Below are 58,668 nucleotides of genomic sequence, written 5' to 3' on the forward strand. Positions count from 1 at the left end.
AATGTATACCTTGTGATGTCCGTATATATTTCGTGTGTGATGTCACTATTGTGGTGAGTAATTATAATCAGTACAATAACTACATCCTCTTGAACACATAATTAAATTTGTTAAATTGTATGTAAAACATAAAATAAAGATTGAATACAAAAAATGTCTAACCAAATAATTGAACACAATCTTGGTGTGTGTATATATATATATATATATAATTTGAAGCCATTGCCGACAAACGATTTATCTTTATATAATCCATTTATTTATTTTTTATTATTATTATTTTTTGGATCAATACAAGACAAGAAAATATTTGAATAGTTAAAACTCTATTATAATATGTAACTTGCAAAATGTGCTAGATGGCTCAAGGCTCGATAAGAAAATGCCAAGCCCAATATTGAATAGCCCAATATTGAAATTAATAATAATAGAGGCTTTGACCATCTTATTACACGAAGGCAACAGAGAGAGTCAAAAAGATTCTTTTGACTAGATGGGTCCCACGACACGTTAGAAAAGTCTTGGGTCCAAAATCATCCCCAGTTTTTTAACACATATTTAACAATTCGTAAAATAAATCTCAAGTCAAATGAATCTACGGCTACTTGTCTGTTTCCTCCATATGCCCCACACGAATTTTATTTTTAAAAAGAAAAAAAGAAGAAAATTTCCAACTATATTTAAATGTGCGTGTTTTGACTTTGAAAGTCACACCAAATACACATATAAATAAGGAAACCTCACATATAAATCACTGCCCAATTATTCAAACCATTCCCAAAATCATCATCATCTTCTTCCTCCTTCCAAAAAAACCTCAAAGCGAAACCCTAAATCGAATCAAGCTCCATCCATGGCAGAAATTGAGGTCCCCCCATACTTCCTCTGCCCGATTTCCCTGGAGATCATGAAAGACCCCGTCACGATCTCCACAGGCATTACCTACGACAGGGACAGCATCGAAAAATGGATTTTCTCCGAGAAGAACAGCACCTGCCCCGTCACGAAACAGCCCCTTTCCGACACGGAAATCGTCACCCCCAACATCACTCTCCGGCGGCTTATCCAGTCCTGGTGCACTCTCCACGCCTCCCATGGCATCCAGCGCCTCCCCACGCCGAAAGCCCCCGTCACTAAGCCCCAGATCTTGAAGCTTCTAGAAGACGCCAATTCCCCACACCTGCAAATCAAATGCTTGCAGAGACTCAGATCCATCGCCTCCCAGAGCCAGACGAACAAGAGATCCATGGAGAGCGCCGGCGCCGGCGAGTTCTTGGCCTCTTTAATCGTCGGAAAAACCCGCCAGGCATCGTCGCCGGACGCCGCCGGAGATTTGTCAGACCTTAAAAAGGCCTGTCAGGAAGCCCTCGCCGTCCTCTACACCCTCCAGTTATCAGAATCGTCCCTGCAAACCCTAACTATTAATTCCAAATTCATCGATTCTTTAACCCTAATTATGCAATTTGGGGATTTAGAGTCACGCGCACAGGCCATCGTCGTCTTAAAATCCGCCCTGGAAGTGGCGGATCCATCCCAAATCATCAATTCCAGCCTGGAATTTTTCGTGGAGCTTATCAAAATCATGAAAGATCGAATCTGCCCGACGATCACGAAAGCTGCCCTGAAAGTACTGATCAATGTGGGCCCTTTGGGGAGGAACAGAATCAAATTAGTGGAGGCTGGAGCAGTGCCTGTACTGATCAATCTTCTGCTCGATTCTCCCGACAGAAGAACATGCGAAATGCTTCTGACAGCATTGGATTTCCTCTGCCAGTGTCCCGACGGGAGAGCCGAGTTCCTCAATCACGCCGCCGGATTGGCCGTCGTCTCCAAGAAGATCCTTAGGGTTTCGCCATTGGCGAGCGAGAAAGCTCTCAGGATTCTTCAGGCCATTTCCCGGCACTCAGCCACGCCGGCGGTGTTGCTGGAGATGCTGCAGATCGGCGTCGTCGCAAAACTGTGTTTAGTTCTTCAGTTAGACTGTGGATCGAAGACGAAGGAGAGAGCCAGGGAGATTCTCCGATCGAACGCCAGGGCCTGGAAGAATTCTCATTGCGTACCCAACACTAGGATTTTTTCAGATCCCAATTCGAATTAATTAACGAAAACATTAATCAGAGATACATGTAATTAAAAGTATATGTGTTTTGTAAGAATTAGCTGATCACCAGGTGTATTTAATTTCTGGACTTCCATAAATTGTTGGAAGATTAATTTTTTTTAGGAAATTGATTTAAAATTAATTGTTCCTCTTATTTTCATTTTTCAATACAGTGGCATTCTTTTATGACTTATTATTACATGCATTGTGACAAGTCACTTTTGCAACATTATATTGGTCCTTACCCAGCTGGGCCTAATTAAAGTCCATTGCTGATAGCAGCTGTATATGAATGTACACATATATGTGTATACATCTATCCACCAATCCAGACTGTCGTAGATAAGACAAACTAGCTGGAACTCACAGTTAATGGAGACTGCAATAATAACCACATACATGAATATGCCTATATTTCTTATATATAGCCGTTTTTGTTGAACAATCTATATGTTGCATTTAATTTATTTTTACTAGAAGGTTGTGGTATCTTCTCACCAAGGACATCGATCGAATCATTATATTTTATTTTATTTTTGTATAGAAATAATGAGTTGAATTTAGAGGCAAACATATTATTAGTCTGTTAACTAATTCGTATAATTAGTTCTACGGCATTGCATTAATTATTGCAGACTCGTAATTTATGATATTTTGAAATCATTTTTTTTGCTAACTAACTAACAATATACGTATATTTTAAAATCTTTTTTCATATATGTATATGATAAATCAACAAGGCAGCTAGCAGCCAATTTATAAATTATAAGTAATTAATTATAACCTAAAATTGTCAAATATTGCTTGCCCTGTCCAAATTATATATGCATGCTCGTGCTATGACTGAGCTAGGCAGCTTAGATCAATTCAATTTAATGCATATATGTTGATTTAAGCACTAAATACCTGATTCTTCTAACTTAAATATATTGAAAAAAAAATTTAGACTAGTGTACGTTTCTAGAAGCTTCTATCAATGCTTTCTTTATTCACAGTCAATTTTGTCCAGTCAACTAACTGTACTGGCTAATTGTTTCTAGGCATTGATATAATTACCAGTATTGTTGAATAGTTGTGAGCACAGATAATACCAAAGTATAGAAAGTTCCAAATTTGGTTAGAATTAAGGATATCATTTTGGACTGTAAGCAAGAATATTTCCATGCATGCAGCAGAAAAGTCCCCAGTGTATGTCTGATTTTCCTCGGAAATTTCAAATTGAAGGACTGAAATTTGAGAGTATATATTAATATATATATATAGACTGGGCGAATTAATTCATCTTAATTAATTTAATATATATATATATATATGTGGTTGTAGTAGTTGATACAGCACGTAGGTGGAGGTTAATAATTTATTTAAATAAATATATATAATTTCTGGGATCATGAGCACGATCATCTGGGATCATGTGATGCACGCAAAACCATGCACATTGAATTTAATACTTACTTCCATACATTATGTATATGTTATTAATTGTAGTTGTATGTGTATTTATTGCAAATTTCAAATGCTTGTAGAATCCCTCTTAGAGCTGAGTACACAGGTATATAAATTTGTATATGCTTAAGTGTGTATGTAAAATACAGCATATAGTATATCGTTTCATCTATAAAAATCCAAACTAAATATGAGACACTATTCTATCTCGATATATATAAAGACTATAAAATAAAAATTGTAGTAAATAATTACAGAATACTACTTAACTGATCAAGATTCATAAATCATGACCTGAAAATGGCTTCAAGATTTAATGGACTAAACGGATTGATCAGTATTTCTGAATTCAGCCCTTCCGGTTCGGACGAACCGACCGCCACTGCCATTCCCTGAAAACCATTATTACCCGGCGGCGGCAAGATTTGGTCCGACGGTGGCCACAGCAGCCGGTGGCCATCAGTAACGCTCTCGTCAGCTCCTCCCGGCAATGGAGGCAACGCCGCCGGCGCTGCATTTTCTATAGGATTATTCATCGTATCAAAATTATTATTACTATCACTCGCTGTCGCATCTCCTGTAATCGGCGCCGGCCGTCGCTGCTGCTGCTGCTGATGATTAAATTCGTCGTACCCATTACAATTATAAATCGCGTTTTCTGATAAATTTCCAGGCAACTGTTCACATTCAAGAAAACCAGAACAAGTACTGCCCAAATTCCCATGGCTGATATCCAAACCCTGGAAATCTGCAAACCCAACGGTTGAAGACGACGGAATCACAATTTCAGAATTCGATTCGATGCGATTCGGGGCTTGATTGAGGAAATTTGCGTAAACTGCGGCGAGATCGATGGTAGCACCACCGTCGGGGCGGTGTTGATTCGATCGACTCGATTCAGGTCCATCCCGGTGGTAATTCGCCCTGGCGGCGGCGCCACCAGCAACGTTAACGCGCATCGATGGCTTCCCACGGCGGCTCTTCCGGCATCCACCGCCGACGGGGACGTTCCGGAGGGAGCCTCCTTTGGTCCAATACCTTCTGCAAGCTTTACAGAAGTACCTGGGCTGGGTGAGGCTGTAATTATTGTAGTAGCAGAATTTGGTGTTGGCGGAGCCGCAGCGCGGGCAGGCCGGGGACATCTCCGCGCCGGCTCCGGCGACATTAGGTTTCCATTCCCTTTCCATCTATTCATTTCATGGGATGAAAATCCTGTTAGTAATTAACATCGCGGACGACGAGGTTATATAAAAAACGTGCATGGGGGCACGTGCCGTGTGCACGTGTGGGTTGGGTTCCGGGGCCGTGAAGTACGATGGAGCTGCGGCAACTGGTCGGCCCCGGAGGATGATGATGGGTGGCGTCGTTGACGAGGGACACGTGGCGAATCGGGATTGGTGGGGAGGGCAACTACCTTGGAAAGTCAAATTTGTTCTTGCTTTCCCGGACAGAAAGCTTTGGAGGATTGCCGTTTAACTGTATCTCTACTGGACCCGGGTCCATGGACCTGGACACCATATCGTGTGGATGTGGTTTGGATATGTCGGTGTAAATGGCGTGGGTTCATTTGGTCCCGGGTGTGGGAGTGACGAGCTGTACTAGGGTTTATTGCATGTCCTAAATTTAATTTATTTTAGTAACAGCGAATGTCTTGGATCGTGGGCTTCTTGGATCCTGTAAGTTCTGTATTCAATACTGCCTACAATTTAATTTATGGAATGCCTAATTGATATGTACTCAGATTATAATAATTGGGCTTTTGTTTTGCCCATTTATAATTTGCCTTATTTGGGCCCAAAGATTCAATTAAATTGGCAGAGCATGACGTCATAATTGGGCCATGTTCGGCCCAAATGAATACTGGTAGAGATCTCGCCTGCGTCTTCCCGTTCTCGTTTCGCAAGATCTGAGTTTGCGCCTTCTGTTCTTCTCCATACAAAACGAGTCAACCCAGACGAGTGAGGCTCTGCAAGTGTTTTCCGGTGGTTTTATCTGAAGGAGATTTTTCGTCCGGCGATCCGGGTCGAATCCGAGGAGGATGGCGGATCCGGCGAGCACAAAGCTTGGCAGGATGCTATTAGACCAGATCACTCCGGCGGTCATGGTACTCCGTACGCCGCTTGTCGAGGAGGCCTGCCAGAAAAACGGATTATCTCTCGTTGAAATGCTCGAGCCCTTCAGCGAATTCAAAAATATTGATGGTAATACTTTAACGCCATCTCAACAATCTTGGCAATAGGGTTGCTTATGTTCGACTTTCCTAATTCATTCCTCTGTTGATTTTTAGTGCCAGTGAGGACTGCTAGTGACCAGCCTTACAGACTGAGGAGATTTAAGTTGAGATTTTTTTATAATTCGGCAATTCGGCAGCCAAACATTGAGGCACGTAACTTTCTAAGTTATTTGTTTCTGCATTTGGTTGAGATATCTTGATGGTGATTGCAGTCATGAAAGAACATTTTGTTAAGCATATGAGTGTCATGCGTGCTTGAACATTTCATATCGTATAAGCCACAGATATCATTTATTGTAAAAGCACCAATTAAAAATTGTGCCAATGGGGTTCAGTGACAAGCCTCGTTTTGAAGAACTATACGAAATTGAAACCCTAAGATTGTTCGTTGCCATATAGAATTGTAGTAAGCATGTATAATATCTCAGAGCCAACTCCATGATGTATATAAGTGGAACAATTAGGTTGCCGTTGGAATCCTGAAATTCTGTGGCTTTTACTGCACTCAAGTAAAGCTTGGTTATTTTGCATTTCAATAGTTTCTTTAGTTGTTCAAACAGTTGATATATCAACTAATTTGGAATTGGGAGAAGAACTGGCCGTAATAGATGTGGCATATTGCTTGTGAGGTATGATTCTTTAGAAACCAAAATGTTTGAGAACATTTGATATCCAAAGATTTAACGGTCCAGTATCCACCATATATTGCTGCTCTTTATTTTATTTTATATTTTTTTTGCCTGTGTGGGGGCTTGTGCAATAAATGAATGCTTCTTTAAAATATGTTCTCCATTTGGATTAACGCGGAAACTACTGTTAAAAAAATAATAGGAAATACTAATGTCATGCAACTGAGATTGTCAGATAAATTTTGCTGCGATCATTTGAAGACATATTCCATGATTTATCAACTGTTCATGCTAATTAGATAATCAAATATTCTTTCTTGCTACGGTCAATTTCAGGACAGGAGTTAAAGAATATTTTGACATTGCCTTCCTTTTCTCTTAATCTTATTACTGATCATCCAGGCAACCAAGGAGAGGTTAAAACAAGTTATCACCCTTGCAGGAGATGGAGATGTTTCTGAGCTGGGTTCAGGTCCGCTAGACATTGAGTCTTTAATAGCATGTAAGCTTCAAACTTCCATCTTATAACCTCAGGCCCAGGTGCTGGAATCAGATAAAAATAAATTAGAAGTAATCCTTCAGGATGTTCTGGATATGTCTTGAATATTTTAGTGGAAATTATGAACACTTAATGCACACCTTGCTTAACATCTTCATTAACTATATTTGATGCCTTATGTGATGTTATTAATTGCTTATACTTTAAACAAGACCTTACTCTCAACATTGAGAACAATTATTATGAAATTTGAGTGAGTGATTAGTGTGTTTGTTCAGCCACTGAGCAAGGGTTTGTGCCATCGTGGTTTCAAAAGTTTAACAAAGAGCTGGTAGATGCTGTCTCCTTTTCAGAACATGAAGCTTTTGATCATCCAGTTGCCTGTAAGCCTTTATACTTTTTACACATAACGTGTGTAGATGGTTTATCTTTTCTTCTTTGTCCTGCATATCTTTTCATCTTCTCCTTTCTGTTTCAAAATCATCATTTGAAAGTTGAGATGCAGGTCTTTCAGATTGATTGTCTTACTTTTGTTCATGCACATGCAAGATAGGTCTTGTTGCTGTTTCTTCAAACGATAAAGATCCTATTGACAAATTTATTGATCTCTTCAATCCGAGCCAGTTGCCTTCTCTCCTCAATGATGGTGCAATGGATCCAAAGATTCCGAAGTATTTCTTGTTGGTTCATGATAATCAAGATGGCATGTTAGAAAAGTAAATGCTCTCTCCTTCCTGTGGGCTTGAATTTTTATCTTGCAGCGGGCTTAAATATCTAATGAGATATTGAGATATCATATGCTATCTTCATTTCACTGAGTAAATTGGACTTTCTAAATATAATCTTGGTTCCATGCATGCTTATCATCATTCATTAGTGAGAACTGAAGCTTATATTGCTGTATGCCCTTGATGCTTCACTGTTTTTTCTTGATATTGACAGTAAATGGTGTATTGCTTGAGAACATTTGTAAAGGAATTGCCATTGTATGCATTAATGCTTCTTTCATTTTATAAGTATTATTGTTACATATGCATTTCTTGGTCTTCATCTTTTATGTGCAGAGCTACTGGAATTTTTACAGAAATGAGGAATAAGTATGGTGCAAATGATTGCCATTTGTTGTGTATAAACTCTTCTGATGGTGGCATGAACGAACATCATGAAAATCCATGGGCATCTTATGTAAGGAAAAAGTGAGTTAATTTCTGTTCCATTTTTTTATGGTCTCTCATTTCTATTTGTATTTCTTTCAGAAAAATATCAACTCAAAGGACAAGCAAGTAGGCTGTTTCCTCAATATGGATGATATAGAAGAGGTATGTTATCCCATGCTATAATTAATTGCTTTTGGGAAATTGTAATGCTTTGCCTCATCTGGATAATCCTTTATTTCTAAACTGCACAGTTGAGAAATACAATACATGATCTTTCATCTAAACGCATCATTCCCCATATGGAGCTCAAAATTCGTGTGCTTAATCAGCAGGTCAGTATTCTATTTATCAGATACTTTGTTCTCAAAATTGTTTGATCAAACACAAAATTTGTTATCTTATTTTGCTTCAACTTGGATTATCTTCCAAACAAGGTTTCTGCAACTAGGAAGGGTTTCAGAAACCAGATAAAAAATTTATGGTGGAGAAAAGGAAAAGATGATGTGCCTGAGAATCCAAATGGATCTACGTAAGTGTGCGATCTTATTGATAAAGATATATATGTATATATATTCATATATATATATATATATATAGTTGTGCAACATGGCAAGCTCTGTCTAACTTGGTTTGCTTACTGAAGGTACACTTTTAGCTCCATAGAATCTCAGATAAGAGTTTTGGGTGACTATGCTTTCATGTTACAAGACTATGAACTTGCATTATCAAACTATCGGCTTATATCTACCGATTACAAGCTTGATAAAGCGTGGAAACGTTATGCTGGTGTTCAGGTAACTTTCCTGTTTGCCTTCTGTCTGCTTGTATGCTGTTATGTTACAATGATATTTGACTGCTAGATTTAGCAATGATTTCCTTTTTCTGACATTGGTAATTTATGCCATTTCTTGTCTTCCAATACTTTACTTGACGTGGGGTATTGACTGCTTCTGCAGGAAATTATGGGACTGACTTATTTTATGTTGGATCAATCAAGAAAAGATGCTGAGTACTGCATGGAGAATGCATTTAGCACATATTTGGTATTCACTAACAGAATAATAGTTGATTCTGTTTGTTATGGCCTTGTGCTTTTCAGCAAAAATATGGCAAATATTTTTTCCTGGGAGACAGCTCTCCAATGCATGGCTGTAAAAGCTGCTATTTAGTATTTTCTCGAATTAATTGTCTGCCATTTTGTTATGTTTATCTTTTAGAGGGTATGTATTGTAAAATCTCATTAGCAGAAGAATGAGATTTGGAAAAGTTAGAGAAGTAAATTTTTGATCTGGTTTTTGACGCCTAAAAGGGCTATAAAAGAATGAGATCAAGTTACATGCAGGTGCCCTTTGTTTGAGAAGAAACCTAGCTGGGACCTGGAAGTAAACTAATCAGCCTTTTCTACTTGATCAGTAATGAACATCTTTACTAACTTGCATTATAGTTTTGGACCTTGTAAAATACTTTCTTAACAGTAGCCCTGCATTTTTAATATAATATCTGAATTGCTTGTAGATTTCTTTAAGATGTTCTGTATTTGCACTGTGGTAGGTTTTTGTTTCCACAAGTTGATTTAGAAGATTATCTTTTTATAGGTGTTTTTCATCTTTCAATTTTTAAATTGATGGCCATGGATGTCGTTTAACTTCAGAAAATCGGGCAATTTGGATGGCGGAATGCTACACGATGTGGTATTTGGTGGGCTGAAATGTTGAAGGCTAGGAATCAATTTAATGATGCTGCAGGTGTCTATTTTCGTATCTCTGGTGAGGTAATGCCCATAATTATGAAAATTAACTGATGGGATGCTATCCTTCTATTTACTAAAACTTCTTGTGTTAGGATCCTCTTCACTCTGCTGTTATGCTTGAACAAGCTTCATACTGTTACTTGTTATCCAAACCAACCATGCTACGGAAGTATGGCTTTCATCTTGTTCTTTCTGGAGACCTATACAAGAAATCTGATCAGGTAATGTTTCTTATCAGTCTGGTGTCTTCATAGTCTACACTTATTTTACAAGACTAATCTGAGAATCTGTCCCTTTCCTTTTGTAAGTTAAAACATGCAATCAGAACTTACAGGGGAGCTCTTTTAGTTTTCAAAGGCACAGCTTGGAGCCATATCAGGGACCATGTTCATTTCCACATTGGAAAGTAAATTCTGAAAAAGTTCCAAGACTTAATTTTTCCGGGATTTTTGGCGCTGAGTGTAGTACTTATGAAACCACATTCAAATGTTTCAGGTGGTATGGATTTTTGGGGATGTTTGATGAGGCTATCAAAAACATGCTAGAAGTCCTGGTGTGCGTCCATCAGTCCAGGACCACTCAGGAGTTGTTTTTGAGAGACTTTTTTCAGATCATTCAGGTTGCTTGATACAAAGTTGGTTTCAGTTATCTATAACTGTCATTATATTTTGGCTTCTGTAGTATCTGTTCATCCAATAACAATTGAAATCTCCATTTCAATTTTTTGTCACAAAGGTGCAAATAGCATTGATTTACCTTATTGCGTATAGAACTGCTAGTGCCAATCTTCAAAATGCTGTTTAGTTTTGTGGCCTTGATGACATCCCTGGCAGACACGCCATGCCAATTATGAAACCAGTTATAAATGCTGTGCCATGGCACATTGATTGTAACAAGAACACAATTCCTGAGCCATTTTTTGTGTATAAGGAGCTGTTGGATTGTACCGAGCCATATATTCCTTTGCTTTGTTCTTTAATTTATTAATTACAAGCATATTCAAAAGGAAAAAGAGCTCAAATTTTGTTGAGATCATGCCAACTTATAACTTATTTATCAATTGGACTATTTCTTAATATATATTTTTTTCCAGAAAATAAAAGAATCCAGACTACATGAAATCTGGTTTGAAATTTTAACAGGGAATACTTAATGCATTGTTAAGATAGATATTTGGAAATTGAGGTTTCATATTAAGTTAAGAGGTTTGTTGACATGGAAGGACAATTTGTACTGATAAAACAACTTACCGGTAGTTTTACACATTATTTCTTTAAGGATTGCATTGGAATTTTGAAGAGTAACATCTATTTGTTCTTTGTGCATGATGTGTCATGTCTTAGTTTTTGCATGATCACATACGTCTCTTAGATTTAGGCTTAATTTCTGTGTTAAATGTTGCATCTTATTTTGTATGGTGTCAATAATATTGCTTTTTTCCTTGATTATGTAGGACACAGGAAAAACATTTGAGTTGCTGAGGCTTCAATTACCTGCAATTAACTTTCCTCTGAATAAAGTTGTTTTCGAAGATCATCGGACATATGCATCTCCTGCAGCTGTAAGTTGGTATTTCTTTTTCCAATAAAGTTCCTTGTTATGGCAGATTGCTTATAATTTGTTGATTATCTGACATGTATGTAATGATGCTTATAAATATGCAGAGTTCTTCTCTGACAACTCTATTAGTTGATTCATTATTTTCTATTTATCAACATTACTTGCAATAATGGTTGTTGATTTTCAAATTAAGTCTCTCTCCAGTCTTATTCTTGGAATTGATGATCTGAATCTGGTGTCATAATTAATCTATTTTAATAATATAATAGTTCCCTGCTATTTGTGATGTGGAGATAACTACTCACATGTAGAGCTGCTGAACGAGTGAGCTCGACTCGAAATTGACTCGGCTTGTTTAAGAGTCAAGGTAAAATAGTGGCTTGAGCTTGATTCATTAGGTTCAATCAAGCTCGAGCTTGGCTCACAATACTTGAACTCAAGCTCAAGTTCGACTTAATCTATGTATTATATAATTTTTAATATATAAATTATATAAATATAATTTTATTCACAATTTATTATAATAAAATATTCAAATTTCGTTTAATAAATGTAAATTTTGACATAATATGTTATATATGTATGTTTCAAATTTATTCCCAATCTCTTCTTTGCATGTTTCAGGCCAGTGTTAAAGAAACTATGTGGCAATCGTTGGAGGAGGATTTGATTCCATCATTGTCAGTTATGAAGACTAACTGGCTGGACTCTCAATCAAAGACTTTACCAAAGAAGTACAAAGAATCAAATGTTTGTGTTGCTGGAGGTATGGAAGTTGTTTTGGGTTCTAGTTGAAAATTTATCCAGGACTTTTTGCTGCCATTTTTCGAATCACGGTCCAACGTTAGAGTCATTCATACTTCGGAGTATTTTCCTAAAAAAAAAATAAAAAAAATTACTATGTCATATGCTTACAAATAAAATAGTTGTGGAAGATTCCAAATTTATATGCTCCATGTCTCTTAAGTTCTTTCAGAAGAAAAATTAAATATACTGCATTATTGCAGCTTAGATGCTCAAAATGTGCAATTTGTTTCCCAACCACTATGGATGCCACACTTGGTTTGTTCAGATTTTAGCTGAATTGAGATGCTTGATCTTATGGATACATGCACCTGAATTTCAGAAGCCTTAAAGAAAGATGTATACATATTATACTGTCAAATTGGAACTCTGGATATTTATTGCCCAGTTTGATTCGTAATCTTATCTACTGCGACCGATCTATTATCTCTTACAGTTGTATACAAATTGATACGTAATTGTATTGTTCATTGTCAAATATTTGCATTCCAAGTTTTTTTCCTTGCTAATGTATGCTTTTCATGATTTTTCAGAGGCCATCAAGGTTGACATTAGCTTTAAAAACCCTCTTCAGTTTCCTATTTCTGTCTCAAATGTTTCTCTAATATGCAAACATTCGGCTGCATATGATGAAACTGAATCAGGTAGATTTTGTGCTCCCAGTCTATCATCAATAATTTTCATGACCATGGCCTTTCTCAAACATTCGAGTTGTACATGTTCTCGATCGTTTTGATTTATTTCAAAGAAGATTGATCTTGGTTTTATGTTCTCTGAAAGTTAAAGTTGAAACCAACTTCCAGCATTATTTCTTGTTATAATTGTTTTCAACAACCCAGGTGCAAATGGCTCTTTAAATGATTTTCAGAATGAGGAGTTGAGAACTGTATCAACTAGTGGGTATGTCTCTGAGAAAAGTTAATAAAACTATGTTTTGCCAAGTACTTGATGCTTTGACCATTTTGGCCCATCAATTGTTTACTCACTGGTTGCAGGGACTCCCACTCGGAAGGATCTTTATTTACTTTATCAGAAGTTGACATTGCAATGAAAGGAGGTGAAACTACTTTGGTGAGCTCTCTACATCCTTATTGTGAGTCCATTGCCTCTGTTCTGGTACTCTTATGAGTTCATTGCTATAGATGCACTGGAATCATATTTGGGTATATTGGATAGAAGTGTTAAGAGACTGGCGAATGGGACCCTTTTAAATAGGTGGATTGACATAAGTCATCAAAGATAGCTTATTTGAGTTTTTTTTTTTTTTTTGAAGGAACTTCCATCTTCTAAGAATGAACTTTTTATTTAATGAATTATTTCTGTAGAATCATTTAATTTGTGGGGGAAAGATCTTTGTCACTCCATGTGAAAGTCTAGGTCAACCAACAAAGCAAGCTTTCATTTTCATAACATAGTCCATAAGAAACTAGAAGTGCAGGCATATATATTTAAATATCATTTGGTTCTGCAAAGCTTTTGGACTTGAGTATGAAGTTTATATAAGGAGATGCGATGTAATAAGCTATTCCACTTTGGAGTACGAATATATTTTAGTTCAATTATTATTATTATGATTATGATTAAAATTATTATTTTCCTCAGTTTTTTCATGATTTTCTATTAGTTTATATTACCATATAGGATGCAAATGATAAATCTCATATGTCCTTAGAGTTTTTTCATAGAAGTCTAGCAATATCTGGGTTTTAATGCCCCTAGTGTTTATACTGAAGCAATTGTTAACATCATTTGTATATCAGGTTATAATTGAAAATCTGAAAAAGGATGAGCTGGTAATTCAGTCAAAGATGCATTTTCATTGTGACCTGCTGCACTTGGTATTAATTTGAAGTTTAAAATTAATGTCTTCTATCTTGTTCTTCAGGTTCAGCTAACAGTCACTCCCAAGGCAGAAGGCACTCTAGAAGTGGTTGGTGTTAGGTGGAAACTCTCTAACTCAGTGATTGGAATTCATAACTTCAGCCCAGATGCTATGAAGAAGAAATTTCCTAAAGGGAAAAAGAAAGCAAAACAGTCGGGTAAAGATAAGCTGCAGTTCCTGGTGATTAAGGTGCCTTTCTGAGCTTTTCTTGGTGTTGTTCTGTTTCTATTTTCTTTATCTGGAGTGACTGTACATTAATATAAAGGCTATGCTACTACCACTTGCTCAATATCCAGAGTCTACCCAGGCTTGAGGGTGCTATTCACACCTTCCCTAAATCTGTATATGCTGGAGATCTCCGTCAGCTTACTTTAGAGTTGAAGAATCCATCCAAGCTATCTGTGAAGGTATTATTTATTCTAGCCATGCCCTAATATCTCTTTTACTGACAGATATATCATTGCTAGTTTTGTTTCATTGTACTGAAGGTCAGCATGTATCCATATTAAGCCATATTTTGCCATCATATTATATTTTCTGTTAAATTCATTAAATATTCCCATAATATCGATAAAATCAGGAGGATAAATTTTTATTTGTTGCTATATGTTGTCCATATGACTATGCCTAGCAACACTAAATGGAGGAAAAATCAGCTCATCGTTGCCTTAACCATTTTCTGTCTTGACAGAATTTGAAGATGAGGATCAGTCATCCTAGATTTCTTAACGTTGCTGATGAGGATGTCATGAACTCAGAATTTCCATCTTGCCTTAGGAAGCAGGAAAATTTGTCAGAAACTTGCACACAAGTGGATGTTGCTAAAGCAGCCAATAGCATATTTGTGTTCCCTGAGGTAAGTTGCTTCGTATGTGTTTTAATCTATTTGGGTTGTTTCCTGTAAGATGATTTGATTTTTGTGGTTTCTGTTTTGAATAGACAAGGGCAATTTCATGGGAAACACCACTCAAGTGGCCCCTTTGGTTTAGGGCCGCAGCAGCTGGAAGCATTTCACTTTACATAATTATTTACTATGAAATAGAAGATGGATCATCTGTTTTACCGTATCGGACTTTATGCATGCACTACAACTTCGAGGTATGTTTCAGAAATGGATGATGATGGTATTAATTGTTGAATGATAAGTTATTCTATTGATTCACTGGTAATATTCATTGAATGTGTATGTGCCGCATTAGATTCCTCCTTTCTTATGCTTCCATAAGTGTATAATGCTTCCGCATTATATATGTATTTTTTGTATCACAATGTAATAGAAAATATGCATCAAAAACACATCTGCACTAATGTTCACATTTTTTAATTCATTTGAACTAGGTGCTTCCATCACTTGAGGTGTCATTCCAAACCAGCCCTTGTCCATCCAAATTGCAAGAATTCCTTGTACAGATGGATGTTATAAACAGAACCACTTCAGAAAGTTTCCAGCTTCGTCAACTGTCATCTGTTGGAGATCAGTGGGAACTTTCAATGCTCCAACCCATGGATTCTGCCTCTTCTTTGGAACCTTTAGTGGCTGGTCAGGCTTTATCATACTTCTTCAAGCTAAAGGTTTGTCTCTCAATTTAGAACTTCTCTTAATTGATCTGTTGGATCTTTTCCAGACCAGAACAAAAATATTTGGTACTAATTTTTTAGTGCTCACATATTTTATCTCTAGTATTGCATGAATGGATACTCTTTCGCTGATTAGTCTGCCTTGAAATTACAGCTGCCCAATGGATAAAGACTATTTATGGCCTGAAATTTATTTGTGCTAGCACTCTAAACATATAATGCTATTGTTTCTGATATACACTAATATATCTCTTTATCAAGTAATTTCCTTTGCTTTGTTATTGAATTTTACTGTGGTCTTCAGAATCGCAAAACACAAGGACATATTGAAGATGAGAGATCACTTTCTAAATCAGGGATGCCAGATGTGAGACTTGATGGTGATTCAAGAGGGTTCTTTGATGCCTCTTCTTCTCCCCTTGTTCTTTTTCACCATCATGAAAGATTGCATCAAGAAAGAGAGGAGGTCTTAATCTTACATAATCTTTATCATAGATCATATTCAATTCGAACTGATCTATTGTACACCTATACTGATGTCATTATCCTCAATAATTTGTAATAGCTTCTGGAATTTCATCAGGATCATGAAGGCACAGTTGATTTCATCTTCATATACGAATCACAGAGTGACAGCGATTCAGGGCCTCCAAAGACTGCAGAATTGTTCTCTCACCATACCTGCCATTGCTGGTACGTTCCTTTCGACAACTCTTACTAGAAAAGAACTAGGTTCTGCAAAAGTGCATCTGTTATCCTGTTCTTCTTGGATTGTTATATATCTGATCTATGCCATTTTTTCACAATTGTTGATTCTCTACACTTAATATGGCTGGCCATATTCCTTTTTTGGTTTATTATGTTTGTTTCCGTTTTGACGAAAAGCTGATTATGTTTCCATTCTCCTTTTTTGATATTTATATAGCATCGCAAGCAAAACCCCAATATGGTGGAAAATGGATGGCCCCAAGTCAATTCGACATGACTTCTCTTTGGCTTTATGCGAAATAAACCTGAATATGACCGTCTCCAACTCCTCGGAAGACCTCATATCAGTTCGTATCATCACCCTCGATGGCCCGAATGCTGTAAGCTCATTGACCAGTGGTACTTCAAACTCTGGAAGTGAAGTGGGATGGCATGACACATCCCATCCCAGTGAGATTCGAGTGGCAGCTGATGCATTGGGAGCTCGAGCCGGCAGGCCTCATTCAATCGAAAGTGTTCCACCATTCATTTGGTCTGGAACAAGTTCAACCCGGTTCAACCTCGAGCTGAGATCTTCTGTCCAAGTTCCTCTTCAGATTTGTGTGTTCGCCCCAGGTACATATGACTTATCAAACTACTTGTTGCACTGGAATTTTGTGTCGTCAAACGATGGAGAAGATGAGCTTGGATCCAAAGCGTTGTCGTCGGGGACATGCCAGGGCCATTCTTATCATATCACCGTGCTGCAGAAAGAATGAATTTAGCCCCAAAATTACATGTCTTCCTGAACCTGAATATTGTTTGAATTAATTCTTGAGTACGTGCTTGCATTTTGTAAAGTTTTTTGTCGATTTCTTGTACTAATTATTGTAGCAACAGACAATATTCATTGAGGCCGGCTTTGGACGGCAGCTTAGCTTATACACAAAATTATCCATCCCCACTAATAATCAGTAGAGAGAGTAGAGTAGCTGCTGACTGCACATCACAAACGCCGTTAGTGTGTCATCACAAATATTATTTGTTAAAATAAAATCAATCTAATTATGAATAGACAAAATATTTTCTCATCACTACTGTACGTACAAGTTTAAAAAACTGCAAAAAAAAAAAAAAAAAAAAAAAAAAAGAATAATAGAGTAATAATAATAAATAACGATAATAATGAGGCAAAGAAAGTAGTAGTAAATACAATCACAAAATCGAGAAATCTCAAAAAAAAAAAAAAAAAACAATAGTGGGGTAATTTATTAGACAATGAAGGCAACAACAAATTAATTATTTCTGCCAAGGCCTAATAGAGAGGACGATGATCAAGATGACGATGAGCAGGAGGATGATCCCGAAGCAGGCCCACTTCCTGGTGTTCTTCTGGTGCTTCCGGGCGACCTCGAGCTGCTGCGCCCCTCCCCTGACGAAGGAATTGGCCCTGTTCACCTGGCTCTCGATGTCGTCCAGCTGCTCCCCCTGGCTCTGCACCAGCACCGCCATGTCCAGGAACACCTGGTGCAGCTCCCTCAGATTCCTCTCCATCTCCTTCACCGCGTCGTGCCTCTCCTGGATCTCCATTATCGTCTCCATCACCTGCCCCCTCCCCTGCTGCTGTATCGCCTTCTGCAAAAACGTCTCGCTCTCCCCCGTCTCGATCAGCCGGTCCAGGACCTTCTCCTCCGGGTTCTCCCCCGTCACCGTGTAGTACCGCCGCTGCACCGTCTCCCTGTACTCGGAGCTCATTTTCTGCCTCAGCTCGTTGAACCGGTTCATCATCTCCTGCAGCTTCTTCCTCAGACCGTTCACCACCGACGTCCGGGTCCGGTCCGACGAGCTCCCCGGCCCGCACCCCGGCATGCTCCGGTTCGCCGCGTTCGACCGGTCCAGCGCCTCCAGCCGGACCTTTATCATTTTCGCCTTCTTCAGAGCGGCGGCGATGTCGCCGTCCATCCGCGATCGGAGCTCCTTCACCGCCTTCGCGTTGTGTAACGTCTTGCTCTGCTCGTGCCAATTCTGGAGCTGACTGAACAGCGACTCCAACTCTCTCAATTCGTCTTTCACCGCCTCCACGTCGTCGAAGAACCGGTCGAGATTCACGCCGCCGGCGTTTCCACCGCCGGTCATCTCGATGTTGTGGGAGTCCCGCGGCGGCGATTGCCCCTGGTCCCGGAAACGGGAGAACGACCCGGAGAATAGATCATTCATCTTTTTTCAAAGGATCTGATTGGTTGCCTGATCGGAAAAAACGTCAATCTAGAGAGTTTTGGTGAAGAAACAAGAACAGAAATGAAATGGGGATAGATAACAGAAAAGGAAAATGGATTATATGTTGTAATGTTATAGGATGAATTGGTGGACTTGGAGAAGGATTTGGTTGAACGGGTAAGCACAGACTGGTCAAATAGGTTCCTCTGCCCTGTCCTGTTCTGGTTCAACAACAGGCAATAAAATGTGTACGACTAATAATATACCTGCCAGAAAAGTCAACTGACGAAGATGTCTGGAAATGGGTTTTTCGTTTGGACGGGTTTTTAAGGATTGCTTAAGTTGGAATTTTTTAACGAATGTTCTACCCGACGCGTTTTTGGGGAAACTGCAGATTTCAGACGGCCGACGAATCGCTGTTCATAGAAATGCGATTTCAGTTTATTTATTTATTGTTTCAGCGCTTTTGGGTTCGGTACAAGATGTTCAAAAGACCAACACCCTATACAATATACATACATACATGCATGATAAATACATCTGATCTCAACTATGTTATCAAAAATTACACCAACCATTGATCCGCAGCTAATCTATAGATATTCGGTGTATGAACACCCATGGATATATGCTTACCGTGATCAGAAACTAGGCTTGACCACAATTGGATTCCTCCGATCAGGTAGCGATGCTCGACAGTGGCTCGCCGGAGGTTCCTGACTGCGATGGAGAAGGAATACCTCTCTGCTCCGCCAGATTCAGCCTTAGCGGCCGGCCTTCTACCTCCTAAACGAGCGAAAATGGTTTAACATTAATCGATAATGGCGAATTGATTGTGGAGTAGGAACAGCTCAAAATCACCATATTCTTACCACTCCATTCATGGCATTCAGCGCAGACTCCACATCTTCAGCCGATGAAAATGTAATGAATCCGAAGCCTCGTGATCTTCCAGAGTCCCTGTCGTAGATGACTTTGGCACTGAGGAATCCCGGCTGTTGGGAAAAGACTTCCCTCAGGCCCTGAGATGTTAGCCCCCAGCTGAGATTGCCGGCGTATATTTTATGAGGACTATCCACGAACCCCTGATAGCTGCTCCTTATTTTTGGGGCCATTACTTCCCTTTCGCCGCCTCTTGGCACCTCAGGGAAGTTCACCTTCGCAGTCCGACCCCCAATTTGCTGGACACAAAAAGGGATGATGAAAAAGAACATAAATGACATGATACTATGACAGGGTTTTGTAAATGTGAAATAGCATATGCTGATTCAACTAATTCGATGCAAGAACTAAGAACATGGCAATGGAGCATTTGTTAAACAAGGAGAAACTTACGGCTCCATCGAACAATCGGATTGCCTCTCTAGCTTCGTCAACACTTCCCATAGTAACAAAAGAGAATCCTCGACTTCTATCGGTAACTCTATCATAGACAATCTTCAAATGCATATAAAGGAGCATCAGCACAAACACATCAAGAAACATAAACCAAAATTGCTAATCATAATCCTTCCTAATTCATATCTTGAAGCAGACATGAAAACTGCATATCTCATAGTGTCACAAGACTCAAATCAGAAACCATAATTATGCCAATTGTAAAAAGCTTCAACACCATAGTTTGAATCCAGTTTCTTGCAGAATTATCAAAACTCGGTAGTGTGCAAATCGCATAATCAAGGAAGGTCAAATTGGAAAGTGCCCAATTTCCAAGTCCAGAAAAGCTTTACCTCAACAGAAATAACGCGACCAGCTTCAGCGAAGATCTCAGACAATTGAGCAGAAGTCATTGAAAATGGCAAATTCCCTACGTATAGCCTACCAGCATCCGCAGATTGCGCCACGTCATTTTCTCCTTCCTCAATTTCAGAGACCACTGCATCTTCAACACCACTTTGTTGAGGCTCAGGTCGTTCTTCTTCCTTCTGTTCAAATTCTGCTTCTTCAATTTCTGCTTCTTCTTCTTCTTCTTCTTCTTCATTACTCAGCTCAACGCTGTCGAATGCAGTCGAAGCGCAGCAAGTTACTGGGCACCAGGGAAGGGAATAAGGAGGAGAGTTTATTACACAAAACTTGATAATTCTCGGCGGAGTCGTCCCGACGGGGATGAAAAAACGATGCGAAAGATGATCGCTTGAAATTGAACGCAAAGAGAAAGAAGAAGTTCTGACAGCAGCGGCTGCCACTGCGACAGAAGACGCCGACATTATTCTCTCCTCCCTCCGCAGTAGAGAATCAAATCAATAATCAAGAAAACGAAGGATAATTGGGTCCTTCCGGGTTGAGGAAGACGAGATGGGGATAAGGTCGGATAAATCTTGGGCTGAAATTGTTGCAGATAAAAGTTACTGATCTGGGGTTGGCCTCACATTTAATTTTATTTAGGGTTTATATATGTGATTGATTGGGTATCTTACAAAAGCTACAATTCATTTATATTTTTTCACCACTAAATATAATACACAGATGGTTTTCGCTTCGCACGTCAAATCAAGAAAATGCTGATTATAATACAGACTCGATTCTTGATTTAACCAAAATACGATCACACAAAACAAAACAAAACCAAACCAAACCAAACAAAACCACACTACACATACTTATCTGGTCTGGACGGAGGACCACAAGCAAAGTCTCACATAATTTAGACAAGTTGCAGACGACGCCATTAACAAACAACAAGCTTCATCCATTATTTATGCTACACAGACACAGACACAGACAAGACACATAGTTCAAATTCTCCAAATGAATGGAGTAGCCAAGAATGAGTTGCCCAAGCGACAAATCATCATCACCAAACGGGAATGGCTCCCTCAACAGGACACCAATTCCCGCTCTCATCAATCAGTAATCACCGGAAGCTGCCATGGCGATGCCGAGATCGGTATCCGCCACATCCGGAAACGGCTGAAACGAAGGGTGGAGCCGATTAATCTGAAACTGATGGTGATGCTGAGCACCACTGCCCCCGCCACCGCCACCACCACCACCTCCGCTGCCGCCCCTCAAGAAAAACATGTGGTGGTGACTCGTCACTTCCGAATTCGGACTCATCGACCTGCTGCTGTAGCTATTCGTTCCCTTCGAATTAATCCCTCCTCCATCGTTTTGCAGCACTTCTGATACCTGTGATCCACTCTGTTTCCTGCACTCACCTGTAGTAGTAGCAGAAGTAATTGTAGCAGTGGTAGTGTTGCTCTTCAGGGCTGGCTTTTCGCTGCCGCCACTAGTGTTCTTCGTGTTGAGGAACCGCCCGCCGTTGCCTCTAGGGCGCCGCATTGCGTGGAGATGCCGGGACAGGTGCAGATAAGGCTAAGCCGATATATATTCATCAATATGTTGCAAGAAATTTTTTTAATCGAAGCAGCAGCTTAAAAGAATATAGGGTCATAATCCAACCTTGCGATATCTCAGAACTTTATTCTCCAGCTCGGCCTCGGCGCGCTTCCTTCGTCGCCTCATGATGCCGTTGTGCTGCTTGGCATTGACGAAGATCGGCCCTCCATCAGCGCTCATGCTCATCGGCAACATGATGCGCCCCTGCAATGAGATGTACATTCAAACAACAGAATATTTGAGTGAGGGAGATGAACTTTTCATGTTTTGTTCATTAATTTGTTCTATGAATCGACATGGATGGATATGAGCTAACGTACCGCAACTTGAGCCCCGTAGATGGAGTTGACGCCATAAAAGGGCTCTGCATAAGGATATTTCCCATAAATCTGCACCAGCGGTTTTGAGCAAAAGATCATGTGTTTATCCATGAAAAATTAAAAGGTAAATCCCGTACATTGCTGAGAAATTAATTAGATCTACCAAAGGCTGCCCGAATCCAATGTCAAAATGCCCTCCATCCATGGTGATTGTCTGGATTTGAGCTTTCTGATCAGCAGCTTTGTAGTCACCTAAATATCATCATCATTAAACTGAGTACTGTGTCTCATAATTCAAACCTCAAGAAGATCGATTAGGTTCTCATGAGTTGTCAATCTTGTAAATAAGGCATTCATGCATACATATATATATGTATGTATATATCTTTACTATTTATGTACATCAATAACCACTGATTAGTTTAAAATATTTAGGAGGGTTTTTTCATATCTTCCAAAGCATAGAACATATATTACCTCATGATCTTAATAACTTCATGGTGATGTTAGTTTAATGCTGTGGTAATTAGTAAATATAATAAGACTTCCAACTCATGACTGCTATATAAACATAGACTATATCAAAACCATTAGCAGATAGAAGGAAGTGCAGAAAACTGTAAAGATATAGAGATGGTAAATAAAAGCTGTGTACGGAAATATGTTAGTGTACCGGAGAAGAGGGTAAAGGGTGTGGTATTCCCTTTTGCGGCGAGCCCAAATTGATGTTCTTCCGGCTGCTTAGCACCGGCGAAAAGCTCCAACGACGCCATCTTTGACTGGCCAAAAGTCTCAGTGTAAGCCACGGCCGGCTGCGGCTGAGATCTGAGTTCAGACCATGGCGTCACCGACGAGAGACATCCATCGGCGCCGGAGTCCTGAGCAACATTTTCTTGATGCTCCTTGAAGAAAACAGTGTGCATAGTCATTTTTCAGGCACGATTTCTCCAACCTAGAAACCCTAGGGAATTAACAAAGGCGTTTGTCATAAATTGAATCGAGGAATTAATTAGCAAGATACAGAAGCTGCAATCTTTTCATGAAAATAAAGATAAAAATTAATCAGAAAAAGTCTTTGGAGAATATTAATATTCAAATAGAATATGATTAAAAAGAGATATTGGGAGGCAATAATTGAACATAGAATAAAGCAAAAAAACAGTGTCCGAATTAAGACAGACTAATGAATTAAATAGTATATAAAACTGGAATGGAACCTTATCTGATTACTTAGAGACAAAAAGATGATGATGATTCAACGCTACCATTAAACAGCCGGCGCAAAAACTTTTGTTTTAAAAATCTTGATGATGCATACAGACAAGTTATCTTCATAGAAAACATCACAGAAGAAGCCATCACCAAAGCGAATCAAAAACCAGGCCAGCAATCAATCTTTCTTAATTATTAAGGATTCAGCAAAAGAAAAACCCAAGTCATAGAATCTATTCTCAGCCATGAATAAGGAAATTAGATGAATTCAAGGTAGAGACAGTTTAACTAACTAAATCCAACGTTAAGGCAGTTGCTTCTTGAAAAGTCCCGGGATCCCCAACTCCCAGGTGAGACTGTACAGTAACAGACAACGTACATACATACATACATACATACCAGTTATAACCTCAAAGTAGCAGAAGTCCCTTGAAGAACAAAGAAGACAAGTGATGTCGGCAGCAAGTAGCAACAGCAACCACAAGTGGAAAACACAGAGAGAGGGAGAATGAGAGAGAGGAGAGCGAAAGAGGGAGAGAGACAGGGAGAGGGGGTTCCTTTATATACAAAATGGGAACACCAAAGCATGACCAATGAGATGTGTCTTTCATGCATACCTAGTTTAATTTATTTTTATTTTTTGTGACTATTATATTTAAAAATCAACTGTCGCTCTGATCTGTCCACATGTGGATTTGTTTAAGGGCAAGTTTGGAGCATTTGCTGCTTTTTCTTCCAATCTATTCTCAATATAAAAAGGCATGCGAGGGGGAGAGGGGAAAGGAATTCTCCTGAAACCAGACCATTAAAAAACAAACCAAAAAAAAAAAAAAGACAATGGACAGGTGTTGCAATATAATGGAATCCAATGGGATTAACTATTATTAACATTCCCCCATGTAGTGATACATCAAAAATTTATTCTTTTTAGTAATTTGATCTTAATCCATGCTTCAATATTATCTGTGACAATGGTTATCTATGCATAGTAGGTGGTAAAAGAGACTGACTCCCCAGTTTCTGGGAGAGGCTGTCTGTACTAAACAGTACCTACCTACCCAACCTCTTTGTCTGTAAAATCTGCCCAACACTATATATATATATACACATACGGTGGCATATGAAGTATTGATACACAACATATAAAATATAAATAGACACTATTAACATAATACAAATATAATATATAAATTGACAATACGGAAGATACAAAAAATACTATAATTAAACTCATCAAATAAATTATGTTTGTATATAACACACCCTGTAAACTGTAAACTCAATACATGATTTCAACTAACACAACATATGTTATCTTATCTAAAACCATATACTTTCTCTGTATTTTTTTTTTATGTATTGATTGGGAGTAATTAGATTGATTGTCACTAACCAGTACCGTGTATATATATGTATTAATGTATGTATATGCAAAGAGTTAATTATTTCTTTACAAAATTTCGACATCCAATATTGGGACTGAAATATAATATTTAATAATAGTTGATGATATTTTTTTATTTTTAATTTTTTGTCCATGATATTATTGTCATAACAAATTTGCTGCAGTGGCGGTAGGATTAAAGGTAATGTGTAAAAGTGACTCTACCTAATAAATGAACATTCTAGGCAGCTATGCATATATACATATGCTGTGTGTTGTAATAATATCATCCACCTCACTAAAAGGCAGACCAACACATGCTTCAATTTCACTATAGAAAGAGTCATTTAAAATTATATGTTCATTGAATTTTGTTTAGGTAGATTTCTTATTTTTATTGCAATTAATCTTTTAAACTCATGAATTTCCTCTATTTTCTTTCACTATCTTTATTAATATATATGATTTAGGCGGCAAAATGTTGACAGCACCATACATAAATTATAATAACATACAAAATATGATATAATTTATATTAATATAATATAAATGCAGCCATGACATAATTTATATAAATATGAACTGCACGTATTTTCAAATAACACATAAATTAAATAGGCGTTATCTTAGTAACTATATTTATCCTTTAATATGTGTAACGGTGAGATTAAATAGTATAATTATGGATAGTTATAACAAGTGACTACCAAGAAGACAGATATCTGGATAAATACTATACACACCATTATCCACTAACCACTCTCTCACTCTCTCTCACAGACACACACTTCAACTAAATTAATGGCATAATTTTCTGAGTAGTGATTAATGTGAGTTCCATTCAGATATATATGAATTATCCACTTGTGTGGCCACTTTAATTAAGGAGATATTAAAGCCACTCCACGTCAAAAACACTTTTAAAAATGAATAATCACAGGTAACCAAAGCTATTATTAATTTTTCCCCATTCCTGCACTAACTAAGCCATGCATGCATTAGCTTTCCTTAGAAAGAAAAGCCCTTTATAGGCCTTTTGAATAATATAAAGTGGTGCCGAGCCAAAAGTCGTCGGGGGGTGGGGGGTTGTAAAAAATCGTTGCATAATCACTCCTCACCCACCATTATTCACACCAGAATGGGATTATTTTGTAGTGAATCGGGGGTCCCAAAAGCCCTCTTCTAATAGGCAATTTTTGGTGGTCCAACACCTCCATCACTCACTCTCAAAACTTTGAGATACATGTGTGAGTGCAATCCAGATTTTATTAAGCTTTTTCTGGACCCAGATTTATGCCCGTTTGCATGTTGAATATGCACAAGTAAAGCTATGGGTAGATACGTCAATGGAGGAGGCTACGTGTCAGCGGCCCAGTGCTCCACAAAGTGATATAATAATTAATATACAAACTCCACTCCATATATCAAACGGCAACTTGGCTTTTAAAATTGCAACTAAAAACAATATAAAGCAATGCCATACCTTATACATGTATTATATGTTGTGTGGCTTCTTGATTGTTCGAATTCCACCTCAGATCTGGGCATCCAAGACCAGGTAGGGTTCTCTGAAAGAATCCCGAATATTAACAACAACAATAATAATAATAATAGTAACAAGAATATGATTAGCACTAGCAATAATAATATCTGTGGATGGAAATATGTCTATGTATCATGTATGTGCTATTGAACTGAAACGAGTCAGACAGGCATATACCTGTTAACGTTGATGGGCCACTAAATGGTACGAGTAGATTTGCATTGTCCTCTAGCTTCTTTTTTTGTATTTATTTGTCGGGTAGTGGCAATAAGAAAATCAAATAAATTGTATTGGAATCTTGGGTAATATCAGATTCCTTTTCATTGATGGAGGAGAGACCATCAGCAATAGTGAGTGGCTGCTTCTTGATCACGTTAATAAATAAATTCATCAAAACTGGTGTCATTACTCATTACCAGTGTGGCGGGTCAGATAAACATCAGTTTAATTCATTAGAAATATCGATAACCTATAAGTTGGGTGCATATTATTAATTAATATATATATATATATAGATACATACATACAGCATAATTATCTCAAGAAAAAGTAACAGCAGCAGAATTATTCGAAGCTACATATAGTAGTCCTAGTTAATCAACAAAGTTGTTCACTGATCACCACAAATTGAATGGATATGAGTGCATTTATTTCGACCTTTGGTTTTCATCTATGGTTGCATATATTAGACCAGATTCTACAGACTCAGTAGCTTCTCTGTTAAGGAAAATAAGAAACAAACTAAGGTCTTTTGATCTGGAAGATTAGTTGTTGAGCAAGTTCATTCTGATGGACTCCTTTTTATCATGCTGCCATATCCAACTTTAATTAGGTCTAAAGCTCATATTATAAAGTATAAACACTAACATACCAGAATTACTAGTTAAGGTTTTCATCATAAATCAAACTACCGAAGAATACAGGCAGGCCATTCCATCAAATGACAGAAAGATAACAGGAGCAAGATCATACATGCAAGTTTCTTATTCTACTACAATGTGAAGTGTGAACAGGTTAAAATATAATGCATTGCATCACTAGGCTAGTGTGTATACCTGCAGCAATCACAAAAGCTATTTTATAGAAATGAAACGTTTGCCACATGAGACAGCTGATTGCATGCTATCATACAAAAGCATACTATGAAGTTGATTACATTGAGGAACAGCCTGCAGAGATTGGTATAGAGTTGAATCAACCAAATATAAAAAATAAAAACCAACTAAACCAATCATACTAAAAAATTCTGCTATGGTGTGTGATAGCCATCAGGTATAACATCTTCTTGGCAAAGCAATTCATATTCACTTCACGCTAGGCAAATAAATTAGAGATTATGGAATAATTTTTATTTTTTTACTTTTTCAAGGTTTCTTCAGAGGGAAATAAAGCCAAGAGGTCATGGAAGAGAAATGATCTTTTACAATTTTTACAAATAAAAAGAAAAAAGGATATGAAAGATCACCTCAAACTTTTTGTAATAGCTTTAAGGCATTATCAGCAGAAATTTTAGCTGAAAGGTATAGTGATGGAAGTCCAATTTGTTAAAAATTTCATATCACTTTCTCCCCCATGTGCAACTAACTTCAAGTTCTTTTGCTTAGTTATTTCCCATAACACACGCAACTTTGCATAACTAGGTATGCAAACTAAGATATTTTGAAAGCATTGCTTGCCTTTTCAAAATTGACTGAAAATAAAGTAGAAATAAAAGATAAGTTATGGATATAGATTGGTGTTTGCCTGTAGAATTTACATGCATGACAGCTGCTGCAAACAGTTTAGAATCATTTAACCAATGCTCTTGGCTTCACTCATGCTATACTGTACAGAAAACTGAAAATTTAACAATATAGCTAGCCATTAACAAATGTGATTCGAAAGCATATTGAAACTTCATAGCAGAATATCCTTAAAAATCACCTGATTTGATGGCTTTGGTTGAAAACATTTTGAAGGAGTGATAATTGCTGAAATTGTTAATGGTCAGGAATTTGACCAGCATACTCCAGGTTATATGAACAGGATGGAGAAACAGAACATAAAACATCTGTTCACACCAATGCACCATGATAACCTTACTTGGTTTATATCATATCCAGTGGCCTGGTATTGTAGAGTGAACATTATACAATCAGCAAAAAAGTTTGAAATCTCATTATAGTATGTGACATGCATGTTGGTATATAGCATGCAGGTTAAATCTTCCTCTTATTCAATGATGGAATCAATCAAATACAGAAAAAAAGTATGCACTGGTTTTGGCTTAACAAGCTAGTCAGGTTATTTCAAATCATTAGAGGTAGGACAAAGTCAAGGGAGTATATTTAAAGAAACCAAATATTGGAAAAACATGCAAATCATCCTTAGTTCTTGATATCAATCTATATTATTACAGTTACTTAGAAAGATGTTGGAGTGTCAAAGAGGATGACAAACATTGTGTAGTAATACAATTTGTATGCTGATTGGTAGGATTAGGAAGGTACAACTTTAATGAATTGATTTGGCGCGATAGCCTTATAATCAATAGGTCATGAAGTGCCAGCATCTGAATCATATATTTACTTTTCATTAGTTGCTTCTACTTAATATGAACCAAACACCATAAGTACAGACAAAACTTGTAAATGAAAACCACACCGATTGTATCTATCTATTCCTTCTTTAAGTTCCCAATTCAATCTTTCGACCGATTCAAACAGTCTACATCTACGAATCTGCACACCCTCACTGCCATCCTGCATTGAAAAGGCGCATGCTAATCTTTTAAAGGGAACAAAACACATCCTGCCATCATATTATTTTTGCCTTGAAGCCCATCTAAATGCCCATGAACTTTTACACATGCCATTTCTAAGGCTGGAACACATGAAAAGCAAGTTAGAACAAGTTGGAATATCAAACACAACGGTATAGCTTCTTTTACACTGAAACGCACAACACACAAAGAAACAACGGCGAAAACAAAGTGTTCCTCATATTCAAGCTACTTTGGTTGAACAACGCAATTTTGGGAGGGAAATGGCGAATGCAAAATCTTCTCATCTCTCGGGCCGCTTTGAAATCTATAGAATGCAAATACGTCATAAACCCCATACTAGAATTTCAGTTAAGGGTTTTCACAAAACCAAGAAATCAAGCAATTGTCCGAAGTTCAAGGTGATGGAGAGAATAAACTTTTAATAAGTCAAACGCACACAAACCTTGGCCGACAAAATGCTGGATCGGCAGTTTGGGTAGCTTGAGAAGGCATGAAACCGCCGCCGAAGAAGGCCGCGTTCCCAAAGCCTTGGCTCTGTTTCCATATCAAAAGCCTTCCAGAGGTCGAAAGTAGCGTGACTGTAGATTCACACAAATGAGTGTGATTCCAGACTGGCCGGTACGGGAAGTGCAGATGCAGATGTTGACAAGGGTTCGTCAAGTTCCCGCCATTTGTATATTTTCTTTGATCTTTCGTCATAAGGATAAATATCAACAAGTCCCTGTTTAGGTTGACCATATTATTTCTCTTTTCTTTTTAATAATTAATAATATAGACAATTTTAAAATAAAATTTATACTCTCTTTTCATCAAATTATCCATTTTATCGTTTTGATCAGTCTCATATTTTAAAATATTGTTTTTTTATTTTACAAAAAATATACATTAATAATAAAATATTATTGACAAAAAATATCAAAAAAAAAAAAAATTATATTTTTCATTTATTAATAAAATATCAATATTTTTTAATCTTTACAAAATTTTAAAAACTATTAGATATTTATATTAATTAATAAAATATTATTATTTTTTAATTTATGTAAAATTCTAAAAAATTTCCGTGAAATATGGACCGAAGGGACTATATATTTTCATTTCAATTTAATTGAATTTATACAAAACTATTTCATTAATTTATTACTAAAATGAAAGAAAAATAATGTTTTTATAAAATAGTATTTAATATAAATTTCAGATCATTTTTTTTAAAAAAAAATTTAGAGGATAAGAGATAAACACACACAAGTCACAACGACTTGGAGCCGAAGAAAGCAGGTGGTATAGAAGCTGTTTGGTGCCGCTTCTCACGCATTTAAACGCGACCAATTCTTCGTCGCTATTGAAGATCGGAAGCAAAAGTCGCGTTACCACCAGTCTCAGTCCTATATAAAGCGCGCGACCCATCCTTGCAAAACCATTCTTCACTCCGGCGCTTTCAGAAATTCAATCTCAGTAGCCCTCCAAACTACATACTCTCATCGTTTTCCGTATTTGTCGTCCTCAAGGTACGTAAATATCTCCCGTCTGATTTAACGAGTCGCGTTGATTATATTCTGTGGATTATCGTGCTTGTTTGGATCTTGTTGGTTTGGTGTGGATTGTACGGGTTGTGTGGATATGTTTCTCATTTTTTGTGTTTACTTTTAATTTTGGGAAATTTTGTCGTATAGACATAGGATTTGAGAACTTGTTGTATCCTTTCTAAAGGAGGCAATTCCAGGAATGTGTTGTATTTAATTTACGGTCCATCGAAGAGTCTTAGGGTTTGTGTTTATAGTTTTTTAATTGAACCCCCCTCCCCTCCCCTCCCCTGCTCTGCCTGCCTGCATCTAAGTCTGTGTTGGGGAGGGGACCGATCATTTCGCTTAGTAAGGCTGGAACAAGTGTTGGTTACTTTATGGTTAATTTTTCTTAATCTGAAGCTTGTTTGGGCTGTGCATTGCTTTAAATCTGTAGTTATTGATTAGTATTGTTTTCTGTTATGAGAGCAGATGCAAATCTTTGTTAAGACCCTCACTGGCAAGACCATCACTCTCGAGGTTGAGAGCTCTGATACCATTGACAATGTTAAGGCCAAGATTCAAGATAAGGAAGGAATTCCTCCAGATCAGCAGAGGCTGATTTTTGCTGGAAAGCAACTGGAAGATGGGCGAACCCTTGCAGACTACAATATCCAGAAAGAGTCTACACTACATCTTGTCCTCCGCCTCCGCGGTGGCATGCAGATCTTTGTAAAAACACTTACTGGAAAAACAATCACTCTTGAGGTCGAGAGCTCAGATACCATTGACAATGTGAAGGCAAAGATCCAGGACAAGGAAGGAATTCCTCCTGACCAGCAGAGGTTGATCTTTGCGGGGAAACAGCTCGAAGATGGCCGCACCCTTGCTGATTACAATATTCAGAAGGAGTCCACCCTCCATCTTGTCCTCAGACTGCGCGGAGGAATGCAAATCTTTGTTAAGACGCTTACCGGAAAGACGATTACCTTGGAAGTTGAAAGTTCAGATACAATTGATAATGTCAAGGCAAAAATTCAGGACAAGGAAGGCATCCCTCCAGACCAGCAGAGATTGATCTTTGCTGGTAAACAGCTCGAAGACGGTAGAACCCTGGCAGATTATAATATCCAGAAAGAATCAACCCTCCACCTCGTTCTACGACTGAGGGGTGGAATGCAGATTTTTGTCAAGACATTGACAGGGAAGACTATCACCTTGGAGGTTGAGAGTTCTGACACAATCGACAATGTCAAGGCCAAGATTCAGGATAAGGAGGGCATTCCTCCGGATCAACAGCGTTTGATATTTGCTGGGAAACAGCTCGAGGATGGTAGGACTTTGGCAGATTACAACATCCAAAAAGAGTCGACTCTTCACTTGGTTCTGCGGTTGAGGGGAGGAATGCAAATATTCGTCAAAACTTTGACTGGAAAAACTATCACTTTGGAGGTCGAAAGCTCTGATACAATTGATAATGTGAAGGCGAAGATCCAAGACAAAGAAGGGATCCCACCTGATCAGCAGCGTCTCATCTTTGCAGGGAAGCAGCTTGAAGATGGTCGTACTCTTGCCGATTATAACATCCAGAAAGAGTCGACCCTTCACCTTGTTCTTCGCCTCCGCGGCGGCAACGGAAACTTCTAGAAATGGAAGCTCAAACAGCAGCAGCTTCAGCTTATTTTGCGTTGTTTGAATAAACATATTATGTTTTTATTCCTAGTCTGTTTTTTTTTTCTAGTTCCATCACTCACTAGCTGTATAATAAGACACATTTTTAATAAATAAAATAGTGGATTCATTACTACATACGAATTATCCAGAGGATGTCTATCTTTTAAATTTCTATGGAAACTGAAAAGTAGAAAAAAAAAAAAAAAAAAAATGAATAAATTTCGAATTGTGGCACAAGGCCAATTTACAAACTGGTCTGGGGTTGATCTTGTGTAAGGTTTGAAGTTTCTCTCAAACTGAAAACCCTAGTCATTATCTATGAAGCGTCTAAGTCTAAGCCTAGCTGCCTGTACATCGTGATCCAAACCCGTCTTCCTGCCCGACCCAGCATCAGGATCCGAATCTGGAATAAGTACATCTTCAGGGCGAATGTACTGCGTTTGGTTCTGCAGCTGGACTTGAATGGACTCCGACTTGGGCGTTTCGTTGCGGTACAAATTCAAGGGCGGCGCCGACGGCGTAACTGGCGGAGGCGGCCGCCGTTTGTCAGGTTTGTTTCTCCTGAAGAAGAATCCAGACGATTTTGCCGGCGGCGGAGCTCCGTCGGGGAGTTGAATCTGCCAATCGACCCAAGCAATCAAAACTCAATTCATAAAAGCGTGTTTGAGCTCAAACTAAAATCGTGCTGCCATTGACGATTGCCAATTTCCATACCTCGCGGGATTTGGTGCTGGTGGAACGATTTGTGATCTTAGCAGATTGAGAAGCAGCAAATTGGAAGAACTGTAGGATTTTAGTAGAGCCAAGCTCTGTGCAGTTTTGCCAGTAGTAAATGGCTAATTTCCAAGCCCTCTCTCTGAATTCAATTAAGCTTCTGTCAATGTCTGTCTCGTGCCTCGACACATATGGCTGCAGCAGTGCCTCGTATATGTATCCTGTTCCCTGAAATTGCAATTCCAACCCCATTAAAATGGATCATGTTCTTGAGGAACATACAGAGGATCAAATTGGGTTTTATATTTATTTATTTCTTACCATTGTTTTTGGGTGCCACAAGTAGATGAACAATGCCAGTTTTAGCTCTCCATACATTGGCAACCTGTGGGAGAATCGAAGTTATATATAAGCTATTGTACACATCAAAGTGTAAAGATTGGATAAAGTTTGGGTCTGGAAATGGAAATCCATACCATGAGATGAATACATCTCCAACCTTCTCAAGAATTGTAATCACTGCAACAATTATCCTACAAAAATACAAGAAACAATCAGAAAACCAATTCTATGAACCAGGTCATTTTCAAGATTGTCTTGCACGCACCTTTCATGTTCATCATGTTAATAATCATTAGTTGACCAGACCCAATACATATAACCAAAGCTTTGATTGGTTCAAATCAGATTAACAATGACCAAAAGCATAAATAATAATACTATTAAATGTTGATCTGCTTCTGTAATGTAATTCATTAGATGCTTACCAATATTGACACCAAAATCTGAGTTCTTGAATGTCTACTCTGTTCTTCTCTACAGTTTTGAAGCACTGAAAGGCAGGATATCCATATCCAAAAACCAATCTGTTCATGTTCAACCCACCAATACAATCAAAATCACATTTCTTTAAAGCCAAAAAAGGAGGTAACACAAGGAATCTTTTCAACGAATTAAAGTGGGTTAAAGAAATAAAGATTTAAATCAAGCGGTGGCTTACAGCAAACTTCTTGTGATGAATTCCCCAATCATCCTTCAATATTCCTGCAACAACTAAAGAAAGGAGAAGAAGGTTGATTCTAGAAATATGATCTATTAATCATCAATTCAATTCTGGAAGCAACTGCCGCTAAATTTTGAAGTATTGGGGGAAAAAGAAAGTTCCCAAAAAAGATGGTTGAAATTATACCCGTCGTAATTGAGATAACAAGGAACAGAATCAAAAAGAAGAATAGATACAAAAAATTATATATTTTTATTGCTTACCTATGCGTAAAGGAAGGATCTTCGAATTCTGGGGTTGTAAAACAACTAGTTTGAATTCAGAGACGGCAAATACTGAAATGGGAGTTGGTTACAAGTGATATGATGAACGTGGGCGAGAGTACGTAAATATATATTTATATATATGTAAGGATCTGAGCGGTGTGTTTGTATGCACAAATGGTATTTATGAACATACAGACACACACATATATATTTATACGTATAGGAAGGTTGAGGCTGAGGCTTGTAAGAGAGAGGAAATGAGGAGATTTCTTGGCATGGACGTCTCCCGAATATATATATATAACAAACAACTCTTTACTCACGATGATTTCTTGAGGTTTTAGACTCTTCCATTTGACGACTGGAAGTTCATGTCCTTTCCTAGGGACAATTTGGTCATTTTATTCTAGTGGGCCAGGGGCATTCTTGTCATACTCATTTGAGTTGTGTGTAAGAACAAGAATGGGTCAAGACAGGGGCACAAGTACAAGTAACACAACACTGCCAACTGTTCCAGAAGAAAGAGGCCAAAACTGGGAGAATTAGAGAATGGTCAAATTCTGGAATTGGTCAGGAAATTTGGATCAGGAACAGATAACATTTTATTTCCTTGGTTCGGTTTAAGGATGTTTTAATTGTTTGCATTAGTGTTTGGACATTCTGCACTAATTATTGAGTTTAGATTTGGATATCAAATTTGGCCAGAACTTAGGTCACATTTTTTCTCATCCCACTTTTAAATTTTATTGAGTGCACGTTTTGCAAAATTTAAAAGGCATAACAACGAGGCTTGCTTAATACTATTAATTAAAGCAAAGGAAATTAAATCACCAATTTAACTAAGATAATTTTCCTAAAAAAAAAAAAATGCAAGTTGACAAAATCCAAAGTCTATTATGCCTCAAAACAGTTCCCGCGTTAGAGGTCAACTTTGAACCAAATTACAGCACCAATCAGTTGGGAATCAAATGTTTAAGTCAATACACAACCAAATTATTATTATAATGACATTAGGTAAATTTAGGGATTAGAAATGCATAAAATATTTCTACCTTTTTTATTAATTTACTATTATACTTCACTATATGACACTTCTTACTATGTGTCATCCGTGGCATCATCCCTGAATACCATTCTTGTTCAAAAAACTTACACAGTCAAAATATTACATAATTTTTTTTAAAAAAAAATTGAATTGTACCAGTGAAATTTAAGAGAAAACTGGGCCGGCCCAACTATTAATTAAATATATTTATACGGCCCAAACAGTACCTGGATCAAATATTGGGCCGAAAAATTCCAATCAGAAAGAAGCATTATTTTAGTGTAGCGATATTCCTGACAGACAGACAGACAGATAGAAGCTTCTTGTGATCCTGCAAATTCGATAAATATAATTAATTAGTCTAAAACCCTAAACATGATTGTGGGTAATAAAAAATCGATGGTGTCAGCTTCGTCAATTTTCTATTCTAATCAACGTTTCTGAGTTTCTCCGCAGGGCTAGGGTAACCTGCCCGTCATCCCCACCCCGTCACCAACCAATCAAAATGCCCCCAAAATCCAAAATTGTATATATGTATGAGTATCACAGTGATCCACATCAAGAAAGTGTCAAATCAAATAGAACCTGAGTGGGGTCCCTGGAAAGCCTCACATGCTTAATTTATATCAGACACCTCGCCTATAACTTTCCCAATTCCAATGCTCACCGCTCTTGCTGCCCTGAAATTGAGAAAAAAATCGATAGAGGAGGGAGGAGGAGAAAATTAAAAAAAGATTTAATCTTTCCCTAATTTCGACAATGTCGAGCGGCAAGAAGAAGTACATTCTGAGCAGCCTGACTGTGAGCTTGGGGTGCAGCAGCAGCTGCCGGCGGCCGAAGCTTTCCGCCGTGTTCAACCCGCGGCCGCGCCAGAGGTCGTCGCACTTGCAGGGGCGGCGGCAATGCTCGTCGGCAAGCTCGTGGGACACGACGACGACGACGTTCTCGTCGGCGGTGGAGACCCCGACGGCGTGCTACTCCTCCGACACGGAATCGGACGTCCGGAGCCTGAGAGCCGTTCAGGGTTTCGGGCGCGTGGGCGGCGCGAGCGTGGCGGTGGAGAAGGACTCCGACGATCCGTACCTGGATTTCCGGCAGTCGATGCTGCAGATGATTCTGGAGAGGGAGATTTACTCCAAGGACGACCTCAAAGAGCTCCTCAACTGCTTCCTCCAGCTCAACTCGCCCTACTACCATGGCACCATCGTCCGCGCCTTTACCGAGATCTGGAACGGCGTCTACTCCGCCAGGTCACCCAACCTGCATGCCATGTGCCGCTCACGTGACTTCTAGCCCACCTCGCCGGCCGCCACGTGCATCCCATCTTATCTCCGTTGACAACAGTGTTAATTAGAGACTCTGATAGAGAAACCCAAATGTACAAAATGGGTTTCTTTTTATTTAACTCCATCCTTAATTAATTTTTCATGTTGCTTTGAATTTCCTAGTTGTAGATTAGATTTTCACAGCATTTTTGGAGATCGAGTGCTCCTCAAAAATTCTGTGAAAATTGTAATCTTGTAACCTTCTCTACTATTAATCGTCAATGTTAGTGATTAATGCACTAGTCCCAATTAAAGATTAATTCTTGGCTTGGTTTTTGTTTCATCCCAGCAGCAGCTTTTGGTAGAGATCGAAATCTTGGCCATATCACAATAATATAACCAGGTACATCTGTCAGACGACCGAGCAGTGGGTGGGTAAGAACAGTACAAGAAATGGTTAAAAAGTTAGAGACGATATGGTAAGATTTGATCATACGACTGAGTGAGTGAGTCAGTAGTCAGAAGGGCTTGAAGAATTATCAAAAGCTTATTCAAAGCATAGTGTTAAATCCAATCAAATCCAGGCCAGCCTGTAAAAATTGTTAATTTGGGGCAATTAATAATTGTTCTTGGCAATGGCTTGGGGTTTTGTCTTAAGGACATGTTTGGTTGAAACCAAATAATGCACCATAATAATTTCTTTATTTTCTGGTGAATTCGTGGTGTGGGTGTGAAAAGATAGACGTTGGGATTCGAAAATTTAATTTGAAAAATACAAAACAAAACTGTAAGTAGTCTTCTGCACTGGGCAGTGACTGAATTGAATGAAAGGCAATTAATTAAATAGTTGCAGAGGCCACCAAAGCTTAATAAATTTGGTATCTTTCGACACGTGTCGGCAAGTGATTGGTTTGCCTATATGTGATTGTTCCCTGTGTGATTAAAATTGAAATTAAATCCATAATAATTTTAATAACAATGGACTTTTAAGTGGACACACACACAGAGAAAGTGTGACACTGGGCTTGAAATTTATTGAAAGGATAGTTCCCATATCTTATCATGTCATTTCACTTTATATCTAAAACTAGATTAGATTATTAAAATGGCATATATATCTGATGGGGTTGTCTTGTTGTCCATTCATTCGACATGAACAATGAAACCAGATAATATACTAAAAGGAGAAACCAAAAAAGAAGAAATAAAATAAAATACAAGGAGTGGTGAAAAGGTTATGCTGAGGAGATAGAAACAAAAGCAGCTTTCTTGTTTCTCACAGATGATATATGTAATATGATCTCCAGTGTTTTGTTTCTTTTTCTTACATCAGAATCATGATACAAATAGGGACATCTGAAACCCATTTTCTTCAATCTTGTTCCTCCACAAACTACACTTCCAATCCCTAAAAGGTTAGTACACACACAGTCTTGCCCATGTTTCCTTTCTTGTTTTATTTTTATGTTTATTTTTTATTTTTAAGAAAAGTCATTTTCTGTACACTATAATTGCATGGAAATTTGGGCAAGCTTGTTGGGTCATTTTCAACAGTAAACTCCCATTCAGTAAATTGAATTAGTTAATGCGTGGAAGATGAAAACTTTTCACTGACAACTGAATCATATATAATGATATGCTGTCGTGATCGACCTGAAACCCTGTCTGCCCTTCACAATTACGCCCCTATTTGTTTATTTAATCTTAATTTTCTTACACCAAAATATTACTACTACTTTTCTGCAATCGGGAATTCATTAGCAATGCAATGCCATAAATTTAATTGAAATCAATGAGGAGTTAATACAGTTAAATAAAGTACACTATATTGAAGTACCATAGACTATTAAACATTTTCTGGCAATAGTATGCATATATATATATATGTATCAATATGAAATGAATATTTCTTTTTTTTTTTTTAATTTTTTTCATAAGGGAATAGTGAAATGGGCCTCGGCCCATCATTTATTAATTGCAGGAAGGTGACTGTGTACCAGTGGATGTCATAATAATAATACAAAAATATGGAAGAAATAAAAGCAGTGTTCAGTAGTAGTTGTGATATTCATTTCTCCTACAATAATAATGATAATAATATTAAATACTAGTAATATTTAAAAATCTTCTTGGAAATGAATGAAAATTCTTTACTGAAAATGTCTAAGCCAAAAGTCTATTAGTGGAAAGCAGATAATTAATTCATTAGTGGACTATATATTTTAATGGTGATCCAACTGGCAATTTATTGACTGCTACGTAAGTAGTGATGGAAGAGGTTGAATTGGGATAGATATGTTTATATGATATGCTTTGGGATTTATAAAAATTTAATTTGTATGACTGCTAATGTTGTATATAAATATATGATTAATTTTGTCATGTGTTATTAGTGGAATCTTTGACTTTGAGGATTCTGGTGCAGACAGGATAGGGTTTAGAAGTTTCGGGGACAGATAAGAATCTAAGCTCTGAGATTTATGCATGCATGTAATCCATCAATGGTATATATACAAGCAAATTATGATTTTTAAAATGTTATAAAAAAAAATAAATAATGATAATATCTGGTTTTTTTTTAATTAGCTTTGGATCCACAACTGAAACTACGCAAAATTTGGAGCATTTTGTGGTAGGCTGTCTCCATGAATTCTTTCAATTTCGTATTCTATATTTAGATATGTTCAAATGTATCTTCATTTGAAAGCCTATTCAGATATATATATATATATATATCCAGTATTTTATTTATTTATTTTGAATGTGGATATTTCTGAATCACAATAATATGAATTTGAATAAAGGAAGGACCACTGCATTCACTTGTTAGATAATCAATCTTTCCTCCAGCAACATTCTGCTCATCAGCAGGCCATGCCCATGAGAGAATATTTAAGCTTTTTGTTTCATTCTGCAACTCTTGGTCCAAAAGGACAAGAAATTAAGAACAAGATAAGATGCCTTAGCAAGACCAAGTGAGGGAATTTGTTCTGTGTCTTTTATCTGGACAAGAAATGCTTGAGAATCTATAGAAAGAAAAACCCTTTTTTTTAAAAAAAAAATAATAATAATAATCAGGATAAAAGCACTTATGTTTTTCATTCCCTCAAATTCATAATACTTAATATATTCATAGATAAAAGTTTCGAACTTTCTTCAGCTTATGTTCCAGTAAACATACAGACTTGTTTTTTCTCATATATTTCTGGATCGCCATCTTCATATCACTGCAAACCTTCAGAAAGTGGTACTAACACAGTTGACACACTGGGATTGGACCACTCCCTCTCTCTCTCTCTCTCTCTCTCTCTCTCTCTCTAAATAAATATGAATATATATATTAATATACATATTATTCAAGTGGTATTGTTGCTTTCAACTTTGAAGTGATTGTCACTGTCTCCTGTATGCATAATGGAAGTCCATCTTTAAAGATGAATTCACAGACGAGCAATGTTTTGGCTGAAATTCACAGCCGGACATGGAATGGATCGGAATTCTGCAGAATTGAATTCAATTATATACTTTCACTATAAAATTTTCTAGCAGTAATTACGTGGATTCATTTAATGAAATAAAAACTTGAATCAATCAAAGCAATGGAGTACATCAGGCAAATTGTATTCAAATATTTCAAAACCAGACATATTATATCTGTATATATATATACATACATATTTATATATAGAGATTGCACAGTACTTAAATTCGTTGGTGCAATTACTCTAAATCTTCTTCGTCGTCGTCGTCTTCAATTTCGAGGGCAGACAAACAGTATGGTGTGGTGGAGGAGTATGTCGAAGAAGAACATGTGAAGGAACAGTGAACAGTGCTGGAGGAAGAAGACTCGCAGGGGCAGTGCTCATCATCAATGGCGGATGCACCGCCATTCTTGGCCACTGCCACGTCAAGATGCAGCAGCAACAATTCCACGAATGCTCCCACAATATAGTGGTGATTGTGTCTGCCATTGACTTTGAGGTAGCAGGCCAGCAGCTCTTCCAGGCACTCCCAATCCCAATCCTTCAATCCGCAGTAAGCTTCCACCATTTCCTCCATGGAAGTCCTGAAATCCAGAACTGGTTCCATGGACTCCATTTCCACCAACGCCACCGCGCCGGCGAACTCGTCCTGCCCTTTATTCCCTTCTTCCAGGATAGAATTTGTCTTTTCAGGTTCGAAGAACAGGCGTTCGGACATCACCCCTCCAATCACAGCCATCTCGTCCTGCAGGTTTGATGAGGCAGAAGTTTCCGCTAATTGATCGTCCGCCGCCGCGTTTCTGCTGCCGGAGATGATGTTGTCGCCACGGAAAGAGTGGGTCGCCGGATCATTGACGCAGGTCGGCCATGGCCAAGTGGTTTCTGAAGCTTGACACAGAAATGGGAGTTTCTTCATTTTCTTCTTGCTCCCCATTTGATTCGATTTCAGGTTCGAAGACAGCTTGTGAATCTGTAGGGACACAATTTGAAATATATATATAAAAAATACTAAATATAGTTAACTCATTTCATAGATTTATCAAGCAATAAAACAAACCAGACAATCAAACTTGCCACATGGAAACCTTCAAGTTTTTCTTTTTTTTTTGTCTGTACTGAACGAAAAATCAAGCAAACAATATTCAGGATAACACAATAGAAACCAGCCCATAACATTTGTGGTGATGATCATATTACATTGTTTTTGAATTAACAATAATACTTTCAAGAAAATTGTGGCAGTGTGTTAAAGATAAGGACATTCAACTTCCAGCCAAAGGGATTGCAGAAATCCATTGAATACAAGACAGGTGATGAAGTTACTGCATTAGAGAGTGTGTAAGCAATTGATTGAACATTTAAGGGAAGATTTTCTGCAGTTTGAAGTTGTGAAGAATAAATGCAAATGCTAAATTTGTTTGAATGTGTGAAAACTTGAAGGGATGGAAGCAAAATTCATGTCCCATCCATGCAGGAGGTAATAAAGAGGAGGCAGTTGGAAACTTTTATTTCATCACTGCCCTCCACAGGGGTTTTGAATTCAATGAATCTCAGACAAAACTTCGTTTACTTCATTACAGTTGATAGTAGATCATTAAAAAAAAAACAAAGGGTGTTTAAAAAGAGAGAGATAAAGAGCAACCACAGAAAAGGGTTTCATTTGAGAATCTTGAAAGCACAAAAAGGGGATCTGATCTAAGTGGCGGAAACATCATGTGAAAGTCATTAAAATAATGGAAACCTATGTGGCAATTGAGATTGTAATGAAACATGAATATTTATCATCCTTTCATACCTCCTTAAATGAATAGCAACAGAGTGCTACTAAATCAATTCAAATCCAGATAAACAAATGCCATGTGCCTTTTAATATGGGCACAACCCAAATTCAACATTCAATCACCCAAATCCCTAACAACAATCTCAAAACACGAACTTTATCCTAAATACACTCAAGGCTGACCTTTCTGTCATTCTTGGATGTTGAGTAGGCATGGGGGACCGTTCATTACATGCTTACAGACCAAATAACAAGTGGCCATCCTACAAAAGATAGCGATCCTTCCCCAGCCAAGCCAATCCTGCATTATTAGCCTCCGGCACTTAGGGATAACCCCAACAGTGCTCGCCAACAATTCACTGTAGATTTGATGGATCATGAAATGCAAGCACAAATACAATTAGTATTATCCATAAACTCTAAATGCATATTAATATTGAAACAGTTATGGATAAACATTAATTACTTCTTGTTAAGGATAGTTAACCTTCTGCAGCAGGGAGATCAAAACTTGTCTAAGCATAATCAGTTTCTTATCCACAATTCACCACAGAAAAGCATCATATTAAGAGACATATGTTCTATTCCAGCAAAAGGAGCAGCATTGCATCTGGGCATCCCATTTTTTATTAAGATCGTGACTCTTTTCAACTTCTGCCTTTCAAGATCAACTTCATCTGAAAGCTGCAGGGCAAATAACCAGTGATCATTTTAAGATGCCCTTAAAGGTCACCCTCAACCAATACCAAACAGGCAAAGGGGTAAAACATCAGTTGAAACATTGACATAATTTCAAAGATATACATTGTAAAAGCTCTTGGGGGAACAAAGAACGGGCATAATAATATTATGTACATATCCAAATATTAAGCACATAATATAATAATGCCCTGTAAGCTAACTCATTGCAACATTTATAACATTCAATTTTCAAAAGAAAAATATCAAGCTAGTATATGATAATATTCAGAAATTGCTCTCGGCGTAGACTTAAGTTCAACTAATAAATTTTACTGCCAAAATCAGAGGAAAACAACATACGGTTCATCAGGGTTAAATAAGGGCTACAAGCAATAATAGCCAATCAACACTCATTTGGGGCGCATCATAGACCAAGCAGTGACAACTTTTTATTGATAAATTTAGTCAAATTTTCTCAAATATCACCTCCTAAAAGTATTTTACTTACTTCATCAATAACACTTCATCTAATACCAATATGTTCTCCTACCATGCACTGTTAAAAGCACTTTCATCCGTTCAAAAAACATACCTCAACAGAGTTCTACCAATATGATGGTGGAGAGAATCAGTTATATTATCAACAGAGTTGTAGCTAGCAATGTGTTGATTACACCTGCCGTAAGTACACATTTTTAAAGATTAAGGAAATCAAACTCGTCCTTTCACGATTCCAAAAAGATCAGAGCACAGCAGGGATTTAGAAAGCAACCTTCTGATCAATATCATGTTTAACAAACACATCAAACACAAACTTAACATCTAGCAAATCGAAAAGTTGGGCTGTTAGCGAAGGCCGGAATTACCTGAAATTGCCATACAAACCAACCTCCAACCATCTCATGAAAGAGTAACAATCCCCAATGTCTTTCTTTGCCATTAAACAATCAAACCACAAGTTCTTCAAAACCATCTTTGCAGTTTTCAGTGGCAAATTCTCAAATAACACAACTTGCTCTTTTAAAGAAACGCCCAACTTGCCAGTAATTTATATCTTTCATGGAAGTCATGCCGCAATACTTAAAAAGCATTCCTGTCTACTCAAAAACAAAAGAAGATGTAGCCGGCACAGTGGAAAGAAAAAATGGTAATGATATCACAGGGTACTTAGATTGACATTACTAGTATTATGAAGTAAAATTTGTCGACATAGTAAAGGCAATAAAAAAACCAAGGATCTCTAGCGTATAGAGATCTCTGGCACACTTAAATTTGAGATACTGTGCCAACACTAGGCTAGTAGAAGAAGCTAATCACACAATCAAGGATCTTCAAGACCACAAAGAACACCTGCCTATTCTGGTCCAGCAAATCGTCGTCATTCTTGGTGAAATAGAATGCCCTGATCTTCTCGAAGGCACAGTGAACAAAACAGAGGAATATCACATTGAAGGGTAATTACAGGTTGCAGTGAAACTACAACATTCGAATTTGCAACGTGAAACTACAAATAAAACAGAATCGCGAGATGCTTCCATGTTTCCAAAAGGTAACACAATCTACTTAAGATAAAGGTAAAAAAGAAAAACCAAACTATATATTACAAATTTTACTATTCACTCATTATAATTAAACCAATTTTATACAAACAAAACCACACTCTACAATTTGCAGCCGATTTTAGGATAAGATTGCATCCTATTTAGGTTCACTCCATAATTCCTTCAGACACAACGATCCAAATAATATTTCTGACAAGTGACAATCAACCGTACTAAAACCACTATCTACAATAAACAACAATGAATTAAAGAAATCGAAAATAATTTCACCTGGATTGTCCGGAGCCAAATGCATGATCTAAGAAGGTGAATTGAAGGATCAGACACATGCAAATTGGAGAGAGAGACATATGTAATGTAATGGGTGGGGGGGTTGAGATTCAAGAAATTGGAGTGCTACTGAATTGTGAATTGTGTTATTCATAATAATAATATATAAAAGTGGGCCTATGCAATTTGGGCTCCATAAAGACAATGACCCAAATGGTAGCCCATACGACATCTCAGTACAGATCAAAGTCAACTGCCTTAGTAGAAAGAAGAAGTGAAAGTTGAAGTTGGTCACGTCAAATGTTTGATGGATTCTCTCTCTCTCTCTCTCTCTCTCTCTCTCTCTCTCTCTCACTTGTCATTTCCACTGTGGATGCAACCAACGTAGGTAGTTTGGCAACAACAAGGACCCGATCCGGTCCAATTCCAACCCACCCACCCAATCAATTAATTAATTAATCAATCAAGTTAGCACAAAATTAATGCCCCAGTTTCACTTTTGTTGATGGGTCTAATCAGTCAGTCAGTCAGTCAGTCATATCGACGATGCTTTACAGTGAGTGTGACTGAGATTGCATTGCAATTGCAATTTGCAAACCCAAAAATCAGATCAGATCAGATCCAAGAAGAATTTCAACCGTAAGAATTACTCAATTACATTTAATTTAATTTGATTTAAATGGGTGGTTTCAATCTATATGTCATCTATATTTGACATTTGCATAGATAGATAGACAGATGTAAACAGAAGACAGAGATGCTCGTCGTACCTCTCTCGCCCGCCCAATCGGTTTTGTTTTTCAACGCTGCTGGTACTGAAATGAAATGAATTTACATAATTGCCCCTCCTCCCTTGATGGTGCTTGCTACTGCTACTGCTACTGCTACCTCATTATTACGTCACATGCGCGCGCACACACACACACACACCAATATCATTATTGTACAGTAGTATCTTTGATTTGCTTTTGGTTAATTGCAACATCGACGTTCAACTACAATACAATACACGTCTTACTATTAATTACACCTCATATTCACATCATATGTGTTTTTTTTTCACTGGTTCATGGATTAATTGGAACGATGATGTCTGAAGAAAGTGAATCGATCGAATCACCCTGCAGAAAACAGGGGAGATGAAGGAGGGAATCACTCAGCCCAACAAAACAACCATCATCGTCATAATTAATTAATTGATTCATTCATAAATCGATCCATCCCACCACTGCTAAATCCCAAATCAAAGAAGCTAAGCTAGCTACGAAATTAAACAAGGAAAGAACAAAGATCAAAGATCCATCGAAGCAGCAGCAGCACTATTAAGGCTCCATTCCCATAACTGTGAATCTGAAAAATGGAGCACCAATAGTGCTGCTAATTGCAGGAAATCAACACTACCATATAGATTTTTATATATATATATATATAATATTATTATCGATTCGATTGACTTCTTTAAATATTTCTAAAGTTTTAGGATCGGCGGAGCTGTTAAGCTAACTCCTCTTTTTGGCGGCGGGGTTGGGGTTGGGGTTGTTTTGCTGGTGGACGACATCGAGCAAAACAGTGCTCTTACACTTAGGGCAACGAGGATCCTGTTCCGACAGCATCACGTACATAAGACACCTGGGACAACCCACCAGCATCATTGACGTCGCCTCCGGGCTGCTCTCCCCCTCCGACGACACGCACGACCTCGTCGGCGACGGCGACGGCGACGGCGACTCCCCCTGCTGCGCCGCCGGGGTTACATTCAGCTTCAATTCAGGCTTCGATCCACCACTCCGACGACTCATCGCACTCAAATACCTATCTATCTATCAATCTATTACCTGCAGTTAATTTAAGAAACACCGATTACTATTACAGACAAAATTAAGCTGGAAAATTAAAAAAAAAAAAAAAAAAAAACAATTGCCGAATATATATATGTATATATATACCGAAGAAGAAGACCGCCGCCGGAAGTATGTTTGAAATTTGGAGCAGGACGACGGCGATGGCTGCGACAGACAGGACTCACCTTGAACCTTGATTTGAGCAGAGGTTGTTGGCTTTGGACCCGGAGGACCCTCTTTGGCCGCCATATACATACAGACATACATATATATATACACACACTCTCTCTCTCAAACAACAATCGTTGAATCGTAGAGAGAGAGAGAGAGAGAGGCTAATTAAATTAAGGTGAGAGGTGGAAGGAAAGAGGTAAATTAAATTAAATTGAATGGAATTTGTTGGGAATGGTAAGAATGAATCGTAGTAAAGTAAATTACAATAATTACTACTGATGGGCATAACTCATTGCCCACCGACTCACCCTACGTATTTGATGAGTATCAAAATTGTAACACCCCATTATTATTATTATTATTATTATATTAATTAAACCCCAACTAAATGTCTAACAAATCCAACTGCACCATTACTGTATTTTTCTTTTATTTTTTAGAGTATGGAAATTTATTTTATTTGATTAATTATACATGGTGCAAAGCAAGTTGAATTTTAAAATTTGTACTAAGAGCGTGACAGACATTAATTAGCTTCATATATATATATTAATGTATTCGCCACCTATATATTTAATTAAATACCAGAATTATTGAGAAAAAAAGTAAAACCAAACTCATATAAATCAATTAATTAATTAAATCCGTTATATGTTAATTAGTGAGGGGAGTGTTGTGTTACACCTTGTTAACTAATTATTATACTGACTCCATTAATAATTAAATAAGGTGACATTATATACAATGCAACCTCTGAATTCCAACGTCTAATTTAATGTCATAATTGTCAATGCTACCTTTCCCAACTATGTATTAAAAATTTAACAAAATAATTTAAAACTACAAGTACAACAACTCGAGATTTATCACTATGGATACCAACAATTATAAATTACTACAATTTATGGAGTTCAGTTTTTTATTGGTTACAATGATATATATATATATTATTCATTTTACAGTACCTTTAAAATATAGGTATATAAATAAATAATTAAATATAAATATACGTAGATATGGATGGAGAATAAATTAATTAATTAATGGTATGTAATATAAGATAGATATGTCAACTTTGGACACCAAGAAATTAATGTGTAGTTATCAAAAAGCTTGATATGATGTCAAAATCTTTACACCCTCTCAACAACTTTGTGAGGTAACCACACTCCATTTTATTTCTTATATTATAAAACCCATCACAAATATATAATTTTAATATATCATTGAATAATTTTATTCAATTAATGATATACATAACAGGAAATATAAATTAATAATGTAATACAAATACAATATATGAATAATAGTTCACAAGACATACTTAGTATTATTTCAGCACAATTGGATGGCGAGAAAATAACAGCTTCCCTATGTCTTTGATGTTTTGCTATATTGAGAATATATATTTCACTCATTTTTATGGATTATGATTTGTATATATCTATTTATGAATATATATATATATATAGCCACTACTATTGGAATAGTGATTTGTTGTACATATTAGAAGGAAATTAAATTAAAATGAAAGATTTCTTGACAAAGCTGTATATGAACTTTTATTGGTATGATGTGATTATAGAAAAAAAAAAAAAAAGATATACAAAATTCATATATAGTTTGTCTTTATGCATAGTTGCAAATGCAATATATGTATGTCTACCTACATTAGGCATTAGCCAAGATCAAATTTTTTTTTAAATAATAATAATAATAATAATAATAATAATAAATAAATAAATAAATAAATAAATAATCACTTTAATCCTACACCACCACCTAACACTCTTAATCACGTATTGAATGCTAAAAATTATTTAATATTTATGATATAGAAAAGTAACACACTACTTAATTAATGGATGTTGACAACAAATTTTTGGGTAAATTTAAAAGTCTAAAACATTTTGCTTAATTTTCATTTTTCATCATGCATTCTTGTATGTATATGTGTGCATGAAAAATATTATAATATATTTATAATATTATATCAAATGAAATCAAAAGCACTCCAACCCATTCATTACATGAATAATAATAATAATAATAATAATAATAAAAAGTTGACAGCCAAATCCATTACATCGATTTATTACCGCAGAGGCAAAATTATTAAAGGAGCTAGATAAATACAATTTATTTTTTGGCACGTGACTCGTTAATAATTTTAGTCCTTTGGGTAAAATGGGCTAAGGAAAATTTACAACTCTTATTAAATTCATTTTAAATTTAAACTTGGTGCAATAAATTTTATATTTACAAAGTTAACTGTAATTTTAAATCATCTCTTTTAAATTTAAATATTTTTCAATACTATATCAATTTAAAATAGTATACTTTAAGATCAAAATAGTTTTAAAGTTTAATATTAATAAATACTATATTCTAAATACATCTAACAAAATTTCCTGATATATGTTACTATATTATATGCATATGTGTGTATGTGATGTACACCTATAGTTCTTTTCATTTATTTTATGATAATGATATAACACACATTCATATATAGCAGCTATAAATTTGGAATAATTTCATGCAATATTATTAATTAAAAATTTGTAGGACTAGAAAACCCATTTTATCATCCCTACAAATTGTTATAGATCATAATAATGTATTGACAGTCCAAAATCAACGTTGTTTTTGTTTATATTAATTTCATCACCTATGAGAATTTATTTTAAATCTTATTTAAAAGTAAAGGCGCTGTTCTTTATTATTATTATTTTTTTAAAAAAAAAAAAAATCCCATTAAACTCTATATCAAATTTTCATCATGAAAATACATGGGTTAACAACGTAATTTGAAAATACAGCAAATTATTTTTTCTCAACACAATTCTCAATATATATATATATTTTATCATTTCACAAAAAGCAATATTTAATATAAATTATTAATTTTCTATTACCAACAAGATTCTTTATACCTCACATAAAATATATATATATATATATTTCTTTGAATCAAAACACTAAACAAACAAACCCCATATGTCATTTCCATGCTAAAAATTAAAAGAAAATTTTCCCAAATAAAACTCTCTATGTTGAAAGAAGAATATGTAAAGGAAATGGGGACTGGAAATTTATTTGGACTGCTAAATTTAGGTGAGAATTCAAATGCTATAAATGACCTAAATAGTACAAAGTTGGGCATAACTTAATTAATAATAAATTAGGTCCTAATCAAGTAGTTCAACAAACTTATTAACGTACCCAAATTAGAAAGCGGCTATGAAGGTGCTTCCATTCTTACCATTATCTCTCATACCATATCCATATATACACAAATTGATCAAGTACTGTCTGCTTAGAGAAAAAGAAGAAATTTGATTCATTATTTATAATAACTTTCGAATCGTGACAGTGATAATATGATATATATATTCTAAATTTATTTTTTAAAAAAAAAAAATAGAAAATATATATGATATTAAATAAAAATAATGTGTAAGATGTGATATCTAAAACAGATTGAAAATACAACCCAACACGAATTAGTTATATGTAAATTGAATATTATGGTTTTTATTCACAAGAATTCATTAAAAATAAATTTTTATAAAAAAATGATTTTAAATTGAAAACAAATCAGAAAAAATATATACTGGTCCAAACAAAATGGGAGGTGTTGAAAATATCTTTAGTATGATGGTCTGTGTCGTCTGCAAAATGTCGAGTCAGAATTAATGAAATAATAAAGTTTTATTAGTACTATTTATCTTTGAGTTCATTATTATTATTATTATTATTATTATGTACTGTCACCCATCATCAATCCAATCGTATTATGCATGTATATAAATAGTGTTTGTTTGCGATCAAATTCTTGCACGGACTGCCTATAATTTGCCAAATATGTTTTCTTAAGTACTTGTGCAATCCATTTTAGGCAAGTAATTAAATAAACAATAATAATCCTTTTTTTTAGCAGCATATATATATATATATATAATGGTTATGGAACTAATAATGTCAAATGACTGACAGCCCAGGAACATATCTATTCTTACTGTAATTTTTCTATTTCCATCACATATTAGGACAAAGACTATCTATGGTAAACACAAATCACTCACTTGCTACCCTCCCAATTTTCATGTTGACAATAATCTATTGTATTGGTATGGGGTGAAGTTATGATTATAAAATCACAAATTCAAACATTTCATGTCTCTAAAATTCATTTGCTATATACATAGTTATCAAAAAATATTAAATGCATCTAAATGTAATAGGATAAGCCATATAAGTTAAATGTACGGCTCACAAGGAATTCGTGTTACTAGAATGCCTATCTTGGTATGCAGAAATTCAAATAAAATAATACATATCCATTCCCAAAAGCCACTTCTCTATTTCATTATGATTTTGTGTAATAATAATAATAATATACAGAAAAAGAAAAGATTTTGACATCTTGATTAATGGGAGCTGAGGATTCTTTGCCAATAAAGAGAATCAAAGAGCTAGATAATCAAAACAAGAGCAATTTATAGCCATTTTATTTATCTAGCTCTTTGATTCTTCTTTATTGGCCTATGCATGGTGTGATTTTTTTATTTTTTTTTACTAGCATAGTTTGCATGCAATTACACTCAGGCTGGAAATTTACCCACTTGAATAATAACGGCTATATATTCTAATATTTTTTTATTTATTTTTTTAAAAAGGACACTTAAAAAAACATGTCCACTTCATTTATCTACCTTTCGAATTCTCTTTACACAATTTATTTGAATCTCCCTAACATATATATCATCTACACCAGCAAAGATGAAAGGATGCAAAAAAACACATATCTATTACATTTATTTAGCACTTATTTGAGTTTCCCAACCTATGTATTATCCATACCAACAAGGATGAAAGAAAGTAAGAAACTTTGGAAAAGAAAACCCGTATGAAATGAAAGTATTGCGTGAAAAACGGCCGGTAAAAAGCTCAATAAGGCAAAAAAGAACACAATCTTGGGCTTGTTAAATTTGACACATTTTTATATAGCAGTAGAAAATATATATATATATATATATATACTGTTTTTCAGTCAATGTAATATGAGAACAGTGTAGGCCCATGCATCCTTTTCATCTTTTGTGAATTTATTATATCCTCAATTTGGGAAATGTAATAAGAGTAGGAGAAAGAAGGTCGCACAGAACTTCATATTATAAAAATTAAATTGATGATGAAAACATCGTATAACTAACAGCAAAGAAAGCCCTTTTTAGCTAGCTGCTATGAATTACTCACTCATCAAGAATGAAGAAGATTGAGGAACAAATATATCAAATATTTGGAACTTGTAATGAAGAAATAATTCAATAATAAATTTCAAAACCACCAAAGCAACTGATTCAAATGAAGTTATTTGGAGTTGTGTTCCAATAATTCCTCCAAATATTAATATCTTCAATGTCTGACTAATCAACACTATAAGTGGATTAGGTTGTTGCTGAAAGAAGTGGGCACTGCATGCGCAATCACAATTAAAATTCCAAATGATAATCACAAATATCTCAATTAAAACAGAAACATGATAGGCATGATCATCAACAATCATCACAAGTGGCGTATCCAATTCAATTCAATTCAATTTAATTGATGATGGGATGAATTAAAAACCTCAACTTCCCCTCATTGAATTGGGAGTCATTGCACAGCAGCATTAACATCACATATGATCATTTGCTTGCTGGCACCCCCTCCCCTTTTTAATTACAGATCTTGACTACACCACACCACCCCACCCCCCACAATGCCCCTCCTCTTACTCCTCTTAATTTCCATTATTTATCATGTCTTTTTCTTGTCCAACCATATATATACAATTTTAATTTCTTGATCCTTACTTTGTAGTTATAGTAGCATATAGATGTCATGTGAGATGATAGCATTAAAACTGCAAGATAAATCTGTACTGCACTTCTGTAATTATGAGAAATTGGAATGAAAGAAAGGAAGAACATTCAAGTTCCTACAGTTGTCATCTATGACTCTGCTACGTACATTGAATTCATGAATAAATGTTAGCTCTTTAAGCCACCCCATCTGAAATTAATTTCCTGGTTTGCACTATTTGTTCTATTAGGGCCTTTCAGTACTAACACTATTAACAAACATGCAGTAAGTTTGGGCCATTTTACCTCTAAAAGACGTGTATTCATGCCCACAAACTGATCAAATTCCATGTTTATTTAATTTATCATCCTGCTGCTACTATGACTGGTAATGCCTGTCTTGGGACAAGTCTTGAAAACTTGAAATTTTCTACATGCAAAAGCCCATTAGTTTACATTCAGAAACTACTCGCTTGGATTTGGGCCTACATAACTTCAATTGTATATCTAATGAAGAAGGGAAGGGATGGTTCTTAAGCTAGTTTGGAATAACATGAATGCCCATGTATGTATTCTAAGAACTTATTCCCGTGGATTTGTTAGGAAACATGACAGAACCTCATAAGTGTTTTAGGTGTACTTGAGCAATAGAAATTTATTGTGGGATATATCCAATTGTGTTGATTTGATCAGCAACAAGTGGGAAAAAAGAGTAACCTTTAAGCAAACAAAATTCACCACAGCAGCCAACACAAAAGTCTCCAGAAGACAAGTAGGCAGGTAACATTTGCACGAGGATGACAAGATAATGAGAGACATATAATACCTGAGGACTCAATTATTAGCAATAGGCAATCAGAACAAGATTTGGGTTTAACAACAAAAATTGTGTAAAGTTATTCAACCTCCAATTGTCTTAAATTTCAGAGGTATTGCAGAACGAATAGAATTTTGCATAGAAAATGTTCATCACAAGAAGCAACAATCTATAATAAAACAGCATCCAGCGAATCGTCTAACCTGAAAAATCCCATACCTCAGTATCGCCGGCCACCACCGTGGCCTTAGTTCATAGGCGGCGCAATGCCAACTGGACCCTGGTCCTCTCTGAGCAAATTCCTCGCTGATCCTTAATGACTATCTCCTGGTCAACCTTGATGGCCGATTCATCGGGCACGAAATCCATGCGGCGCTCGCGCTCCTTCTCCTGCATCTTCAGCGAGATGCCATTGACTGGCTTCTTCTAAATTCGCTTCATCAATGAGTCGAAAAACCAGCTATCTAGTTGCGCAACCTCTTCCAGGATCTTCTTGGTGGTGTGGAAGTCAAAAGTCATCTTCGATTAGTGCTTCTCTATTACCTGACGGAAAGATTTCTTCACCGTCTTCGTCCAAACACAACCCATTCCCGGCAACTGCGGCGGCGGCGGCAGCGGAAGGAATCAATCCCGAATCCTCCTAGCTAGGGCTTAGATTTGGGCCTGGCGTTCATCCAACAACCATTATTACACACGTATCAGCTTGGGCTTCATAATTGCAATTCAGCCCATAAACGTTTTCAAATTCTCTCCGTAGCCCAACTGTTTATTTGTATTCATTTCCACTGGAAATCACAGAACTGAACGAGGAAGAAACACAACACAACATAACATGACATTAATGTCTCTGTCATTACAAACAAACAAACAAAGATGAAAGAGACCCTCGTAGTTCTCAATCCAAAGAGGCGAGTTTCTTGATCTCTTCTCGAAGAGCTACGTTGGTGAGGCTATAACCTCCATCGATGACCAAATTCTGCCCGCTGACATACTTCGATTCATCACTAGCCAAGAACACCACAGCCTCAGCCACATCATTCTCCTCCACCTTCTCCCCTTTCAGATTCGCAATCTGCGAAACAAACTCCTCAGCCTTCTCCTTGCCGTCGACCCTAAGAGCCTTCACCAGCATCGGCGTCGCCACGCCGAACGGAGAAACGCAATTTGCCCTGATCCCATACTTCCCCATTTCGATGCACAGATTCTTCGTCAGCCCCACAACCGCCTGCTTCGACGCTATATAAGCGTGAGGTACGTCGCCGTAAGTCACCGATCCGACGCTGGACGTGAAAATAATGCTCCCTCTCCTCCGCGCCGTCATCACTCTGGCGGCGTGTTTGGCGCAGAGGAATGCGCCGAAGACGTTGACGTCGAAAACCCGCCGGAAGTCCTGGTAATCGGTGGCGAGGATTTGGGGGTCGTTGTTCCCTGGGACGCCGGCGTTGGCGAACATTACGTCGAGCTTTCCGAACCTCGAGACGGCTGCGTCGACGGCGTTTTCGACTTGGGCTTCGTCGGCGACGTCGCAGTGGACGTAGGAGATGACCTCCGGTGGGCCTATGCTTCGGCAGGCTGCTTGGCCGAGTTCGTCTTGTACGTCGGCGATTATGACCTTTGCGCCGTGCTGCACGAATAGCCTCGCCGTGCATTCGCCGATGCCGCTGGCGCCGCCGGTGACGACGGCGACCTTACCCTCTAGCCTGCAACAAAGACATCCATGTCAATTTGAATGTATATTTCATTAAATTTCGAAATTATTTATTTGAAGCTGACCTTTTCGCCATTGGAGATGAGTTTTAGAATTCGAAGCCAGATAGATCAGGAGAAATGTAGCAGGGGTGAGTATTTGACTTTGTGTTGGGTTTACCAAATTGTATTTGACTTTTTGCATCAAATTTATAACACGCAAATGGAAAGAGAAATTAATCAGGCTATATGTTAATTTTTAAAAAAATATCATATCAAATATATTTTTTTATCAAATTAAATATTAATTTTTTACTTTTTCAAACTTTCAAATTTTTAAAATACTAAAAAAAAAAAAAAACTCCTATTTAAACAAACTAGTCATTAAACTAATCCTAATAATAATGCAATGAATGAAGGAATTACAATTAATAACTAATTTCCATGTCAGGAATCCTGCTTTGATTTTAGTGCCATTTTCTTTTTTATGATTTCTTTTAACAGAGCAACGTGATTTGTACTCTTTACATCCCACACTTTTTCAAAAAATTTTGTAATAGCTTTAATAATAATAATAATAACAATAATAAATACTATTTGAACAGAAGGAGAAGGAGAAGGTGTATATGTATTAGGGTAGGTGTAATTTGAAAAAATTTGGTTTGAGTTTAAATTTTAGGATTTTTTTGTTTTTTTGAATTTGTAAATTTAGTTTTGAGTTTTTAAAATTTCGATGTACATTAATTTATTTAAGGAATAATAAATATAATAATATAAATGTGTGTTATATTAAATTATAAATTAATAATAATTTGAGATTTATCATGTACATAAATAAATATTTAATTTTTTTATTTATATTATATAAAATTTTATTTTTTAGAAAATGATATTTATATTGTATATACTCCCTCTGTTCCATATTTATATATTCATTTGTATTTTGCACGGAGTTTTAAAAATATTAATATTATATTTGAATAAAGTAGAAATAAAGATAAAAAGACTAAATTAACCATGTTAGTATTGTATGATATAAAGGTAATGATATTTGTGTATATATTGAAAATGGGAATGGTATTTATAATATTATGTAGATAGTACAATTACTAGAAAAAGAAATAGATATTTTGTTATGGGACGGACCAAAATGAAAAAAATAGATAGATTGTTAAGGGACGGAGTATTTTATTAAATTATAATAATTAAATAATTAAATAATTAGTTTGATAAAATATTGTCCATACTATTCCAAGTTATTAGTCTCTCCGTCCCACATCATTTGTCTCTATTTTTTATTTTTGTTTGTCCACGTAACTTATCGTTTCTTTTTTTGAAATCTGAATTATCCACTTTAATCATATTATTAATTTTAAATTTTACAATTTTTTAAATTTTAATTAAATTATTTATTTCTCTTGGATTTATAATTATTTTTACTAGTACAGTAGAACAGACGAAATATTTGTTTTTTCTAAGAAAAAAAAAATTATAATAATAAAAACAATAATAACAAAAAATTGAAAATAAAATCAAACCCATCGTTATTTTTTTCAGAAGCTAAACCTATACGGCAGAGTTTAAAGCCGTAGGGTAGGTTTCTGGGTAATTTGAAACCAAACAGCGTTTATACAATAAAAAACTACCAAACCTGTCTAAAAAAAACGCACTAGGGTGTGTTTGTTTGGGATTCTCACCAAATTCTATTATGCAATTAAAGGAAAAAAATTCTCAAAAATATCAAATCACATCAATATTTTTTATATTCAAAATATCACATCAACACTTATTTATATCACATTATACAATTATTTCAATTCAAATTTACTATTTAAATCCAACCTCAAAATGAAAAACCTGAAACAAACACACCCCTAGTGGATGTGTTAGGATTGGTGAGTTGGATCACTGAATTATTCAGAGCAGGCCACTTCCATTCCCACTTAGCCTTGCCGGGCTGCCGACACTAGTTGTATTTACTTTTCCTCACATTCTATCAACCAATTCCTCCTGTTCCTGTATATATAAATATATATATATATATATATATTTAGGCCTTTCCACAACCTCTCCCACTTCCTAAATATAAATATACTTTCTAATATATGTGATTAGTCATAGCAGAGTTCTTGCTCAGCAATTTCATTTTTTTCTCATGAAGAAAACTATGTACATTGTTCATGACGCAGCCACGCCCAGGATCGAACCTGAACCCAACCCTCAAGCGAGGAATATCTCACTGCTTGATTTACAAGGATTTGAGAATTAGGTAAAGTTACGGATGAATATTTAAATTCATGGTCAAGGCATTGCTATTTATTGGCGAATTTAATGTGATGTGTATAAGGTATTCAATTTAGCATAAAAGGCGCGTGCATATCATTCATTGCATTTTCATTTATTTGGTTTTTTTTTTAAATTATTTTCATAATTAGTTTTGTCTATTATTATTATTATTATCTATTAATATAATTGTCGGGACAGAAAAACTATATTTAAATTGTAATCTATATATAGCTTAAAGATGTCTTAAGTACAAACCAGATTTGCAATTACACCGCCAAATCCCAACTGTTTCAATAATTGCCTGTAAATTAAAATAGCTTCAGACTAAAAATGGCGGCGCCGAGTCAGGACGACGACGACGACGGCGCCGGAGGTCCGAGAACACGTTTCATTTCTCTAATGTATTTCTGATTCGTCGTGCTGTAGCCGCCGTCGACCACCAGATTTAATCCGCTGATGAATTTGGCTTCGTCGCTGCCGAGATACACCGCCGCCTCCGCCACGTCATCCGCCGTCGGAACCACCCCCTTCAGAGTGGCGGAAGCGGAGATGATGTCGTCAATCACCGACTTGTCCACGCCCATCGCCGCCGTCAGCAGCGGCGTCGCCACCGCGCACGGCGATATGCAGTTCGTCCGTACGCCGTACTGCCCCAGCTCGACGCAGAGGTTCTTCATCAGCCCCACCACCGCGTGCTTCGACGTCGTGTAAGAGTGCGGCGACTCGCCGGAGGCGACGGAGGCGATACTCGCCGTGAAAAGTATGACGCCCTTCCTCGCCGGAATCATCACTCTGGCGGCGTGCTTCGCGCCGAGGAACGCGCCGTAGACGTTCACCTCGAACACGCGCTTGAAGTTGTCGTTGTCGGCGTCGGCGATGGAGAAATCGTGGTTTCCGGTGATCCCGGCGTTGTTGAACATGATGTCCAGTCCGCCGTACTTGTCGACGGCGAACTCCACCAGAGCTTTCACGTCGGCGTCGTTAGCGACGTCGCAGTGGAAGTAGGAGACTTGATCGGGAAGTCCGAGCTCTTCGCAGAGGGACTGACCGATGTCGTCGCGCACGTCGGCGACCACCACTCTCGCGCCGTGCCGGAGGTACAGCCTCGCCGTGGCCTCGCCGAACCCGCTGGCGCCGCCGGTGATGACGGCAACCTTACCTTCCAATCTGCAATTATTTCAAAACAAAATAACAAAAATAAAAATATAAAAAAAATTAGTATTCAAAATGCAAAAATCATTAAAAAAAATAAATAAAAACCTTCTTGAGGAAGTGGAGACTCCATTGGATTGGCCCTTCATATTTGGTGCAGAAAAATATTGAGGAAATGCAAATGATTATGTAAGAAATTTATAGGTGCAGATGGTGGGTATTAAGGGCTCCACGGTATTAAATTTGTGCATATATTTCAATCTATTTTTTCTTATTTTTCCTTATCCTAATAAATGAGGGAGAAATGGTCTTAACAGTTACAACTTACGTGTAAGTTTGAGTCCAAAAAATAAAAAACATTTGTAATAAAAAAGATATTGATATTTGGGTGTAATATAATGTAATAGAGGATGCATATCCATATTGTGGAAAAAAAGAGGCAAATGTGACGACAATGGGTTGAAGATTGCGTATTTGAAGGGAAGGAGGTGCCGCAAGTCAAAATATATGAGAA

At 36.8% G+C, this 58,668-nt stretch overlaps 14 protein-coding genes across 28 annotated transcripts; 4 read left to right on the forward strand and 10 right to left on the reverse strand.

The window, feature by feature from the left end:
• The first annotated feature begins 737 nt into the window (after nt 1-737).
• On the forward strand, nt 738-2,287 carry LOC127252195 (E3 ubiquitin-protein ligase PUB23-like). Its single transcript, XM_051276270.1, has one exon. The coding sequence runs from the start codon at nt 854-856 to the stop codon at nt 2,096-2,098; it is 1,245 nt and encodes a 414-aa protein (XP_051132227.1). The 5' UTR covers nt 738-853; the 3' UTR covers nt 2,099-2,287.
• Nucleotides 2,288-3,758: 1,471 nt separating this feature from the next.
• LOC127252034 (dof zinc finger protein DOF1.2-like) lies at nt 3,759-4,979 on the reverse strand. Its single transcript, XM_051276030.1, has one exon. The coding sequence runs from the start codon at nt 4,732-4,734 to the stop codon at nt 3,835-3,837; it is 900 nt and encodes a 299-aa protein (XP_051131987.1). The 5' UTR covers nt 4,735-4,979; the 3' UTR covers nt 3,759-3,834.
• Nucleotides 4,980-5,435: 456 nt separating this feature from the next.
• On the forward strand, nt 5,436-17,582 carry LOC127251976 (uncharacterized). Of its 3 annotated transcripts, none has more exons than XM_051275957.1 (28): nt 5,436-5,748; nt 5,835-5,929; nt 6,812-6,911; nt 7,187-7,291; nt 7,462-7,624; nt 7,973-8,093; nt 8,165-8,227; nt 8,317-8,397; nt 8,500-8,594; nt 8,709-8,859; nt 9,022-9,108; nt 9,717-9,836; nt 9,908-10,036; nt 10,124-10,221; nt 10,311-10,434; nt 11,269-11,376; nt 12,000-12,141; nt 12,713-12,823; nt 13,019-13,079; nt 13,175-13,250; nt 14,065-14,250; nt 14,358-14,468; nt 14,753-14,917; nt 15,001-15,159; nt 15,400-15,633; nt 15,944-16,105; nt 16,205-16,332; nt 16,565-17,582. In XM_051275957.1, the coding sequence occupies exons 1-28, from the start codon at nt 5,586-5,588 to the stop codon at nt 17,103-17,105; spliced, it is 3,879 nt and encodes a 1,292-aa protein (XP_051131914.1). In that variant the 5' UTR covers nt 5,436-5,585; the 3' UTR covers nt 17,106-17,582. The 3 variants fall into 3 exon arrangements, with proteins under 3 accessions (XP_051131914.1, XP_051131915.1, XP_051131917.1); XM_051275958.1 differs by having other exon boundaries at nt 16,223-16,332; XM_051275960.1 differs by lacking the exons at nt 5,436-5,748; nt 5,835-5,929 and having other exon boundaries at nt 6,811-6,911; nt 7,174-7,291.
• LOC127251979 (syntaxin-121-like) lies at nt 17,488-18,805 on the reverse strand. Its single transcript, XM_051275963.1, has one exon. It carries the CDS (start codon nt 18,541-18,543, stop codon nt 17,626-17,628), a length of 918 nt encoding a protein of 305 aa, XP_051131920.1. The 5' UTR covers nt 18,544-18,805; the 3' UTR covers nt 17,488-17,625.
• A 157-nt stretch (nt 18,806-18,962) lies between these two features.
• LOC127251978 (33 kDa ribonucleoprotein, chloroplastic-like) lies at nt 18,963-20,902 on the reverse strand. Its single transcript, XM_051275962.1, has 4 exons — nt 20,274-20,902; nt 19,879-19,980; nt 19,416-19,724; nt 18,963-19,329 (listed from the first exon to the last, which is right to left on the reverse strand). The coding sequence occupies exons 1-4, from the start codon at nt 20,748-20,750 to the stop codon at nt 19,222-19,224; spliced, it is 996 nt and encodes a 331-aa protein (XP_051131919.1). The 5' UTR covers nt 20,751-20,902; the 3' UTR covers nt 18,963-19,221.
• A 140-nt stretch (nt 20,903-21,042) lies between these two features.
• LOC127251977 (nuclear transcription factor Y subunit A-10-like) lies at nt 21,043-23,963 on the reverse strand. Its single transcript, XM_051275961.1, has 6 exons — nt 23,814-23,963; nt 22,876-23,163; nt 22,366-22,454; nt 22,203-22,271; nt 21,946-22,086; nt 21,043-21,858 (listed from the first exon to the last, which is right to left on the reverse strand). The coding sequence occupies exons 2-6, from the start codon at nt 23,129-23,131 to the stop codon at nt 21,391-21,393; spliced, it is 1,023 nt and encodes a 340-aa protein (XP_051131918.1). The 5' UTR covers nt 23,132-23,163; nt 23,814-23,963; the 3' UTR covers nt 21,043-21,390.
• A 4,571-nt stretch (nt 23,964-28,534) lies between these two features.
• Nucleotides 28,535-30,512, reverse strand: LOC127251658 (uncharacterized). Its single transcript, XM_051275450.1, has 3 exons — nt 30,352-30,512; nt 29,548-29,826; nt 28,535-29,409 (listed from the first exon to the last, which is right to left on the reverse strand). The coding sequence occupies exons 1-3, from the start codon at nt 30,510-30,512 to the stop codon at nt 29,331-29,333; spliced, it is 519 nt and encodes a 172-aa protein (XP_051131407.1). The 3' UTR covers nt 28,535-29,330.
• On the forward strand, nt 30,472-32,414 carry LOC127251654 (polyubiquitin-like). Of its 2 annotated transcripts, none has more exons than XM_051275443.1 (2): nt 30,472-30,613; nt 31,100-32,414. In XM_051275443.1, the coding sequence occupies exon 2, from the start codon at nt 31,100-31,102 to the stop codon at nt 32,252-32,254; it is 1,155 nt and encodes a 384-aa protein (XP_051131400.1). In that variant the 5' UTR covers nt 30,472-30,613; the 3' UTR covers nt 32,255-32,414. The 2 variants fall into 2 exon arrangements, with proteins under 2 accessions (XP_051131400.1, XP_051131401.1); XM_051275444.1 differs by lacking the exon at nt 30,472-30,613 and adding an exon at nt 30,746-30,976.
• A 65-nt stretch (nt 32,415-32,479) lies between these two features.
• LOC127251656 (putative HVA22-like protein g) lies at nt 32,480-34,536 on the reverse strand. 3 transcript variants are annotated; one of them, XM_051275447.1, is made up of 7 exons: nt 34,262-34,536; nt 33,996-34,039; nt 33,763-33,861; nt 33,472-33,528; nt 33,317-33,380; nt 32,996-33,223; nt 32,480-32,898 (listed from the first exon to the last, which is right to left on the reverse strand). In XM_051275447.1, the coding sequence occupies exons 2-7, from the start codon at nt 34,025-34,027 to the stop codon at nt 32,587-32,589; spliced, it is 792 nt and encodes a 263-aa protein (XP_051131404.1). In that variant the 5' UTR covers nt 34,028-34,039; nt 34,262-34,536; the 3' UTR covers nt 32,480-32,586. The 3 variants fall into 3 exon arrangements, with proteins under 3 accessions (XP_051131404.1, XP_051131402.1, XP_051131403.1); XM_051275445.1 differs by having other exon boundaries at nt 33,996-34,048; nt 34,262-34,535; XM_051275446.1 differs by lacking the exon at nt 34,262-34,536 and having other exon boundaries at nt 33,996-34,238.
• A 1,377-nt stretch (nt 34,537-35,913) lies between these two features.
• Nucleotides 35,914-36,894, forward strand: LOC127251657 (transcription repressor OFP6-like). Its single transcript, XM_051275449.1, has one exon. It carries the CDS (start codon nt 36,069-36,071, stop codon nt 36,600-36,602), a length of 534 nt encoding a protein of 177 aa, XP_051131406.1. The 5' UTR covers nt 35,914-36,068; the 3' UTR covers nt 36,603-36,894.
• Nucleotides 36,895-40,112: 3,218 nt separating this feature from the next.
• On the reverse strand, nt 40,113-46,579 carry LOC127251893 (transcription repressor OFP15-like). 10 transcript variants are annotated; one of them, XM_051275825.1, is made up of 7 exons: nt 46,296-46,579; nt 45,120-46,184; nt 43,384-43,924; nt 43,110-43,193; nt 42,303-42,520; nt 41,131-42,195; nt 40,113-41,026 (listed from the first exon to the last, which is right to left on the reverse strand). In XM_051275825.1, exons 6-7 carry the CDS (start codon nt 41,230-41,232, stop codon nt 40,295-40,297), a joined length of 834 nt encoding a protein of 277 aa, XP_051131782.1. In that variant the 5' UTR covers nt 41,233-42,195; nt 42,303-42,520; nt 43,110-43,193; nt 43,384-43,924; nt 45,120-46,184; nt 46,296-46,579; the 3' UTR covers nt 40,113-40,294. The 10 variants fall into 10 exon arrangements, with proteins under 10 accessions (XP_051131782.1, XP_051131789.1, XP_051131788.1 ...); XM_051275832.1 differs by lacking the exons at nt 43,110-43,193; nt 45,120-46,184; nt 46,296-46,579 and adding an exon at nt 44,350-44,481 and having other exon boundaries at nt 43,384-43,610; nt 43,868-43,924; XM_051275831.1 differs by lacking the exons at nt 43,110-43,193; nt 45,120-46,184; nt 46,296-46,579 and adding an exon at nt 44,350-44,481 and having other exon boundaries at nt 43,384-43,614; nt 43,868-43,924.
• Nucleotides 45,641-46,148, reverse strand: LOC127251554 (protein GL2-INTERACTING REPRESSOR 1-like). The gene is made up of 2 exons (XM_051275284.1): nt 45,854-46,148; nt 45,641-45,699 (listed from the first exon to the last, which is right to left on the reverse strand). The coding sequence occupies exons 1-2, from the start codon at nt 46,146-46,148 to the stop codon at nt 45,641-45,643; spliced, it is 354 nt and encodes a 117-aa protein (XP_051131241.1).
• A 6,424-nt stretch (nt 46,580-53,003) lies between the features above and the next one.
• LOC127251391 (short chain aldehyde dehydrogenase 1-like) lies at nt 53,004-54,892 on the reverse strand. Its single transcript, XM_051275056.1, has 2 exons — nt 54,804-54,892; nt 53,004-54,730 (listed from the first exon to the last, which is right to left on the reverse strand). The coding sequence occupies exons 1-2, from the start codon at nt 54,812-54,814 to the stop codon at nt 53,926-53,928; spliced, it is 816 nt and encodes a 271-aa protein (XP_051131013.1). The 5' UTR covers nt 54,815-54,892; the 3' UTR covers nt 53,004-53,925.
• Nucleotides 54,893-57,206: 2,314 nt separating this feature from the next.
• Nucleotides 57,207-58,410, reverse strand: LOC127252146 (secoisolariciresinol dehydrogenase-like). The gene is made up of 2 exons (XM_051276200.1): nt 58,263-58,410; nt 57,207-58,169 (listed from the first exon to the last, which is right to left on the reverse strand). Exons 1-2 carry the CDS (start codon nt 58,301-58,303, stop codon nt 57,347-57,349), a joined length of 864 nt encoding a protein of 287 aa, XP_051132157.1. The 5' UTR covers nt 58,304-58,410; the 3' UTR covers nt 57,207-57,346.
• Between the last annotated feature and the right edge of the window lie 258 nt (nt 58,411-58,668).

This window comes from Andrographis paniculata, unplaced genomic scaffold, assembly GCF_009805555.1.
Source record: "Andrographis paniculata isolate CXL003 unplaced genomic scaffold, ASM980555v1 Contig45END, whole genome shotgun sequence".
NCBI classification, from domain to species: Eukaryota; Viridiplantae; Streptophyta; class Magnoliopsida; order Lamiales; family Acanthaceae; genus Andrographis; species Andrographis paniculata.

Bases quoted from the DNA above. Each gene is read 5' to 3' on its own strand.
- LOC127251893 (XM_051275825.1), bottom strand. From the start codon at position 41,232: ATGTTATGGGCTGGTTTCTATTGTGTTATCCTGAATATTGTTTGCTTG. The intron at 41,027-41,130 runs GCAAGTTTGATT...GTGTCCCTACAG, and splicing joins AACTTGAAGGTTTCCATGTG to ATTCACAAGCTGTCTTCGAA.
- LOC127251978 (XM_051275962.1), bottom strand. From the start codon at position 20,750: ATGTCGGCGTCTTCTGTCGCAGTGGCAGCCGCTGCTGTCAGAACTTCT. The intron at 19,981-20,273 runs GTAAAGCTTTTC...ATGCATTTGAAG, and splicing joins GTCGCGTTATTTCTGTTGAG to ATTGTCTATGATAGAGTTAC. The intron at 19,725-19,878 runs GTAAGTTTCTCC...TTTTGTGTCCAG, and splicing joins TCCGATTGTTCGATGGAGCC to CAAATTGGGGGTCGGACTGC.
- LOC127251658 (XM_051275450.1), bottom strand. From the start codon at position 30,512: ATGGGTCGCGCGCTTTATATAGGACTGAGACTGGTGGTAACGCGACTT. The intron at 29,827-30,351 runs GTGTGTGTTTAT...CAACCTAAACAG, and splicing joins GCTCCAAGTCGTTGTGACTT to GGACTTGTTGATATTTATCC. The intron at 29,410-29,547 runs GTTTGTGTGCGT...TGCATTCTATAG, and splicing joins CCAGCATTTTGTCGGCCAAG to ATTTCAAAGCGGCCCGAGAG.
- LOC127251657 (XM_051275449.1), top strand. From the start codon at position 36,069: ATGTCGAGCGGCAAGAAGAAGTACATTCTGAGCAGCCTGACTGTGAGC.
- LOC127252195 (XM_051276270.1), top strand. From the start codon at position 854: ATGGCAGAAATTGAGGTCCCCCCATACTTCCTCTGCCCGATTTCCCTG.
- LOC127251654 (XM_051275443.1), top strand. From the start codon at position 31,100: ATGCAAATCTTTGTTAAGACCCTCACTGGCAAGACCATCACTCTCGAG.
- LOC127252034 (XM_051276030.1), bottom strand. From the start codon at position 4,734: ATGGAAAGGGAATGGAAACCTAATGTCGCCGGAGCCGGCGCGGAGATG.
- LOC127251976 (XM_051275957.1), top strand. From the start codon at position 5,586: ATGGCGGATCCGGCGAGCACAAAGCTTGGCAGGATGCTATTAGACCAG. The intron at 7,292-7,461 runs GTAAGCCTTTAT...CATGCAAGATAG, and splicing joins TTTTGATCATCCAGTTGCCT to GTCTTGTTGCTGTTTCTTCA. The intron at 8,860-9,021 runs GTAACTTTCCTG...CTGCTTCTGCAG, and splicing joins AACGTTATGCTGGTGTTCAG to GAAATTATGGGACTGACTTA.
- LOC127251656 (XM_051275447.1), bottom strand. From the start codon at position 34,027: ATGATTGGGGAATTCATCACAAGAAGTTTGCT. The intron at 33,862-33,995 runs GTAAGCCACCGC...GAACATGAACAG, and splicing joins TTCATCACAAGAAGTTTGCT to ATTGGTTTTTGGATATGGAT. The intron at 33,529-33,762 runs GTAAGCATCTAA...GTATTTTTGTAG, and splicing joins AGATTTTGGTGTCAATATTG to GATAATTGTTGCAGTGATTA.
- LOC127251554 (XM_051275284.1), bottom strand. From the start codon at position 46,148: ATGAGTCGTCGGAGTGGTGGATCGAAGCCTGAATTGAAGCTGAATGTA. The intron at 45,700-45,853 runs GTTAGCTTAACA...TCCATTTTTCAG, and splicing joins CCCCGCCGCCAAAAAGAGGA to ATTCACAGTTATGGGAATGG.
- LOC127251977 (XM_051275961.1), bottom strand. From the start codon at position 23,131: ATGACTATGCACACTGTTTTCTTCAAGGAGCATCAAGAAAATGTTGCT. The intron at 22,455-22,875 runs GTACACTAACAT...GATGATATTTAG, and splicing joins ACCCTTTACCCTCTTCTCCG to GTGACTACAAAGCTGCTGAT. The intron at 22,272-22,365 runs GTAGATCTAATT...CCGCTGGTGCAG, and splicing joins TTGGATTCGGGCAGCCTTTG to ATTTATGGGAAATATCCTTA.
- LOC127251979 (XM_051275963.1), bottom strand. From the start codon at position 18,543: ATGAATGATCTATTCTCCGGGTCGTTCTCCCGTTTCCGGGACCAGGGG.
- LOC127252146 (XM_051276200.1), bottom strand. From the start codon at position 58,303: ATGAAGGGCCAATCCAATGGAGTCTCCACTTCCTCAAGAAG. The intron at 58,170-58,262 runs GTTTTTATTTAT...AAATAATTGCAG, and splicing joins GTCTCCACTTCCTCAAGAAG to ATTGGAAGGTAAGGTTGCCG.